This window comes from Pseudoliparis swirei, chromosome 8 (assembly GCF_029220125.1).
Source record: "Pseudoliparis swirei isolate HS2019 ecotype Mariana Trench chromosome 8, NWPU_hadal_v1, whole genome shotgun sequence".
NCBI classification, from domain to species: Eukaryota; Metazoa; Chordata; class Actinopteri; order Perciformes; family Liparidae; genus Pseudoliparis; species Pseudoliparis swirei.
Genome location: NC_079395.1, coordinates 10,857,530 through 10,908,218, shown reverse-complemented (window position 1 = coordinate 10,908,218; position 50,689 = coordinate 10,857,530). Strand labels below are relative to the sequence as shown.

Here is a 50,689-nt window from a genome sequence, read left to right as displayed (position 1 = left end):
AATAAGTTCCTGCTGGTTTAAGCAGTTTCACACTGGTGTATTTCCTCGAACTCTAAAGACCGTCTCCCTTCAGTGCTTCATGTGGTGACACCACAGATCAGTAGCTTTTTAAATAAGCCATGATATGAAGAAGAATGCTGAAGCCCCCCTAAAATAGGCCTAACGACACCCCTGCTTTCACCCTATGCTTATGGTAATATTTATGACTCAGATCAGTTTTAGCCATTTCACTAGAAAGATTTCAGATCTCCCGGGGTTTGAAAAACGTGAAGTACTCAAATGAATATACTTTACTTTCCACCACTGTCCATTTTGATAACTGAGAAAAAAATGATGAATGACAAAACTGCAGAAAATAAGAAGTTTGAAATATGTTTCCTTCATGGCCCTGCAAGGTCAGCCTTTAAGTCATGAGCCTGCCTGCACATATATCAGTCAGGACATTCCTTATAAGTTATTAATCAGGTTCAACTGCCAGCTCACATGAAGCTACACAAATTCACTCCAAAGACTTTCAAAAGTCGGTAAAAGGAGTAAAGCGATCTTTCCAAAAGTGTGTCCATGTTTCGCTGTAACCAATATGTGTGGAACGTGTGGCATTCAAGTGGCTATACTCATCCTGTTTTTACTTTGTCGTAAGACAAACCATAAAACTCATGTTACCCTTGTTGCTGTCATTCACAATTTAGTGAAATGTTTTAAGGACCGTTTGTGGTTTCCTTCAGATTCCCTTTGTCACACTGCAGTTGTCTCTCAGCAACATTTTCCCTAAGCAGCTGGAAATTTGATACAATGAGGAAATTACTCACCGAAGAGGAATTTGTTGGCTTGTTTTCTAGATATTCTGCTGCTTACACTATGACAAGGTTGTTATCCCCCACAAAATGAAAACAACCTGTGCATTGTCCTTACGTGTTAAAGGACTCGGATGGTGGCTCCAGAATGTCAGACATGATCAAATATGATCCATTTTGTATTGATTATGCTGCATCTGAAGGGGAGTCAATAAACAATGCCATTTTATTTTTTGACTCCCACTTGATTTATTGGTATTTCTTATTACATTTTGAGTGGGAGAACTCACTTTTATTATAACAGCAAATTACCATACATAACGTTGGCATTTAAATACATTTGTCCTAAATAGTGTTTTTTAATAGATGTCTGGAAATCTGGAGAGTGGGTTTGCATCAATCCTTACCTTATTGCTAACCCTTTGTCAACCCACAACAAATCACTTATAATGTCTCACTTGCAATTTCATTTGCGTCTGAATCAAGGCTACTGCTATTTATGTGTCCAAAGCTGCATGAGAAACACTGAATTCTGTATTTTCTGCAAATGCTAGGACCAACAGAGAGCAAGAGGACATGTGAGGGGTTGTTGTTGTGCCAAGAGAGGACTCAATGACTTTGTGTTGACAGCAGAAGTGTTCAGGATACAGCAGCTAGGCTTTTTCACGGGCGCCTCTTCAGCATTAACGCCTTTCATCTGCGGCTATCTGTCATCTTGTTTACCCTTATAGCGTTTCTTTGTGTTCGAAATGAGATGTTTACCTGGTGGAGACCACTATATAGGGGTGCTCCCTGTCCCAACACTGCATACTACTCAGATAAGGAGGAACTTCTCTTGGCAGGATTATCAGGAGAGGCATATACTTCAGAGTTCTTTTGTACAAAACTGGACATATTTTCAAAAGTAGTGAGATTGGCAGCAACGATGCACCAAAGGTACAGAATGATTTGTCGTCTGAAAGATCAGACGGATCTGTAACGGGTGACTTGAGACGTCTGTTGTTTTTATGATACTGGTGGTGAAAGTTTCAGTCAGTGCTGACAGACAGCTAAACATGGCAAATAACTGGCTTTAATTCACAGGTCTTTTCAGAAATCCTTTCGTTCCACCTCAGCAGGCAAAGGAGGACGTGGATCATCAGGAAAGATGTTTTTCGTGGCGGGGGCCAAACATTCAGCAGGAGCAGGCAGAGGAAATGAAGGGAGGTAACAGGCTCATACCAATTCAGGCTTAACATTTGACGGTACACATAGCCAAGGGAGAAACTCTTTTAAACTCTATAATATTATATAATAATATAATATTGATTTTGTAACTTGAATTTAAAAAAAGCTCTTCTGACTTTCCTCATAATTAGGCCAATCTATCAGAAATTCCGTGAGGTAGATTTATTGGACAAGAAGAAGACAGTGACAGCTCTAAAGCCGGGTGAAGATCGTGCCATTTCCCTGGGACTCGGGATGATCCTCTCTTCAGTCATGATGCACTTTGTCCTGGGGATCACGATATTACGCTCCTATGCAGACAGGTACAGGCCTGTTGTTCAAATGTTATCTTTTACCCTCTATAAAGGAGTTAACAGATACTTCCAGAGGAAACATGTTTTATTCATTGTATGTGCTTCTTGACAAACTGCTTTTAGTGCTCTCTCAACCTGAAAATTGTAAAAATGAAAACTCGATTACACCTCAAGCCGATTTCATACCATTAGATCTCCAAAATGTTTTCTGCTTTTTTGTGTGCATTAAATTGGATCTTCATTTAAATGTCAACACAGTGTGTGGACTAAGGAGGGTGTGTGTGTTGTACTCAACTCCACGGTCACAGCAGACATGAACTGTTCCTACAACTGTGGGTCAGACTGCTGGAGAGTCTCCAAATACCCCTGTCTGCAGGTCTACGTGAGCATCAATAACACGGGCCGTGTCAGCCGTTTATCTCACAATGAGGAGACGCAGGACACCAGCTCTGAAGTGAGTACAGTGCCAGAAATTACTCAACCATTTCACATGTTGACAACATCTGTCAGACGCTGGCCTGATTGTAGACTTACTCTGCTCCCGATTCAGAAAATGTTAGTCGATAGGATTTTTCCTGGTCAAGCTGAAAGATGATACATAAAGGGTGATGTATTCAATATTGTGAATGAAAAGCAGATCAGCAGCCATCGCCGAAACGAAAAGAACGCAAACTGATTGCCCTTGAGATGACCTTGCTGCCCCTCAACCCTGTCCTTGCAGTGTGTCTACGCGCCCAGGTGCCAGAAGGACAGCGTGGCCATGCATGTCGTGATCATGAACATCTCCGAGCGTCTGAAGGTGAAGCAGCAGGTCCCGTGTTACTACGACCCCAGCGGGCAGCGGGAGACCGTTCTCCTGACCAGGCTGTACGACCACACCGTCGTCTTCCTCACGCTGCTCTGGCCCTCCTGCATGCTCACGGGAGGGGCCCTCATTATCGTGATGGTGAAGCTCACGCAGTACCTCTCCAGACTGTGCGAGCAGATAGGGAAGATCTCGAGGTGAAAGACGTGCAGCAGCTGTCAGAGCATACGCTGATTTGGTGACGGTCATATGACATGAACGGGATTGTTTCTACCAAACAACTTTGTTGTGACCTCTTGCAAACTTTCTTCTTCATGAGACATCCGGAGCAGTTGACTCTCTCTCCAGATCGAGGATGTGACTGTTTATACAAGTGAACTGAATGTTCTCAGGGGGGTAAGTGTTAGATGTGTAACTGGCTGTTATACAGGGAAAACTATGACTGGATATGCGTGGTTTTAAAACATTGTAAAAATGCTTTATGGGTATGTGTTTACAAGAGTTTGTTACATTCTGAACCTCAAATATGGTCTATTATGAGCATGTGCTTGCATAGTGACAATATTGACCTGTACTTAAATTGCCAGGGGGAAAACACAGCTTTCTGTCTAAAGAGGTCTCTGTATGCGATGTCCTTGTTAAGAAACAACTTTGAGAACTATCTCAAACTTTTGTATATTTTGATGATCACATGCAAACAGTACATTAATATGTTCCTATTTGTTATCTACTCTGTTAGCGACCAAATAATGTGTTGGTCTCTCATGATGAAATGTCTTTCATTAATGAACATAACCTGATATGATTTATTGTCTGCCATGACTTTTTCAAAACTGTTCCGGATATTTAGCTCACAATACAACACTGAACACATGAACACCATTTAGAAATCTATGTGATCGAGACATTATTATACAGTGTTAACCTACAGTACATTTACAAAACAAAGCTTAAGACCAACACAAATCATTCTGATCACACATTTCAGAGTCACAAGTTCACTCTTCAACACAAAAACTACTGCAACACCAAACGATTATCTCATAAATAAACAGCAAAACAATCAATTACATTGTGATTTTGCAGTGACCGCACTAAGCGATATGGTCACACACTGTGGCTCTACAGCAGGAAACCCCCCAGGCTGTTTGTGCACTAGAAACCACTTCTACTGAGCCTGCACAACCTTCTGACTACTGTTTGCTTATTTTAAAGATAGTAAAGGGTTCCAAAAGGTTTTATCTCCATCCAAACACACATCAGGCTTGCTGCTGAGTCGTTGGTGGTGGACACGATTGTTTTAAAGAATATTCCAATCGATGTTTTTAAAATCATGGATGTGAAAATAATCAAGTTTAGACTTATGGACATTATGTTTTAGATAGATATATAGTTATTTTATTAATCCCGCAAGAGGAAATCGTTTCGTTACAGCAGCATTTATAGTAAGTATATTAAATTTAAAAATGCTCAATATAAAAAAACAATAGTGCAAAGATGTAACCAAACAAACAAACACTCCGTTACACTGTTGTTTGTTTGTTTACATCTTTGAACTATTGTTTTGTTAGTTAATATAACATAATTCTATTTGAGTATGTTTAGTTTTAAGTAGCTTACAAAGTCTAATTGAATTCCATTGAAATAGTATGCAGCTGTAAAGATACTGAACAAAAAGCAGAGTCCACGTCATATAAATGTGTGAACAACTCCCGGTGCTTCTCCTGCTCCACCCTTTGTTCTGGGGGCTCCGACACACACGCGTGTCGGTTCTGACAGGACTGGTTTCGGCTCATGCCTACAGAACTCTGCTTTTCTCCTCTACTACTTGGTGTCATTTCACGTCCCACACAAGTAAACAGTGAACCAGCGGTTTCCACTCCCCGACTCCTCTCGTCGTGACAACCCGCTTTCCCCGGCCGCTCCAGCTCACTCTGTGCGGGAGGGCGGTCCGTGACGATGAGCCTGCTAGCAGCCTTCGAGCAGGCTATCGTTAGCTATGCGGAGCTAGCTTGCTACCAAACTGTTCGGGTTGCTTTCGAGACAGCACGATGCAGAACACCATGAAGCATTACAGACTTATTCCACCGCAGCACATCGGCTAGATCACTGGGAGCTAGCGGGCGTCTTGTCCTCCCCCACATCGGGTCCGACCCTTACCGTCATTGTTTGGATGGACTAAACGCGAGGAGACTTCAGCTAGCAGCTGCTAACTGGCAGACTAGCTTCGCGGCTAACCGGCTGACTATCTGACACAGGTAGCTTTGTGTATGTGTTTATGTCGTGTTTCTGTGAGTGTGTGTGTGCTCGATTATTACTGTTATTCAAGCACGGCTCACGTTGACGCTCCCCGGTTCCCCAGGCGACAAACAGCTGCCTGTTTACCGCGGACTGACATTAGCTTGTGCATCGGTCGAGGTATTCACATCGCAGCGTTTATAAATGACATTGATCTGCTGAGTGAACTTGGCTAGCGAGCTGAGAAACGACACCTAACACGGACCCGCCGAGCATCACGGCACAAACTAGTCGAGGAGCCACGCGATGACTTCGCAGCCTTAGCAGTTCACTAACGGGACCAATGAGTTTGTTTACATGGTTTGTGAAGCACGTTCACCCGACAGCTACCCCACCGGGTCCATCGCTGCGCTCCTTGAGTTAGCGCGAGTTATTTTAACACCAGCTCCCTTCAGTGAAAGTTATTTTCGTAGATCGTTCCGTCTGATGTGATGACAGGCTGTGTTGTCGTGAGGTTAAGCTAACGTTGTTATCTGTTTCCGTTTGAGTGATTTACAGCACCGGGCAGTGACCTCTTACATTCCTGCTCGTTACAGTTAGCCGGCTAAAGGGCTATGGATGTGTTGCTACCAGTCCTCTGTCAGACTGGACCAAAGCAACCTCACGAGCTCTGCAGCTTTTAGTCGTCTCAAAGACACTTAACCAAGACATATACCGTGGTGCTGCGGGCATTACCTGTTATGCAGTTTACTGAATGTTATATAATTGTTGGCAGCCCATGTTAAATTAGTTTACTCCTAGGAAGTGTATATTTAGCATTTTTATATGCTGTCACTATGCAGCTCTAACAACGCCTAAGTCAAATGTTTTCAACAAAGCGTTTTGCATTATTGTGCACAGGTCGGTGATTCTTGTATAACTCCGTTTTCTTTTTTCTTACAGTTGGTTGACATTGCACATGTGATAATTAGTGGACTCTGAACATAGCAGATTTCTTGGCACGACCATGCCTCCAAGGCCTTCCTCGGGAGAACTATGGGGGATGCACTTGATGCCCCCCAGCATCCTCGTCGACTGCCTTCTGCCAAATGGCATGATTCTCACGTTGGAGTGCCTCCGGGAGGCCACGCTGATTACAGTCAAGCATGAGCTTTTCAAAGAGGCCAGGAAGTACCCTCTTTACCATCTGCTGCAGGAGGAGAGCTCCTACATCTTTGTCAGTGTCACCCAGGAGGCAGAGCGGGAGGAGTTTTACGATGAGACCAGGAGGTTGTGCGATCTTAGGCTCTTCCAGGCATTTCTCAAAGTCATTGAGCCAGTAGGCAACAGAGAAGAGAAAATTCTCAACAGAGAGATAGGTATGGTATGAATTGTTATGCAATCACATAACAATCTATTGTACGATACAGCAATGCACTGTGTTGGCCTTGGTGTTGTCATTACCCACAGTCAGGGGTATTGACATAATACGGTTCTACTGTTGTTCACATGTCATGAAAAATAAAAAGAGGTCAGCTTTTATAAAGCACATGCTTTTCTTTTCAGGTTTTGCCATTGGAATGCCTATATGTGAGTTTGATTTGGTGAAAGACCCAGAAGTGCAGGACTTCAGAAGGAACATTTTAAATGTTTGCAAAGAAGCTGTGGACCTTCGAGACAGTAATGGACCCCACAGCAAAGCTTTGTACGTGTATCCTCCCAATGTAGAATCTTCTACAGAACTTCCCAGGCACTACTATAACAAGCTAGATAAAGGTTGGATATTTTTCTTTCAGCTCAAAATGTACCGGTATTATGCACACAAAGACAGTTTTGTTTATTTGCTCCATCTCTGCATATACAAAAAATATTATAATACATTTCTTCAACAAAGATCTTTTGTACTCTTTCCCTCAGGGCAAATCATCGTGGTCATATGGGTCATTGTGTCACCCAGCAATGACAAGCAGAAGTATACCCTTAAGATCAACCATGACTATGTACCAGAGCAGGTGATTGCCGAAGCCATCCGCAAGAAGACACGTAGCATGCTGCTCTCCCAGGAGCAGTTAAAGATGTGTGTGCAGGAGTATCAGGGAAAGTACATCCTCAAAGTCTGTGGCTGTGACGAGTACTTACTGGAGAAATATCCCCTGAGTCAGTACAAGGTAATCTAATTTAAACTTACGTGTGCTGCGTCTGATGTTGTTGTCCTTAGTGGGGGGGAGAGATCCATTTCACATCAAATTACCCTCCAACACAAATGTTCTGGACATTTATCACGTAAACAAAATGTGATTACTCTAAACTATATTGCTTCAAGCATAGAGAGCAAAGTACTGAGCGTCTCTGTTGCTGCTGAGTTGTTCTTTTACCATCTAATAATGTACATGTTGATAAACCTAGAAATGGTTGGAAAGGGCTTCAAAATGTCACAATCATTCAGCATGAATAGCTTCAAAATGTCACAATCATGGCTGCTTCAAAATGTCCCTTTGTGTGTCATTGACAGTATGTGCGCAGCTGTATCATGTTGGGACGGATGCCCAACTTGATGCTCATGGCAAAAGACAGCCTGTATTCCCAGCTGCCCATCGACAACTTCGTCATGCCGTCATATGCAAGGCGAATATCCACAGCAACGCCCTACATGAATGGGGAAACGGCCACCAAGTCTCTCTGGACTATCAACGGAACGCTGAGGATCAGGATACTGTGCGCCACTTACGTCAACGTCAACATCAGAGACATTGACAAGGTACTTCACCTTGTTTTATTTAGAGCTTCCTTATTTTGCTCGTTTGACAAAAAATACATTCTGTTATCTCACATCTCTACAACCTTGGACGTCATTAGAAAATGATGCACAGTGTTCGTCACTTCATGCAGCCAGACGTGCAGGGAAATATATGTTTACCAGAATAGTATATATAACTGTTGTTCTTGTGGCTGTTGTAGATCTACGTCAGGACTGGGATATACCACGGTGGAGAGCAGTTGTGTGACAATGTCAACACCCAGCGCGTGCCCTGCTCCAACCCCAGGTACACAGTGAAGACTGCCTCTCTATGCTCTGGGATGTCAATGAGCTGTGTGACACTAATGTGATTGATTATGCTACCGTCTCTGTTTATTCCAGGTGGAACGAGTGGCTGAACTACGACATGTACATTCCAGACATCCCCCGTGCTGCCCGACTCTGCCTCTCTATCTGCTCTGTGAAAGGAAGGAAGGGAGCTAAAGAGGTTAGCTACATTAAAGTTTTAATGCTTTAGATTACAGCTTCGGTCGTCACAATAAATGTGTTTTAATACCACGGTAAACACTCCTCAAGCAGCTATTTTGTAACACAGTGCAGCCAAACAAACTAGCACTGTTTTTAATAACAAAATCGATCAGTTATTGTCCTCCTTCCGTAATGCCATGAGCAACTGGGATCTGATTTCATGATGAGTGCGGTTTAAGTGGTTTTCTGCAACAGCAGGGTAGACCCGAGGGAGAGGGTTACTTAGCTGAGGAGTTAAAGTGTGAAGCTGGTCATGTAACCGCTCAATGTGGTTGCTCTGTCTTGTTTCAGTACTGTCTGCGATAGATACAGCTGATTGGCTGTCTAAAAGTACCTTCAATGGCATGTCATGTTTTGTAGACACATTTTCCAAGAACAATAACCTTCGGGACAAATAAATTGCATTTCCTGTGTCCGAGTGCTTCACAATATAAGCCACTCCAGTGAGTTCCCTCTTATGTGAAGCAGCAGGAGAAGGACATGTTTGGTTAGCATGAGCAGTAACTTAGTCCAGCTCTGACCGAGCAGCAGGAGAGTTGACAATCAACAATGAGGCTGATATCTATGAGGTAAAACGGTAATCCTGGATTACAAGCACCGCTCCTTTTCTATAAAGATCATGACGGACTGTTAATACATTAAATGGCTATTTAAAAAATAAATACATATTCAAATCCATCTTTGTTTGGTCTGAGTTAACCCAGTTAGCTAATATAAACATGGTATTTGCACTGCACCTGTCTGTTCCATAGCCTCAAGCCTTTGCTCCGCTAATCATTTTCTGATGCATCATCTCTCTGGTATTTTCCTGCAGGAGCACTGTCCTCTCGCCTGGGGCAACATTAACCTGTTTGACTACACCCACACATTAGTAGCAGGGAAGATGGCACTCAACCTATGGCCTGTCCCACATGGCCTGGAAGACCTGCTCAACCCTATCGGTGTAACCGGCTCCAACCCAAACAAGGTGAGCAGCAAATGTCAACATTGATTTGCTCACTCATGGTTTGTGCTTCCAGTAGTGTCTGTTTTCTTTCCTGAGCGGTTTGATGGACCGATCTCAAATGTAAACCTATATTGCTGTCCTTTGGAAGTTTTTTTTGTCACGCACCGTAATTTTAGAATTATAATGTTTAAAGTACGAAGGGTATTAAAGATTTCTTTCAAATACGTGGACTAGTGGATTGAAACTCAAAGACGATAGAACAACATGGCATGAAACACAATGATCTTCCTAAGGCTTTTTAACTATGTATTATACTCGTGTGTGCGACTGACCTCTAAGCCTCATTACCAAGTTTAAATCAAGCGGGTGACGACCTGTAGATTTTCAGGACCGGATTTAAGCTGCTTTGTTTTAATCAAACAAGCCTCTTATCCCACCTAATTAAATACTCATTGACAGAGGCACCTTTCTTTATGAAAGTAAACACCTTTTTCCTTCCACCACTTTTTAAACCTGCAGGAAACTCCTTGTCTGGAGCTGGAGTTTGACCATTTCAGTTGCCCTGTCAAGTACCCTGAAATGGCCATCATTGAGGAGCATGCAAACTGGAATATATCCAGAGAGCTTGGCTTTAATTACTGCCACACCGGTTTGGTAAGATAACGAGAATTAATTCGTATTTGTTCTGTTTAGCTGAGATGTGATAATCATTCTGAGTAGCCGCTACATTGTTGTTCACTCGCACCACAGACTGTAACTTACTTTTAACTTTCACGTGACACAATACGACACTGACGTTGTTGAGTTTTAATTTTTGATGTTATATGGTGTCTTAGAGTAACAGACTGGCGCGTGACAACCCGCTGACCGACACTGACAATGAGCAGCTACGACAGGTGTGTAACAGAGATCCGCTGTCTGAAATCACTGAGCAGGAAAAAGACTTTCTATGGAGACACAGGTAATGCGTGTGCAGTTGTATACCAATATATAGGGTTTCTGAGGGGTCAAAACCATTACATTTGACATAAAAGTCATTGTATTAATTTATTCTCTCCCAAAACTCTTTCAGACAAGACTGCGTCAACATGCCAGAGATCCTTCCCAAGATCCTCCTGTCTGTGAAATGGAACTCAAGAGATGAGATTGCTCAGGTAAGCTCAGGTTTCCACTGCTGACGCACCTTTATTTTGAAGGACATTACTCTGGTAAATGGGTGTGTGCCTTACTTAGTTGTTATACTAATGTACCTCAGCTGATATTTACACAGATAGAATGCACTGTCTCATGTATTGGAGTTTTTTTTTTTTTAAATGCAAGAATGCTAAAAACATATATATCTGAAGTCAGTGAAGTATTTTTTCCTTTCAGATGTATTGCCTCCTGAAGGACTGGCCTGCTATCAAGCCAGAGCAAGCCATGGAGTTGCTTGATTGCAACTTCCCTGATCCTATGATCAGAGAGTTTGCTGTAAAGTGCCTTGAGAAATACTTAACTGATGACAAACTCTCACAGTATCTCATTCAACTGGTTCAGGTGTGTGGTTCATTTAATGCTTCAGTGTCACTTTCTGTGGTAGTGTTTTTAAGGTAATACAATTTTTTATGGTATAATCTATGTTTTTTTTGTGCCCAGGTTCTAAAGTATGAGCAGTACCTTGATAACCCACTGGCACGCTTCTTGCTGAAAAAGGCATTAACCAATCAGAGGATAGGACATTTCTTCTTTTGGCATTTAAAGTGAGTTAATTAAAAAGGTCTTCTTTCAAGAATACGTGGAGCCGTCTGTATGCGACATGAAAGGTTCAACTGATGTTTGAATGTCGATTACGGGGAAACGTTGACAATATTCAAGCAGCTTTGTATTGTTGCAATGCCACCGGTTGATGCGTTTCAAGCAATCGACAGACATGAGCGAGCAGCTGTGGGAGCCAGAAACAAAGGAAAGCCGAACATGTGCGCAAGCCACCCACATTGCACGGATACAAAGCTGGTTGAAAACCTGCCACGGTTCCCTTTGAGTTGTCTGGTCCCCAATCGCATTGAATTCAAGAAAGTGATGTGAAAACAGCTGATGTCAGTCAATGTTTTGGGATACTCTTGGCATGTGTGTAGTTGTATTGAGACTTGGCACATTTCCCATCAGCACACAGACGGTCGCTGTAATTTTTTTCTTCTCTTTCCTTCATTTGTGTAGGTCAGAGATGCACAACAAGACAGTGAGCCAGCGGTTTGGGCTACTGTTGGAGTCCTACTGCCGGGCTTGTGGCATGTATCTGAAGCACCTGAGCAGACAGGTGGAGGCTATGGAGAAACTCATCAATCTCACTGACCTCCTGAAACAGGAGAAAAAAGATGAGGCACAGAAGGTAATCCGACAGCGGGCAGCTGTTAATTGTGATTCACTGAATCGTTGAGTTTAATCTTGACAACATCTGGACCAGATCAGGCCACAGTACAATACAGGGGAATGATTGGTTTTGGACAGTTGCTTTTTCAGTTGCTCGCTACTAACTATATTTCAACTTCACATTACTAAAAAACAGAAGGACATTTTCAGAAATAGCCATGTTAATCCAGAATATTCTTAAATACATGCTGGAATGACTTGTGATAATGTTAAGCATACTGTTTCATATATACAGGACTGTCTCAGAAAATTAGAATATTGTGATGAAGTTCTTTATTTTCTGTAATGCAATTAAAAAAACAAAAATGTCATGCATTCTGGATTCATTACAAATCAACTGAAATATTGCAAGCCTTTTATTCTGATTTATTGCTGATTATGGTTTACAGCTTAAGAAAACTCAAATATCCTATCTCTAAATATTAGAATATCATGAAAAAGTATACTAGTAGGGTATTAAACAAATCACTTGAATTGTCTAATTAACACGAAACACCTGCAAGGGTTTCCTGAGCCTTGACAAACACTCAGCTGTTATAAATCTTTTTTTTTACTTGGTCTGAGGAAATATTAAAATTTTATGAGATAGGATTTTAGAGTTTTCTTAAGCTGTAAGCCATAATCAGCAATATTAAAAGAATAAAAGGCTTGCAATATTTCAGTTGATTTGTAATGAATCCAGAATGCATGACATTTTTGTTTTTTTAATTGCATTACAGAAAATAAAGAACTTTATCACAATATTCTAATTTTCTGAGACAGTCCTGTATATATATATATATATATATGTGTGTGTGGGGGTGTGTGTGTCATTTTTTCTTCTTTTTTCTGTTTAATTCAGTTTGACTGTATTTTTCTCAGAATTATTGATGTTCAGCTGCTTTTATTGAAGGTCAAAACTACTTCACAGTAAAAGCATTTTAAAGAAGTCAAAAGTGCAGCAATAGCAAATTAAGGCTCTTTATTAGAATTGGACGGAATTACTTATAAAACGGTGCATGAAAAGTTATATTTCCTATAATTGCACTCAAATAAAGCAAATAAAGGCCTTCACTTAAAAAAAATGTAGGCACTTATTTTGAATAGGCCACCATTTAGAACTTAACAGTATTCAAATATTTGTAGACAGACAAATGTCATATTTGTATTAATTTAAAAACGGTTTGCTAGCTCATGAATAATGTTCAGTTTATTATTTAAGTGCTGACTACAAGGAGGATGTTGTGGCCACTAAATAAAGTGTCAATCATACTTTTGATGGGTTCTCAGCAAATCTATTGGTACTAGCACATTTCCTTTTCTATCTTAATGCAACAATATGGACTCGGTAATAACCTTTATCATTGATGAAATGACCAGCACCCCGCCACACAGCAGACAAAGGGTGCTCGTAGAAGCTGCATCCAGCTCATTTTGAAGGTTAATCATTGAGCTGTAAATCAGCAGCAAGCAGGCAGGACTCAGTGGGCGTCTACCAGGCTGAGGCTAAAACTTCTCTTTGATTGAATCATACTTTGGTTTCTCTCCTTCAAGGTGCAAATGAAGTTTCTGGTGGAGCAGATGAGAAGGCCTGACTACATGGACGCCCTGCAGAACTTCACCTCCCCACTGAATCCAGCACATCAGCTGGGAAACCTCCGGTACATCTGCACTTCTCTTCTCACTCCCTACTCTGAAAAATGGCTGGCATTTAATATGAATTTAATTTGCAGGTGTCACTTTTGCCGTTTCCTCTGGAAGGCTCAACATGTTAATATGACATTTAATGCCAGTGTTTTGTATGTGTGTATAGAATATATTTAGGGATATACTGAACTCCATGCTCTTAAAGAACCACCTCATTTTACAGCAAACCCAGTCCTTGGGATGAAATAATGTATATTCTGTAATGAGTCAGGACTCATGAGCACAGACGCATTTACCTCTCTATGTTTCAGCCTGGAGGAATGCAGGATGATGTCATCAGCCAAGCGACCGCTATGGCTTAACTGGGAAAACCCAGATATGATGTCAGAGCTGCTCTTTCAGAACAATGAAATCATCTTCAAAAATGGAGATGGTGAGTTTTGTCCCTGTGTTTCTTCCTTAAGTCTCTTGTGGCCTCTGTTTCTGTGTTCCCACCTGTGCTGTGTATCAGCAGACTCACAGACTTGAAAAAGCTTCTGCTGAGCATGCAGCATAATTCATTCTAAGCCTGTGGGGCATGTCATGGCACACACACACAACCCCATCGCTGTTCTTCACATACAATTCTGAACGAACAAGCCACATTATTGGAATCACACTTAAGCGCAGCTGCTTGAGCTTTTTGCCGCACCATCTGTGGCAAAATGTACTTCAACAGCTCTGTTACATAATGCATCGTGGAGTTGATCAAAGATCTGCGAAGCAGCTAATATTCGCCTTTCTGTCACCCACCTCCTCGTCTCTCTCTGCCTCCGCAGATCTGAGGCAGGACATGCTGACGCTGCAGATCATTAGGATAATGGAGAACATCTGGCAGAACCAAGGCCTTGATCTCAGGTAGGCTCCTCACTTCACCATGACAGCAAGGATGCAGGTGCATATTAACCGGCGCTGGATACTTTCATGTTCTGCACTCGTACCTGAATGCATATTAGTGGCAACCTCTGCAAGTCACCACGACTCGTTTAATATGAAGTCCACCACTGCTGCCCTAATTATTTCTGCCTCTCTTTATGTTTCTTGTCCTCCCTCCTCCAGGATGCTGCCGTATGGTTGTCTGTCCATCGGCGACTGTGTGGGTTTGATTGAGGTGGTGAGGAACTCTCACACCATCATGCAGATCCAGTGTAAAGGAGGCCTAAAGGGGGCACTGCAGTTCAACAGCCACACACTGCATCAGTGGCTGAAGGATAAGAACAAGGGAGAGATGTAAGTGGGGAAAAAGGGATTTGTACAGCTCTTTCGTCCAGAGTGCTCGTGATAATAAAAAGACTAACATGAAGATTTAGTGTCTAAAAACACATCTTTAAAAAAAAAAAGGGAATAGTTGGATACCGCCCAGTGTTGTCTCTGAGATTAAATTATGTTCTATATGTTTGATTTGTTAGGTATGACCAGGCCATAGATCTGTTCACGCGGTCGTGTGCAGGCTACTGTGTAGCCACGTTTATCCTGGGCATTGGGGACAGACACAACAGCAACATCATGGTCAAAGATGACGGACAGGTAAAGATTGCATTATATTTCCTTTCTGTGTCTATACATGTATACTTTCTTGTTCTCTCGTTCAAATAATTCATGTTTACTTTTCACAGCTGTTCCACATAGACTTCGGCCATTTCCTCGACCACAAAAAGAAGAAGTTTGGGTACAAGAGAGAACGCGTGCCCTTTGTGCTCACACAGGACTTCTTAATTGTTATTAGCAAAGGAACTCAAGAGTGCACTAAAACAAGGGAGTTTGAAAGGTAATACCAGCAGTATTTTACCATATTTTACTGTAAGTGGCTTTAGATTTGTAGAATATCACACACTTGTCTTGTCTCCTCTTTTCTTGCATGCTTGTTTTCCTTTTTTTGTATTTTCTTTTCTTTCTCCTCCCTCAGGTTCCAGGAGATGTGTTACAAGGCGTACCTGGCAATCCGGCAGCATGCCAACCTCTTCATCAACCTCTTCTCCATGATGCTGGGCTCAGGGATGCCCGAGCTGCAGTCGTTCGACGACATCGCTTACATCAGAAAGACCCTGGCCCTGGACAAGACGGAGCAGGAGGCCCTGGACTACTTCATGAAGCAGATGAACGACGCTCACCACGGCGGCTGGACTACCAAGATGGACTGGATCTTCCACACAATCCGCCAGCATGCCATGAACTGAAATGACGACGAATACAAGTGGAGTAAAAAGGACTGTGGCAACCACAGCCACTAAGAACCAAAAGAATATTGAGAAGCGAGCGAGGCATTGTCCCAAACACACTAAGGCCTGGTAACACTTCTGCCAGCGTGGGACTCTGAAACAGTACCTGCCAGAGCACCTCAAAAAAAGGGTGTTGAGAAGGGCCTATTTCAGGGACATAATGCCTGACTGCTCCTGTATTTACAGGTTTCTGATTTTTTTTCCCCTCCCTTCACTATGAACTTCAAATGACGTCATATTCCATCAGTCTGCTTCATAGAAACTAAGCAAGTGTAACGGACCTCAACAACATTTGCCTTCTTTTGTGTGAACAAACTATCTACTATACTACTCGATTTTTATTTTGTATTTCTTTCAGTACATCTACAACTATCAGCATTAAGAAAGCAACATCATGAGCACAGACGGTTTTTCTAAAGATGAACTCACTTCTTTTCCACTACCTATTTTAAACTGATGAAGGCGGGGAAGATATCGGCGCTGGCTGAGACGGAAGGAACAAGGAGAAGCCTGGCGGGTCACCACAAAATCATGATTACCCCTTACAGTCATAAAAAACAATCACCAATAGTTGCAGAACGGATAGGGGACATGTTGTTAAACACAAAGCATTAAACACTTAACGCTAACAACTAATTTGTATCCTACAGACGACGTGTCCTCAGTTTTAGAAATAACGCCAGATAACTGACTTGTACAGCAGTATATCCATAGACTTGTATGAATTCAGTGCAATTATTCCTTTTTTAGTACATTTTCTACTGAGCCAAAGTACTAGATGTGTAACCCTGCGATTTGAAAGTCTTATTGTTAAAAAAAAAGAAAAGAAAAAAAATGGTCACGACTATTCACGTCTCTTGTCTGTACTCAGCACTGATCTCTGCAGTATTCATTTTTGTTTTGTTTCGTCTATCAGTATTATTTAGTGTCTGAAGTTGAGGCACACGCTCCTCATCCAGCCCACGCAGTCGGAACGCAGACGGACCGCAGGAAAGCGTTCTGATGGTCACCTGTTCAAGATGTTATGAATTGGCTATTGAGTTGATGAAGGCGAGCAGCGCGGGGGAGAAGGGTGTGCAGTGTTCCTTCTGTGTGCAGTGCTTTACACTATGCAAGTTGTGATTCCTAATCTGTCCTGTATACTGCAGGAAAAAAAAGAAAAGGTCGATGTCGGAGTAAGACGAGAGAAAGAGAAACGCATCTCCCCGACACGATCACACAGACAAATGTGTTGGTGAACTTTGAACAGACGGTACGAGGAAGAGGACGAGAGAATGCTGCACTGTATCCGCCTCGTCTACTTCTTCCCAACAGAACTGTGAGAAACGCCTTTGGACTCTGCCTTGTTGCTTCTCCTCACCAGGTTTATGGTTGGAGCTTCGATCTAAGCCATCTGTATAATGTCTGAGCCGTTAAGTTTTGCGCGTGTCTTCTTGTTCTCCGTCACACTTTTGACAGGTAAAGTGAGGCCGACTCTCTCCTCACATTTGCCACGTGGTCCCAGATCGTGACGTCCAGGTAAAGAAAAGTAGCCGAAGTGAATTTCTGTCAACCTTCCGAGTGTCTTCTTTCCTCTTCTTTCCTATGATTGTCACCCTTATGTGTGGAGGAATAGTCTTCGCAGGTTGGCTCACTGCACAGACGCATACATAAGAGGGCCGTAAATGTTCCAGCTTTACCAAATGATACACAACAGGGCGGTTTCCTGGACTCGCCAGGCCGTCTGAAAGTCCACCTTTTTGTTTTCTGTGCACGGCTACGGACTTAAAACAGGCCCGGGAACCGCTCCTAGTGAGATGCATGTGCTTCTGTACAGGCGACAGAGCAGTGGGCCGGACCCAAACGGAAAACTACACCCCATAAACTTTATTGAAGAACTCTAAATGATGCTCTTTCCCTTTGTAATTGTCTCATCTTCTCACACTGCATAATGCATGAGGTCCTCGAATATCTACTTTAGTTTTGTTTTTTGTTTGACCTAATGTTGTTTACTTGAATTTCATGTACAGAAATGACCTTGTTACTTGTGAGAGGTACAACAAAGTCCCAATGAAGGTAACAGATACTGATAACTGCTACTACATGTGCAAATGCTTTCCTTGAATTACTACAGAGGTAATATATTTTTGTATTTTTAAATGTAAGCAAACTCGTATATGTAACTGCTAACCAAAAGAAAAAGGAGGAATCATGCATAATGTGCGCCACCCTCATACAAAACCCAGTAGACAGCTTCCAGTTGTTGAAATGATATGAATGACTAATCAGAGGTGGCTGTTGAATGAAGGACACGGACGTGATGCTGGTGTCAGAGTACGATCTTGCCCTAAGTGGAAGTCTGTAAGCACAATAAGGAGGAAGAAGCTACCTGCATGTTTTAAAAGAACCAGAACCCATATGTTAGTTATATATCCATCTGAGTATATATCATAAAAACTCTTCAAATACTTGTTTTAGTTATCCTCATGTGACAATGATAAGAAACTGTATGCATTCATTTATTGTACTGTTGAATAAAAACCTTTCTCCCTCTCTGAATAGATTAGCAGGCATTTTTATTACGTTGCTTGTTATGCAAGAAAAACATATTTAATTTACAAGGCACTTTTTGTGGTGTTGTGCTTCATGAAGGGATTCATGTTCATGTGGGATAATATATTTACATTGGTGCCAAACGAGGAAATCTTTTTCTCAATTTTCCAAAAGAAAACAACACACAAACTCCTCACTAGTTCTCCTCACTGTATATGCTTTCAAGAATGGTCCTACACTTTGACATTATCGTTATTATTGGACATATTTCCTCATGGCATTGCACTTGAACTTTAAACCTCTTGCTCATATATTTACTGCACAGAGGCTTGTTGCTCAGAATACTGCAAACATGTGACCGGGTGCAGGTTTGGGGAGGTTTCTGGCTCAAGAGATTCCGGTTGTTAACAATTTAAACTGCAACAATTTCTTTGATTTGTGACTTGCTCAAGAGCTAAGTGGTCCTCTGATTGCTGTATACGGTTGGCCCTGGGTAACAGTGTGTCATGACGGAGACTGCATGCTGGATATCTGGAGGGTTCGGTACAGTCTGCCCTGAGTGAATCTTGATGCCAGCCTGCCCACTGCAGCCCCACTGCACATCTTGGAGGAGAGATGGGCAACGCACTGTGTCAGCTTCACAAGGCCCACCAGCAGAGCGCCGCCACCCAGCATCAGACAGGGCCACATCATTGCAAACAGGGCGTTCTTAACGGTGTTCTTCCTGCTCAGGATGACGTCCCGAGGGTGCCTTGCCGGGTCAGCGAAGCACGATATCGTGCCCCCCAGCCGAGTGTCCAAGCTGTTTTTCACTTTCAGGACTTCCTCATCAAGTTCTGTTCTGTCCATCTGACATTTGGGTATGTAGAAACACTGAGAAAGAAAAGATATGATTCAAGTGTAATTTTTTTCAAGTGACCTGCTTGTTACAGTCGGCAGCGCTGATTGCAATCAGTGGGCATGTTTCTTTTTTGATTCTGGATTTTGTCTGTTGGGAAAAAAGAAGAGCCACCCTGCTTGGCCTCCCTGTGCTGCACTAGTGCTGGAAAACATGTTTCATACAATTCCTCTGAATGGAGCCGAAGTGCCGCATGAGAGCATCTCCAAACAATATCTGCTGTCTTTTAATCACAAGGTGCAGGACTCAGAGTAGTTTTCCATCCTGTCGTGTTCTCAGGTGCTTTCTCAAGTCGAGACACTATTTATCTCAACAGGCTTAGATGTCTAATATGAAAACCTGGATGACTGTGAGTCATGAGCAAGCAACATGAAGATCTACTACTTCGTTATTTACATAGACATACAGTCGTAATGCTCAAACCCACTTATTGAGCTCTTTGAGTAACCTGCAGGTGTTTCTCCCTGAGAGTCGACATGCTACACATGGTGCTAAGCAGATTCAAACCCAGGGCTTATAAAGCTGTAAATTACCTAAAACCTGGAATGTACAGCCATAAATCCCTACCTCAGGAGTGAGGGGGGCCGACTCCTCGTCAAAGTGGAGAAAAGCCTTCTGATTGGAGTCGGTGAGGTTGACCATAACCCTGAGGCAAGGCACAGTGCTCACACCTCTGCAGTCCACCCACTCCTCCAGGATGTCGGCCTGCAGCAACACACAGCTGGCCTCCTCCCAGTGACTGGAAAACAACAGCTTCCTTCGTAAATGTAATGATATTCTATTTTCATTTGGTATTATTACATAAAACAGATTAAATAGAACACGTTTCTGACGTTATTTTCAAAATAGTGTCAAATATCTGAGATATTACATATATGTCACATTGGGCGTTAATGGTACACTTTTTATTTATTAATAATTTAATAATTTAATTAATATAAAATGTTTTTGTTTACATTTGTTTTAATGTGCTTTGACTTGAACAATATAAAATATATTAGCTAAATATCATTGAATCAGACAAATTAACTAAGCAGATCCAAAATATTTTTTCTTATGGTGACATAAATGTCACATTAGGTTTTTGTGACATTTTTAGGTGAAAGACCCATATGTTTGACAACGATATTTATCTGATTTGTTTTATATCAGTTTGTTCAATACATGTGTTCGAAGCAGGTTCAATGTAATAAAGGACATGTTATGTAAGCATTATAATGCTTAAATGGGTAAATATGACCTTTAGCAACGAAAAACAAGCTTTTTCTATACTTTCTCAAAACCTGTAGCAGATATCTTGAAAAGTATAGCATGGAAAAGTCACATGACCTGTCACATGACCCACCGAGATGTTCAGTAGGTGCCACTTAGGGACTTCATGAGTTAAAATCCAGGATAAAGCTGTATAAGGAACTTTCCAAACTATATAACGGTTGTGTGACACAAATGACAATAACGTGTTAGTTGCAGGACTAATTGTATGACATCTCTTATACATCAGCAGACAAACTACAGTGCACCTGTTAACATAAGGTTTGACCACAGTGATGCCGACCACGAAGAACATGAGCACGGAGAAGGCCATCATGGCGAAGCCCAGCAGGATGGCTCGGTCCTCCCCGACACTCGACACGGGCATCTGTGTCCGAGCTTGCTGCCCCTCTACTCCTCTACTCCACTCCTGCTCCTGTGCTGTGTGAAGAAACTCTCTGTGTCACACACACACACACACACACAGGATGTAATGATTTTATCTGACAGTGATTCAAATACGATTTCTGACTCGATGCAACCTCAAATTGTGTTTTTCAATTCATGAGATTATTTGGTTCCTTGATTCATTTGTTCCTGAGGGCTTGAAGTATCGAAACAGATTTGGATTTTCTAAATAAAAAAACATAGTTTGCATTAGTTCAAAGATTGAGATCAGTTTGCAGCCTTGCATTGGAAGCAGCTCCTGTGTCTTTCAGACCAAACACAGACTTTCTGGTAAAAAAAGAGAGCCAAGCAGGAGCCCTGGTGACCTCATTAGATAATGTTTTGTCAAATAGCTCCCTCCAGATCCACAGAGGATCTTTTAAAGGCCTTCTTGTACTCGTTACATGTGAACTGACCACGATAGGAGAAATAAGCTGAGTGCACCTCGTAAATGGAAATCTGAACGAGGAGGTTTGTCAAAACTTCCCCTCGTGGTTTCACAACAGTGTTTTCTAAGACTTTCTGCCCGGTCGATGGTCATCTCTTACCGTGTCTGCTGCCTGCGAGCCCCCTGCAGGTTGATGTTAATGGGGATGGTAAACGGCCGCCGGGGAGTCGCTGTGTTCAGGAACATACCCACTCCTTCCTCCGTCTCAGCCCCAGTCCAGATGGTGTGTGAATCAAGCTTTTCTCTCTCTGAGATTCAAACGTTCTTCTGTTAACATCAACCGCTGATCATCGTGTGTCTCAGATGAAGCACGGGGACTGAGGGAACCAGATTGCAGTTCATTCACTAGGAGGCTTCCTGTTGTTTACCGAGGCTCAAAGGTGAGTGCAACAACACCTTCCAACCCTCCTATGTGTTTCTATAGAAACCCCCACAGGTACAGTAAGACAAGTAGGATGCTAATGGCCTCTCAGTGGGCCTGTGAGGCTCAGCTGCACTGAGCAGTTTGGCATGGAAAATCACAACGAATCCCTTCTTGAGTATTAACTTTATTAACACTCAATGAACCAGCACGATGACGACATGAAGAAGATCAGCCATCTTCACACACATGTACACACACATATACGACAGATACTGGATCAAACATGGAGTGACACATTGTAGTATCCTTTGGGCCCTCTGATATTGTTTCTGACTGTGTTAAGAGTGCAAGTTGCTGAGTAAGCGTATATGTGTTATTCAAACAATCCCAAATCCCTTTAATTATTCATGGCTTGCTGGAAAAACATATGGAGGTATTAACTTGGTGACAGTTCAGTTTAATATAACAAGCCCAGGGCGGTGAACGCCACAGTAGCTTGAGAATAGAGCCAACTACTCAATAAGACAACCTAATTTATTCAGTATTGAATACAAAAGAGCATTATTATTCGGGGAAATGTAATCACAGTTCATCTGATGTATTTTATAGCCTGTATGTTTTTTTTACTGGATTTAAAGCATCGTATTTGTGAATAGCAAAGTCATATTGTTCATATCTATGGCCTACATGAGGGCAGATAGGTCTGGCACACTTCTTGGGCTGTTGGAGAATAAAGTGCTCCTGGTGAAACTGAAGAAAACAAGATTAAAAATGTATCGAGCTCAGCGTACTTTACCTCACCTGGTAACCGGAGACATTGCCTTGACCGCGAGGCTCACAGCGTGGTGCTGCGCTGCGGATGCGACTCAAACAGAATTTCCTCTTTAACATAAATGCCGAATGGTAACGCACTGCTGCAATCATTTCACTGGACTGTGTTGTTTTCAACTGCTGATTTGATGTATTATTTCCTGTGTTTTCAGGTCTCAACCCTGCTGGACCGTCTTCTGCAGGAGAATACGAATGAGGGACTGTTTCCAAGACGTTCTGAAGAAGACCTTCCCAAACTTGGGGCAAATTCCTCTGAGTATTCGGTCCAGCAAGTTGTACTAATTGAATGTGCGGTGTTTCCTGTATCTGATAATACCAGTGAACAACATTCCTGAACATGTGCAGCAAGAGGTTGGTGCATACAAGGCAGCAAGACTCCGAGCACAATGGATAATCTCCAAAAGAGGAATCTAACTTTTCTTACTATTGGATTGATATTCATGCTGAACGGCATTGAGTACGGTAAGTTCATTCTTACAGCTTCATGGACGTGAGGTCATGAGATAATGGTCTCATTACAGCAGAATCTGCCGGGCATTTGGCTTCAGGCGCAGATCACAGAATATATTTATTCTCTGTGTGTGTAAACACGGCTTTTCATTCCCCCCCCCCCTCATTTCCTCCACACTTGTCCTTTGTGCTTCTCTGGTTGTCTCAGCTGTCCTTCTGCCTACAATATGGAGTTATCTCCAGATTTTGGAGGCCCCCCCTTACTTCCTAGGTCTTGGTCTGTCTGCCTTCAGTCTAAGCGGGCTGCTCACGGGCCCACTTTTTGGGTTATGGTCAGATCGGAGGCAAACTACAAAGTCCATCATCCTTTTCTCCAATCTTTTTGAGATTGCCGGTGAGTAATCAAACCACAAGACAAATCACATAGAGAGTCTGGTTAAAAGCAACTGGCAGGACTGTGTGTTTGTGTAAAACTCAAACTGTAGCTCATATTTCAGTGTGCAATGCATGATGGTAGTTAACTTTTAGTTATAATGGCAGAATATTGAATTAAACAGTATTTGTTTTTCTCACAAATTGTACTTTACACCAAAGTCAAATGGGCTCATCCCCTGGGCACCATGAATGTCGTGTATATGATGTCACAACTATCCATCAGAGATATGTAATGTTAGCATTTCAGTCCCAACCTTGAAGTGAAGCATTCGTTTCACATTGGAGATGCATTTTACAGCTTGGTTTTCATCTTTATCTGTCCTCAGGTAACTTCATGTATTTTATTGGATACTCAAAGTGGCTGTTGTTATCCAGTCGCCTTGTAGCAGGTGACACACACGCTCACACCATGAAATAACACCCAAACAATGTACTGTGTCAGCATGCTGTGGGGTGTAACAGAAAGAGGCTGCTTCCTTCTCAGGTGTCGGTGCAGGAGCGGGCTCCTCCATCTTTGGTTTCGTGACTCGGAGCACGAAGCCGGAGGAGCGCGCGGGCATCTTTGCAGCCATCATGGCCGGCCGACAAGCCGGCCTCCTCGTGGGTCAGTTTCTCCCGCTTCATCTCCCCACAGAGAGAGATGTAATTTCACCTCACTCCACCTCTGTCCTCTGTCTTTTGAGAGATATCAGACATGGGGGGCGATGTCTGTTTTTACTCCATCTCCCTCTTTAAAGTTCTTCTTCCTGTCTCTCCAGGGCCGGCGTTCAACCTGTTCCTGCGACTGTGTGATTTTAAACTGGGGCCCTTTGTTGTGAACCAATATACATCTCCTGGGGTAACAGCATCCAGATAATCAGTCATCTACAGTTATCTGAAAGACTCATGAATACACAATCAACCTTTAGAAATAGACGCTCTACATTCTGCACTCCTCCTTGCTCACACGTCTTCTTTTATCTCCTTTGTAGAAGAATATAAAATGCCTGCAGCGATACTCTTGCCTGTAACAATTGGAATCGATCTATTTCCATCTCAACAGTCACTGAATAAAACACCTGTAGAACAGTTGCAGCTTAAATAAGATACAACAAAGCTCTTACGCCTACCTCCATTTTTCCACAAAATTTGACACTACATGTGTCTCCATATTTCACTGCGCCAGGTTACTTTATGTCTTGAGCAGTCTCCTTCATATATCAAACGCGTTATCTCTCCTGATAGCTTTCTTGGATTTTGATGTCGCGGAAATGAGTTAATATTTGAAGACCTGTTTCATCTTTTCTCTCCTCACTCTCAGATCTTCATGTGCCTGCTGTGGGTGCTGCTCCAGTTTGTCGTCCTGGCTCTCTACTGGGACGTACCACCCATCAGCTCAGAGGAGGGCACAGGGATGGTGGAGATTAAACCAGAGGATGATGAGGAGGAGGTGCTGCTGATCGTGTCTGACGAGGAGCCGCTGCTCACCCACAGAGCTGTCAACTCTGACCAATCGGAGAACTCCAACTTGTCTGGGATGCAGACCGTCCACGGCGCCTCGACGGCCTTGAGACCCTTGAAACCCTTGAAAAGCTTCAGCGGCAGCACAGGTGAGCGAGCAGGTATGACGGCCCGTCCTGAACAATGACCGTCATCCTCCATCTGCCGTGGATTCAGGTAGGAAGAGGGTGTCACTGCCAATGCACATGTTTTGTATCAGCTCTATTGATTTCCACGCACATTCCATTCTTCAGGTCTCTCTGAGCATCTCTGTGTGTCATATCGGATCACATTCCCCGAACATTGATTGGACTTGTGCGTATGTGTCAGGTTTATGTTATGATTGTGCATGTATATGGAAGATGTCAGGTATTGGATTAGTGTCATAGTACGTTTACATGGGGTGCAAGCAGCGATTGTGTGCCTTTATTGATTAACTCTTTCTTTACATTGTTTGTGTGTGTGTGTGTGTGTGTGTGTGTGTGTCAGACCTTCAAATCGATTCTCTCACTCTTTGAAGATGGGCCAAAGGGATGGACAGTAGACTTCGTTTGTTATTGACTGGGCTGCTGTGGTGGACTTGTGGATGAAATGGACACAGAATTGATAATGTGGTCAACATTCTTCTCATTGATTCCTTTTTTAAAGAAAATCTGCAGCACCAGAAACTCGGGAGCAGAACTGGAGGATGTCTGCAGCTTTTGCTCATACTGTGTGCTGAGTGTCAGCTGTGACAGTTGATTCATTATTTCAAACATGTATTTAAGCCTAGAAAGTCATTGAGGTCCGCCTCATTACAACGATGACACAAATCACACATAATTATAAAGAAAAGAAGACAATACTCAGTGAAACAATTACACACTGGTGAAGGGGTTTCAGTTCATCGTCTTGAATTATCCAGGGCTAGTGAGAGTGTTGCAGATCATTGCACGTAGTGCTGATATTCTTGAAGCATAAGAAAGTGTGTAGAGCAAGTTATTGATCATCCATTTCTTTGTTGTATAAGCAAAATATTTCTCAAACCCAGGCAGCTGTTTCCCATGTGAGTATTTACATGACAGGGAAGGTCCAATGAAAGACTTTATCAAGTTGCATCATGGAAGTCGTAAGCTCGACTCACATATATCTGCTGTATTGATGATGTAAAATCATTCTCTGCAAAAATAAACTGAATGAGAGCCATTTAAACCCATATCATAATATATATCAACGTCCTCTACATAGGACTTGTAAATACACACCCATAAGTTAAAAAACATGCAGAGTATACATATGTATACTACGTTGCATACTGTCATACTACCCTGGCCTGACTGCCACACACCTCCCTCCAGCCACTGGACATTTGCACTAAATTGTTCATTTGTCTATATATATTTATTTAAAATTGTTGTCCATATTCATATTAATCATATTTATATCTTATCATGTATCCTGCCTCATTTATAACTTTATAACTTCTACTGCCACCTTCACCTGTACTTCACCTGCACTTTACATATATCTATATCACATCTGCACCAATCACCATTATTGCTGCTCATGTTCTGACTGTTCATACCACTTATATCTTACATCACACTGTATATATCCTATTTATCTATATTTATATTACCATTATGCACATACTCTGCACTCTTCTGCTTTGCACTTCTGGTTAGAAGCTAACTGCATTTCGTTGCCCCAGTACTTGTTCTCTGTGTAATGACAATAAAGTTGAATCTAATCTAATCTAATGCAGTAGTTCACTAAAATAAAATCCTATAGATAATACAAAAAGACATCGAACAGAGAGAACTGAACATAGTAGATCACACACTGTAATATCCAGCCATTCCTCCAGCCATCTGGCTACTTCCACATTTAGCAGCAAGCCCAGCTCAATTGTACTCCTCTCCAAGTCCATGAGGGGGATTGTGTTCTAAGAAAAGCTGGCATCAACATGTTGAATGTATTATTTATATATATATATATATATATACAGTATAATGCATAATAATTGTTTTCTTATTATCACGTTTCAGACTTCGGAAAAAAGCTGAGCCCTCACTTATCTCTAGAAAAAGACACGATTCATCACATTAAGATTATCCTCAGAAATAATACGTTTTCTTCAACTGGATCTCAACCAAACTCCCCAGTTAAAAGTTTAAATTTAATGGCACCACTTGAGCTTGTTTTAGGATTTTCTGCTCGTGGTCTCTGGTTTTCAATCTCTCTCTCTCTCTTGTCTTCCACTCTGCAGAGCTCCTGAGAGAGGAGGTGCTTGTTCTCCTCACGGCTCAGTTCATCACTCTCTTCAATCAGACAGCGCTGGAGGTGAGAGCAGCTACCGTTGAGATCCATCAGCCGGGTTTTCCAAGCATTTCACACAGTGTCACACTATTTTACCCCGAGTCTCATCCAAACTGCATCAATCTAAGCCTTACTTGCAAAGACCTTCTGTCACCTTAAGAAAATAATCAAGTATCACTCAACACTCAAAGTATTACTGAACTGTAGGAAGTGCTCATACTCAGTCTTGTGTCCCAGACTTAAAACACAAAGAGGTCTTTTCCTCTTGTCATTAAACTTTGAATACTGAATAGTCATGTTCTGCTGACCTGGACAATAACTCAAATATTTAAAAAAACGAATCATTCTTTTGATCTGGACTGAGCCTTTGAAGGAGGTGAAAGGTGCATGTTTCTGCTCTAATAAGAATCTCCTCCTCTACCTCTGGGACTCGCTGACTGACCTCACGTACATCTTCCTTTAAACCCCTCAGACCATGGTGACTCCTCTCACGCAGCGCCTCTTCAGCTTCGGGGAGCTGAGCAACAGCCTGATGTACAGCCTGTGTGGGGTGGAGGTCATCCTGGGCTTCTTCTTTGTGCGCTGGCTGAGCAGGAAGGTGGCGGACCGCGTGGTTCTGGCCGTGGGCCTGATCATCTGCTGCATCGCTTGTATCTGGTGCCTCATCTTCCTCTGCAACCCCCGAGGTGCAAAACTGTCCAGGAAAAAAACGCAAAGGCATACACAGCCTTGACAATGCCTCGCGCTCAGTGCCAACTCCTTTCTGTGAGGCTGGTGATGGTGTAGAGTGCATATTGGGTTGCACACTGGCTGAATTGGCTGTGCCCTGTAAATGATATCATTGAGGAGATCATACAGGCAAACTGGATCCTGCATGCTCATGTTGGCCCACGTCTGTTGCAGCGCGTCACGTTTATCGCTCTGATCACAAGTGACAGGTGCTGGAGCCTGAGTACATAGGAAGGGATTACAGTCATCGAATTAGACAACAATGCTATTTGTTAGAGTGTATCCTACTTTTGTTTCCTATTTGTTACAGCTACAGTTCAAACTAATAAATAAAGAAATGAAACCTTAAAGGCAGATATCGAAAGAGAAATACATTTTTCTTGGTGCACAAAGAAGACATTTTGATTGGGGGAATTTAATTTTGATTATTAGAGTACAGACTGCTCAGTTTACGCAGGAACATCCAACAGTGGAGTGGGCACATATTCACACAAACATGTGCATGTTGCAAAGCAGCAGAGAACAAATAACTAGTGGCTGCCAGCTTGGCAGTGGTTTAGTTTTCAGATAGAGCCAACGCTGGTGGTGCCAACACATTTGTGGAAGGAACTTAAAAACGAGAGGAGAAGAGACGGATAGCTAAAGTATGATCTGATGCAGACTTTGAGTCTTTACCACCACATATCAGAAAACATTTATAAATAATGATTTAACAGCTAAGAGATCTTCCAATATATATTTATTGAATGTATGTGAGAGGTGGAGTTGGATTACAGTCAGTTAATTGTTTAATGATATGTTCCATATGATATGAGGGCAAACTACTATAATTCAATGGGCCTAATACCAGGGTATTATTGTTCCATTCCTGCCAGGTGGATATGGATGGGAGCTGTCGAGCTTCATCATCGGAGTGTTTCTGCAGCTGCTGGGTCTTCCCTTTGTGGCCGTGGCTCAGGTGTCTCTCTTCTCCAAAGTCACCGCAGAGAAAACACAAGGTTGGCTGGCTTCACGGCCGTTTGCACGATTCAACAGATCCAAACAACAGATTGCTGCTCAGCATATGTGATGCAAAGAAACAGTTACTGTATATATGTTGTTTTTTACTTGCCATATTTCAATGTTTGAAATAAATAACGTATTATTATTTTGCGACGCCTGACCACAAGGATTCAGCCAAGGTGTCAGACGCTCAGTTGGGGGCCTCGCCACCATCTTGGGTCCATTGTGGGCTGGAGGACTGACCAATAATTTGAACATAATGCTCGGCGTGATGCTAGCTCTTCTCATAATTATCACAGTAAGTACAGCAACGCTCATTAATAGCGGCAAACTGAAAATTGGTCAAATTGAAACGATTCTCATGTTTGCAATAAATGGAGTCAGCAGCCGGTTAGCTTAGCTTAGCATTAAGACTGGACATGTGAACATGGCCAGCTGTCTTGTGTTCTTAAATACATTCCTATACAAGCACCTCAGCATCCTTTACCTTTTTTAATGTGTCTTAAAACAACTTGAATTTATATCTTACAGCAACAGTTTCTTTGTAATTGAGGAGATCAATAGGGAACAACATCTACCAAAAGCTCACTGTTTGCTTCATTTGTTTGAACCATACAACGACTGAAGTTTACAAATAGATAGAATAGGTCGAGGGTTAAATTAAGAATATGTGTTAACAAAGCCAGGCTAACTGTTAGCTTCTCATTATAAATACCAAAGTAAATACCAACCATACTAATTGTTGTTCTACAGGGAGGTATATACCTACTCTCAATGAGTAGTGAATGCTTTAACACATTACTTCTTCACTTCTACCCAATCTGTATATGGGGTGTCTTCTTTATTTTTTATTTAGTTCTTTTATATCCAACGCCTTTTTCACATACCCAAACTGAAAAACAGTGGCTACCTTCCAGTAAAATCCTTATCTCAGCATGTCTTTGATCGCCTCTGCTTATTACTCGGTGCTCTCAATTCTCTGAAGCCATATCACGCTGTTCATCTTCTCAGGTTATGACAGGCCTGTCCTACGGCCGCCTGACTGAGCCCAGGGTCGTGCAGAGCGCCCAGAGCTCTGACAGCGGTGGATAGAGCTGCAGCCCGCGTGGAGAGGCCGAGAGGCCAAAGACAGACCGAGCCCGTCACTTCTGAGAGGATCAACACAAGTTTACTGCAGAAGAAACTGGGTGTGGAATTAAAAAAATTCAAAACCCATGTTCTGTACAAACACTTTGCACAGCCTCTCAGTTATCAGAAGGTATTATAATCTATCAGACTAGTCATTATACTTTACACAAGGGGGCACCATTGCTCCCATATTAAATATCCAGAGGCTAATTGAAGATGAAAGCCATTATTTTTAAACTGAACTATTTATATTCCCAGGTGTTGATGAAAGGATAAGAGAGCAGTTGTTTCTCTCTCTCCACGTGACCCATGTACCAAATGTGTCATTGTCTTTCTTCCTCTAAAAAAAGAGAAATGAAACAGAAGAGACAATGGGTGCAGAAGAGGAGTTGTCAACATCTTGGCAGCTCCACGTCAGTGAAGCTGATAGAAGAAGAGGGTCAAAGAAAGGGAAGCGGGAGAGAATTCTTGATATGTATTTGTAGTTTTGGAGTAAAACTGCATTTCTAGTGTTCATACAAAGCCTTGGATGTGACTAAAGCAGATAGATAGTATCTAAAAATATTCCTGTATATTTTATGTGCAAATGAGGAGCTCATGATTTGAACCGAATATGAGAAATACTTGTTAATTAGCCAGCCCTAGAGTTTCACTTTGAGGGGATTTAAAGTTTAATTGCCTATATTCATAATTAAAAGCATGACAAGGTGTGACTTGTCAGCTGTTCTTGCCTGTATTCTCCTCTAGGATGTGCTGTACACATGAGAGGAGAACGCTGTAAGCAACATCAAGGCATTGTAGATTCCCTTTGTATCAACGCATATGGGTTTGGCCAATCTCTGTGTTTTTGCATAATTGCAGATAAGGCTCAGTAACCTTGTCCAGTTTTCTACACTCAGCATGTGATATTTGGCTTTCCAAAGGCTTTTCGCCGGAAATGGAAATTTTAATCTTTAGGACTCAAGGATATAATAAATATAAGTACTTTCATGCTCTGATCAGCGTATTCAGGTACTTGACATTTTAAGGGAGATAACAGGGTGAAAATAAAATCTGGTTAACCCTGAATTTACTCTGTTAGATGAGACTTGCTTTTTCAGAATGATTATTTGTGTCTTGTGTTCTTCAAGACACACCGTGACAACACCCTAAATATCCACAGCCATTCTTAAAAACCACTGAAAACTTGCATTCAAATCTTCAGTTCTCCTCTATAATGCTAACTATTCACGACTAAATAAGAGTCAGTGTCTCTTTTGAAAAAGATGTTAGAGTTACGACAAAGCATGACTATGAAATAGCACATTCTTCCTTTCACAAATGAAAAGTTGAATTCATAATCAATAAATCGCATCCTTTCTCATTTCAACACACTGCAGCGACAGTGTTACTTAGTCTGGAAAGATCAACAGTGAGTGGGGACTAATGTTTGCCAGCTTTTAGTGAGCACACTTGGAATTGATATTGCTGCTGTGTAACCGACATTATTGAAAGTGGTTGCTGAATTTTTGACATTTGCTAATGTCACACTACATTTCAGCACATAACAGATACAGTTTGCAATAGTTTTATTACAAAAATAAAACAGGAAAAAGAGACACTGGACCTCTTTTTCATATTTTAATTGTACATGTTTGCCTTTTTAGATAGAATGCAGTAGATCGCTGAAAGACAATGACATTGCAATTACATTAAGTGTCTTAAAAACCTACAAAACGTGGCTTCACATTTTTATTATTTCATTATATTCATGACTAAATAAAATACCAGTGTGACGTTATTTTTCTATATCATTTATGAAGAGTTTAACAGTTAAACTGGGTGTGGTTTGATCACATGTGATTGACAGTGACTAAACAACAATCATTAAAATGGTGCAACATTGTGATTGGTGTTCAGAAGTAACATCACCTTTCTCTTACAAAAATGTGGCTGCTTTTAAACCAGAAAAAAGAGCTCAGAGAAAAATTCAATAAAGAAATCCCTGATGTAACTCACACAAAAGCATTCCACCTTTGGCAGAAAATAGTGCATTCATGTCGGAGCCCATCGCTAATAGTAGAAAGATAATAAATATGTTTTATGGTCTTTAAAGAGATTGCTTTAACGCTTTGTTATATAATTTATGAAAAGGTTTTTCTGCGTGGTAGCAGGCAAACCACTTCTCCTCGACATCGTGATGATCCTGCTTCCGTACACAAGATTGTATCTGTGCAGTCAACTGTGCTCGGACTGTAGAGGCGGCACACAACCCCCCAAGGACATAAATAGAAAAGTCAGAGGGCCTTGAGCTTTGCACGGAAGTTATGAAATTTTAAAGATACACAAAACAACCATTCGATGTCAAAGCCAACAATAATTTCTCTGTAGCACGGATGGTAGTTTGTCACTATGAAGATGAAGTTTGTGTGTGTGTGTGTGTGTGTGGGGGGGGGGGGGGGGGGGTTAGGGGAAACGGGACCAGATGAAGGTGTAGATGGAAGCATCTGCATGTTGTCGAGCTACCTGACTGCACATGGCTCAGTCTGCTTTATATACTAACTGCTTCCATGCCACGTCCAGGAAGAGCAACCCAGCTACGTGTTATTGTAGCTGCTCAGGAGAGTGTAACACGCCTCGTGGCTGTAACAGTCACTCAGCGGTGAGTGCTTTCCTTTTAGTTTGCTTGCTGCTGGACTGTGAACACTGAACAACATGTTTGTCCGTTACATCTCAAGCCTGAGTAGTTCATCTCTGTACATTGCTGCCCTGAAGCAACACAACGTGTTGTTGTCCCTTACACATGTGCAACATGTTTAAATCAAACAAGGTTTCAGGAAACAGAGCCTCTGGGCCACACTGCCACAAAAAGGTAACATACATTTGACAATTCAAATTTAAATCAAGATAACTTAAGATCAAGATAAGCGTGCGCATGAATCGGTCAAGAAGCATAGTGTGTTGCTTCTCGTCCACTTATTGGGACAGTAACATGCTCAATGATGCTAAGTGTTACATCTATTTACTAATACTCACTGGCAATAATGGACGGGATAAAAACAACAAACAGAAACTAGACATTCTTGTTTCTATATTGATTTACCCTCACTGAGAAGGATCTACATTTTGTATGCAGTATGAACATTTTTGACGTGTAGGGTAATGAAAGGGAGAGAACATGTTATAAATACACTGTATACAAATACAGTGTATTTCTTATTCAGATGCAATTCTGATGTAATTAGGACAGTCGTTCATAAAATATTTGGCAAACATATATAGAAATATACAACTTTTCGACAGAATAAAAAAAAAATGTTTTTATACCCATATTATTGAGCTGAAGAAGAAATATATCTGGGATGGGGATGAGAGTGATAGTTACCTGTTCACATACAATAAAGATATCTTTAGGTCTATTTTCACTTTGTTTGCATTGCTTGCCATGAAAGCAGATTGACGCCGTCGTCTAACAAAGATAACGGGAGTTAGAGTGTAAAACAGCAGTGGACTGGAGCCGGTGTGTAACAATGATGTGAGCGGCAGTAGAGGGGCAGAGATGGCTCTCCTCGTCCTGATGGCATTACTGAGGATGGCTGTTAATGGATCGTAGATGATAGATGAGTTATCATCTATGAAGAATAGGAAGGGGGATGAAATCCGGCCAGCAATATCCATTCCATGATTCACTTTTCTTTCTTCTTCCTGCTGCCATGCAGTCGTTGTACAGAAAGATTTATCCCTACAAATTATATCCAATTTTTCATGAATATATTTATTCAGAATGTAATTTTGTTTCTGTGGTGGAGGTAATTCATTGAGAAATCCTTTACATAGATGTCAGCCTGTTGGTTTCCTGCCAGCTGAGGTAAAGATTTACTGTTTCACCGTTTTTTGTTGCTGACTTCTGGATGTCATTGACGAGGTGTGGCTCAAGTCCAATGCCGTGTGCGTACAGACACACAAAGAGAGGGGGGCTTTGCAACAATTATGAGACGATTTTTCTCCATTTAATTCCCAACATAAAATGTGTGAGCTGGCATAATGCTGGGAGTTTGAATGCACCCCTTATAGCAATATCGAGATGGGCGACTAATGAGCTGACAGGGGAGTGGGGAAGGAGAAAGAGAGAGAGAGAGAAAGAGAGGGGACAGCGTGCATGTGGCTCGGTATCGATGAATCACAATTTCTCATGTGCCCCTTCTCATAAGCAGCTTTATATTCAAAAAGCCGACTGTCTGGCTGGAAGGCAAATTATTTGATTTATTGCATGTGACAGCGGTGCTGGGGGGTTTGCACATAGAGTCACACAGGTAGCCCCCTCTGCATTTCAGATAGCTCCCATCACTGCGTGTTCGTATTCTACGTGCCTGGCATCATCTCAGATACATTGAATCAATTGCCTCCACCCACACAGACCATCCACCCCCATACTCATATGAGCGACTTGGTGAAATGAATTCCTCTGGGACGTACACAAGCACTGTGTTTAAGGCAGCCTCGCTCATTGATTGCAGCCCATTGTAATAGCAATGGAAATATATTCAGATAATTATCTGGCTCATTCAGGTATGTGGTCTGCTGGTGAACTGTGTTGCTTTGCACAGGGGGGAGGTTTTTTTCTTCCTGCAGCAGCACCAGAGAGCCTCAGAGCAGACAGTACATTTGCTCATCAACTGGTTTCGTTCCAGTGAGAGGTAAAATTATCCAATATTTCACAGTCTGGCCCTTTGAAGGTGGCGTTACTCAGCAAAGCTCAATGGAGCCAGAACGCAATAGTGTTCAAACAGACGCTTCGTTTTCATGGGTGGATTCAAGCTTCTCCAAACGGCTGCATAGAGACATGATGAGGAATGAGAAACTCTTCTTATTCTCTGTCAGATACGATCGACTGCAGTAAACAAATCAAATAAACAATCGACCCTGAACGTTTCAGTTCGCCCACCTTCAGCCTCCCGCGGCTGTGAAAAAGCACAGTCATGCTGGTTGTCTGTCAGCGATAAGGTCAAGGTGTATGTGTGTCTGGACACGTGGGAGCCCATTGATCCTATAAACAGCATGTGTGAAGAATATTATAAAATGATGAGAACTTCATAGGAGGTCAGGCGAGGATCAATATTAAATCCTTTCTCATTTATAATCCTGCTGAGCGGAGAGGCTCTGCGGGGCTTAGCTGCTTAAAGACAAACGCATTTGACAATTTACTTGAATGCTTATATGAATAAATGTAATGACACACAAGTGCTTTGAGATGAAATGTTTTTCATGTTGGTTTGCAGACACTTTAGTGCTGTTTGGTTGTCAACAAACGCTCTATAAATAAACTGATAGATGATGGAGAGGCTTGACCAAAAAAGGCTCACACACATACACACAAACATGGTCAGGGAAAGTATTGACATACACGATTTAAATCAACTCATCAAATGTTTGTTACATCTCCTGGAAGATTAACATTGTGTTCTCGGCTATTTTTAAGAAGATTTGGCTGCTCTTATCTACAATCTCCATCCTCTTAGACCCAGCGTCTTCAGATCAAGGGTTACGTTTCTCACTGTGCATATCTCTGAGAGGATTAACCCGTTCGCACAGTCGCCTCCGCGAGTTATGAATCGAACCGCTGATGGATGTAAGATTCAATGAGGGGGGTGAGGTTGATGAGATGAGAGTGATTTTGAAACAAATTCCAGCTGTAACAAAAAGCCCAAAATCTTTTTCTCCCACTCTCTCAAAATCTGGGAAAGTAACCTCCGATTTTGAACATTCTCGAGCCGATTGAGCTGTGAGATTTGTTTGAAGTCGCAGATTGAAAGGAGAGTTTAACGGTTTCAGGCCCAAACAGTGGAGGGAGACCACAGGGGTCCAGGTTCCCAGAGCCTGCATGTGTAATCCAGTCTAACATGCATGCAAATCTCATCTGTGCCCGCACACAATGGCCTGTCTGTGTGAAGGAGGGAGGCAGGGGCAGCAGAGGGAGAGAGAGGGGAAAGGCTGTAAGTGTGTGTCCACCGTGCCAAAGCAAAAGACATGATCGGTCTTAGGAGACAGAGTGCAGACACACGAAGGTTCACAGACTAGTAAGAGCCTTTTATCGGGGTTGATATTCAAACATCCATAATTAATCCAATATCTGTTGAACTCTCCAAGGAGAAAAAAGAAACCCACAGCATCGCCCATGGAAAAGAGAACATTGTAAATTCCTGGCACTGCTCTGAGTTCTTCTTCTTCTCCGCGGTGTAAAAACTAAAGTTTCCCCTCATCTCGGGGGAAATTAAAAATCGTCGTCTTATCGAGCCAATTAAATGATATACACCTTTTCGTACATGGCTGGAGCTGGCCCCCGGAATCTATTTATGACATTGTTGTGGTTACCACTTCTACGACTCACCGAAGAGAGCTTCTCTTCACCCTGCAGGACGAGGCTGGGGTAAAGGTGTGAGACACAGAGAACTTACTTTCCATCTGTCTCTATCATATAGATGTATAGGATTAAGCCAAATGCTGTTCTAGTGCTGAGCAGAGGCTCAACTCTTTCATGTGAAACATTGGATTAGAGTCAGAGAGCCTTTGTGTGTTGTCTCCAGTCGCCCAATGACTCTTTTCTCTGGCATCTTATTATTGAAAAAGAGAGGATGTTTCTGAATACACGCCACACCTCAAACTTTATTACATTTCAATAACTTTTTACGTGTGTGTGTGTCTTTATTCTCCCGAGATAGCACCTCTGCTCTATTGGGACCCCGCTGGGCAGACCATAGCTCAGCGGGGGACCTTCACTCCAATTTGCCATCGTTTGTCACCATTTGTTCGTCCTGACAAACACAATGTTGGCCCTCGGTCCCTCCCGCTTGGCCACAGTCACAAATGGCGTCAGCTGCTCTCTTCTTCTCATGCCTCTAGTTTTCCCTTTCTTTTGACTGAATAACTCAGCCCTGCATGCTAGCTGGGGGGGGGGGGGGACACACACATTTGTTTAAAATAGTCTCCCCGTCTATATGCCTAATTTCATGTGACATTAATATTGTAGCATGCTGCTGTTGCATTATTGATACCGTGTTTGTCTTGATGTATGATACGTTAATTGAACGATAAAGTGTGGCTTTGGCTGCATGACAGTTTCTTTATCAGGGAGTCAGCAAACTTCAGAGGCTTCATTTCTTTGACCCTGTCTGCCCGTCTGTTTGCTGATGATGTCAGATGTCTCTTCCAGCCTCCAGCTTCACTGTGTACTTAAATATCTCTATTACAGGTCCTTAGATTTCAAGCTAATTGCATAATGCACTTTAAACCCGTTTATGATCAACTTTAACTGCTGGACCGACTTCCATGAGGCCAGCTGCGTTGAGCGCTGACGAAAGAGGTCGAGATGTTTCATGCAGATACAGCCGGCATGGCAACCTTCTCCATGGTCAGACAGTTGAAGCTGATTTCCTGCCTCGTATCACTCTCTCGCATCTTAGCTGGTGTAGCAGAGGAACTAAAACATGTTAAATTGCTGCCCGGCACCATAAAAACAGAGGAAGGTCAGGCAGTTAAAGAGCTTTCGGAGGCTTCCTGGGAGAGTAAAGCCTCTCTTTGGATTGCTTGCAAATGGACAGGCAATAAACTTTAGGTGACTTTACAGTGTTAACAGCAAGGAGTCAATCCAGTCTGGGTCTGGTTTCTTCTCTCTTCCTCCACTATCTGATGTTCTGATAAGGTTTTAGCTGCAAGTTGTGAGATGCGACAGATGACCATTACGTTGAGTCAATAAGGCCACGTGACAAATAAGTTGGGAACAATTTAGATAAGAGCCTCCTTGGCCTGGGCTGCTTCCTCTCAGCCCCAATGAGGCACTGAGAACAGATGTCTGAAGCCACAGAGTTTTTCTTGAGCTGTAATTTTTGTCTTGTTTGAAGTGAACCCCGAAGCATATCACATTTTCAGCCCTTGTAGCAAATCATATGCATACCTTTATTCATATCTTGAAGACTCTCATTACGTGAAATGAAGAGTGTCAGATATGAGGGAAGCTATTAAGGAAGAGCAGCGAGCCCAGTGGCCTGTCGTAATTGGAGACACTAGTGCTGAGATGAGCTTCATATTACCAATAGCAGAGTAAATACTGACCTTGCGCTTTTCATGTTTGTGGCCCTGAGAGAGTTTTTAGTCTCCGGTTGTGATTCATAGAAAAGTAATGGTGGAACATGAATTCAGAAAACAGTGCAAATATGTTAGCGTTGGCCCACAAAGAACAAAAAGATATGTTGAATGTTAAAAGGATTTATGCATAAGACACATAACATGCTTAAAGGATACGTCTTTCTGTATTTTATATTGTCTACAAATCCCAAAAAAGCCGAAACCAACAGGGAATTAATCCTAACAAGTATTCTGTGTGTAGCCAAAAGATATATTATATTCCTCTGTGCCTTAGACCTCCCTAGTTATAAAAAATAATTAAACTATTAAACTACAATGAACATTTTAGTTTATGTTGAGTCAATCCAAAACTGTCCCGCAGCTGTAAATACTCACTGTAAATACTCACTGTTAATCCACTGCTGAAGATAATCCTAAACTAATGCTCTATTTACTCCTACTTAAGTAACATCTGCTAAAAATTACAGTATCGTGCTATTTAAGGCAAATACAGAACAGGGTCTGTATGGCTCCGTATACTCCCTCAGAACTAATTTTTGGATGATATCTTCCGAAACCCGCCCACTCACATGTCTGACGGCGGATTTGGAGGAACTGAGTTGCACTGGTCTGTTCACAGAAAGGTGAGAAATAGTTGAGTGAAATAAAAAAAGAGACCTAGAGAGTTCAAACCCTAACTCCTTTCTCACCTCCACACAGCTGACCCGGCGTGGATGTCAGATTGTCAACCTGAAGATGTGGGTGTGGGCAGCGTCTCCAAAGCTGTTCAACCATCATACAAACACTTCTGATGAAGCTTCCTGGGAAATTAAAAGTCTACAGCCATTCTGGCATCACTTGTGAGGCCGTACTTATGCACAATGGCCCTTTGAGCTCAATGCTAACATCGGCATGCAAACGCTACACGAGGACAAAGCTAACATGCTGATGCTAGGAAGGTGTCATGTTTAGCATCTTAGTTTAGCACGCTAACATGCTGGCATCTGTTAATTCGCTCTAAAAGCAAAGTTAGTTGCGCAGGTGTAACCTACTCCTGGGTATACACCTCGGTCTGGGTTCAGAGGGAGACGAACTTTGAGTGTAGTAACCATAAACACAACACAAGTGAACTCAGTGAACTCGTTTGCCTATGAATAGCAAAACAATCATAAGCTACTATTTCTATGACCAAAAATGAACTGGGCACTTTAAAACAATGAATATGGTATTTTAAAGAAGCTTGTTTTGTTGATCACCTTAATTCATGCAGTCGTGTTAACCGCCACGCCTCACACTGGTCACACAGCGTGGAGGCTCTCAAGTCTCACGCATTGAGCGTGAGACTCACGCATTTCGGTCTTATCTCACGCCACACATCGAATTCCTCACGCTGAAAAAACCTCTCGGCTATTTAATGCTTGAATGCAGGGGTGCTCAATACGCCGATCGATTGTTCCGCTGCAGAGCTCCGACGCCGGTCTGCGCGCATTGGGATGGAGCAAAAAAATAGCATATTTAGTTTAGTTGAGCTTAGCCAATATCAGAGCAAGTAAACTAATAACACACATATCTTACACATTAAACCTCACTCTCTTGGTGAAGCTAAATCTATTATATTTTAGTGTAGAAACACATACCTGTTTCACCAATTGAGGAAATAATTAGAACAAAGACTCTGGGGGTCTCGTGGCTTCAGCAGGAAAGATGTTCCCACTGCTTGACTTCATTAACTCAATAACTAGTTCTCAACCTGCAGCTCCACATTTGACAGAGAACTGCTTCTTCCAGCTCAACATGGCGGCTCGGTGGGATATCGCAGATTTAAGAGGCCTTCGTTTTGACAGCTGAATTATTGATTTAAATAGCTGCAATACAATCTCCTCAGTATATTCATTTTATTTAACTGGGGCAAGCTGAGTGTCGTCACTCCTTAGTTGATTTTATTGGAATTGAAATGCTTTCCATCAGGGTCCTGTGGTTGAAGGTTTGTCTTTCACCACCTCACTGCTGCCACAGTGCCCATCTGTTAAAAAGTCAATATCGTACAATATTACTTAAGTTCACACTCAAAGTAATCTTTTTTTTTTAACCAAAACTATTCTGAGCTTTGTAAAATTGCAATGTGATAGCATAGATGTGTTGGTGTCACTCGTGTTTTTAGAAGTGCAATCAGTGACTATTATATAAAAACACTTTTAAGTTGAATTAACTGAGGTATTCTAGCCTTCACAACCATCCCCCACTTTCTAATCAAATCGCTTTCATCAAGAGCTCATCTAGTTGTTGCAAACTATGTTAATGTGTTAAAATGAGCAGATGATCCACCAGTGTGGTTGCAATCAGCACAGACTTTCATTACTGTATGTTAGAAAGTAATGCGAAGGCACAGCAGATGAAAAACAAGGTGATTATGAGTCAGCACGGGTAGAAAAAATCTCCCTCCTAATTAAATGAAATGTGCCCTTCACTCTGATAAACTTCCATATTTTGTTTTGATCGTGCGATGGCTACTGGTAACGCTCATCAGATATGTTGTAAAAATGAAGTGCAGAATTTAAGCTCCCCGAATGAGATTAAATTCAGATCCTTAAATGGAAATCACTTGAGAAAAAGGTGTGTGACAGGAAGACGCATCTTAGTCCTCAACTGCAGCTTCAAGGCATAATTTAAATAGAAGCTTAACATATTTAAAAAAGGCTTGACACAAGTTCATTAATCTTGCTTTTTCATTTGATATGTTTTATACATTAGATTGGTACTGTTCAAGGTATATAGGATCACATTATGTAAGATTAAAGCATATTTGATAAAAGTTGTGTTCTCCGCCATGTCTCCATGAATAATACAATGAAGCATACCAGTGAAAAGAGACCAAAGATTATTTCCAATGCATTATACATCCTTTATAACTTATATGAGCCATGAATAAGAACAAGTTGGGTTGGCAGTTGGAGAAAAAAAATCGCTCTTAAGGTGTTTAGCCTTTCTAACGCAGCGAGCTAACGTACATTTTTTTATTTCTGGTGATTGGATTCACGCTTCAAAAATCAAACAAGTGGGGCAGCTGTAGCTAAGTTGTTATATATAGTTGTTGTTGTTCATTAACTATGGGATAGATGGTAAAGAAGTGTCTTTGAGCAAGACCATGAATCCTACATTACTCCCATGTGTATGTTTATGAGACAAATCTTCAGTCGAAAAACAAAATACTTTTTAACTTTAGCATCCATAATATACTTCCATAAAGTTGAAGAGCTTTGGGAAGAAAGATGGTCAAAACTAGAGCAGCAGAAATCCTGACCTTTCGTCCCTGGTATGGGTCCAGCTCCCAAACCACTGGATCCTCCACTTTTCATAACACAATAGCACATTTTGACCCTCCCTGCCCGGTAAAAATATGAAGTCTCTGAGCCCAAAGTGGGATAACCCCGGTGACTATGACATCATAGGGTTATTTTCTCAGACTTGACAAAGCTCCTTCAGAGCCACAGAAGAGCCACTCCCCATGACTGGTAAATTGACTTTGACATTTAAAATGTTGGACATCCCCTTTAAGTTGATTTCCAAGGATTAATACATCACCGCATTAGATATGCTCAATGTTGATGTTCTTTAGGGTTATTTACCGAGCTACCAAACAGCTTTACCTTGTATATGGTTTCTCATTACCATAAAACACATCTGCAAACACACACACACACACACACACACACACACACACACACACACACACACACACACACACACACACACATGTGTCGCTCTTCATCCGGCCACTGTATCTCAGCATGATTGTTTACACCAGAAACAAAAGGAAAGCCTCTTCTTCTTCAGTCCTCCTGAAATCAGATTACAGGGACTCTGCATTCCTGCCAGCCCTTTAATTCAGGACAAGATGAAGACGTGAAAACTCACGAGAGGGCATGCAGTATTTATTTTTTTAAGCTTACAGAGAGCTTGTTTTTACTTGGACGACACAAGTCTAACTTCATAGAAAATGCTTTGTGTTCTTGCCAAGAGGAGCTTGCAGGATATCAACATCAAGAGAACTGACCATCACCCATACATTAGTAGAAAGAATGAACAACAAGGCTACTGAAGAGAAGCATTAGTCAGTGTAATATTAGCAACATACTGATTGTAAACAATTAATCTTAAACAGTTGATTGTGTTCATTAAGGCATATTTAACAGGCTTTCTGGCATATTGTTAATTTGGATGTCATTTTTTAGCAGGAAAATATATTATTAATTGTGAACATGTCATGCATTATAATTGTAAAAACATGAAGCAGTCTCAGAGCTGATTGGATTAGCCATTTGACCTCACTTGAGATGTCAGCAGCTGTGTGACGGGTGTGTGTGCGAAATGAGGAAGAAACAAAAAGGTTAATTATTGTATGCTCTTAGAAATATACTTGAAGCAATATTCTTATTTATTCTTGACCTACAGTGTATGACATAGATAATGTACTGTTGTCAAAGAATGATGTTGATTTTGTCCAAAGTGGCACATAACGCTGCATACTGCATGATCATACCAGACAGCCGTCCGAAAAGTAATGAACTGTGACTCAAATGCAACGGTTGTAATTATCATGATCATTCTGTGGGACATGTGAGAGCATCTGTGTGTGACAACAACATGAACACTGTGTATAACACAAGAAAAGGCATGAAATGAAACAGCCTGCAGATGTAACAAAGCAGACAGCATTTCCACAGATTTGGGTTCAGTGAACAACGCGTAGCCTCCCTGTGCACATAACAAGATACATTTGTCGTATTTAACAGTTTCCACTTTGCCCTCTGGCTGTATAGTTTATATTTATTCGGAAATTTACATTTACATTAGGATAGGGAAAATCCCATTTACGCGTTTTAATAATGTCAGCTTTCAAGGTGGTTGAGTTCGTTCATTCGTCTGCAGCTGCTGAATCAGCCCGGCTCAACGCAAATGACGCTGCAAAGTAATCTGTGTGCATTATGGAAGCCACAGTGCAAAGTCAAGTCCTGGTTTTAACATTCATGTTTCTAAATAATACATATCATGAGCATTGGAGTGCTGCTACAACACATGTACAACATGTTGTAAAGCAAAGTCCTGAAGTGCCTCTTCTTCAAGCTGAATCTTACATTTTATCTCGACTTTTTATTATCCGTACAAATCTCCCAGTGTGCTAACAAGCCGCTACGCTCAGTGAGTGAACAGACGGAGCTCAGGGGGGAGAAGAGGATCAGAGAGACATGGAGCTCTTGGGTTGGTGTGTGCTTAGAGATTCACTTTTTTTCCCTTCCACATACAGCTGCGGCTCAATTAGTGTCCATTTTTACTAATTAAGTACACTCTGCCCGAATCAGTGGTGCAAAAACTAATGTTGTTTTTGAAATCACATGCTGTATCCGGCGTACTGCCCCTGAGGCAGGCTGGAGGCCCTTCGACTGTATGTTGCTTCTCCTCTTCCTCTGCTCAGAGATGAAGAGAGGAAACGAAGAACTCCCCGTGGTTTTCAGAAAGTCTTTTTCCAAGTCTTGTTTACACAAAATCGTACTTCCAAGAAGAGCATGTTTTTAACAAATTAGGGAAGAGCAACAGTGTCGAAGTTTAATTTGAAACCTTACGTGATCATCGATCTTCTTAAACTGGAGCCCTTGATGTTGAGCCTCTCTTTCGGCATGATGTCCTTCACGGTAGCATCGCTGCCAGGCTACAGGCATGGTGGTGGAGTTCTGAGCATATCTCACGAACAATGTGAAGCAGAGTAAGCTTGGCACAGCAGATAAATCCTAAAGGACTTGAAGAGGAGACCAAGTCACAGACATTTAGAGTGTGAAAATCCCCTCACTAGTGTCTGAAGTTAGCACTTTGTAGTATGATATGTGTTAAATTGGTACCACAGAGAGAATTGGGTCCGAGACTGTCAATCTCTACACACCATCTGCGTATCGTATTAATTTCCCAGACAAGACGACGGTCCTCCGGCAGAAGGGTCAGACTTCTCCAAAATGATCTGTCAACCCCTTCATCCCCTGTCGCACTCTTATCAATGCTGCACACTTCCCTCTCCACTGTTGCCATGGCTACGGTTTGGCAGAGATGAGCTGTATCAAAAGCGCTCTGAGTTTAGTGAAGACTCCTCTCCACACTTACCTCTGTTATGTTGCTCTAATCCCTTCCGTTTGATCTTTTTTTGACGGAGACATTAAACCTGGAGGAATTCAGGATGTACCTTACAAAACCTTGCGCGACGGTGGGACCGGATGAAATGATGATTCTCCGCGGACTGATGCTCTGGTCCGGCTGGACTGCTCTCTTCCAGCTAACAGACACCACCTCATTATCTGCAGTCCACAGATAGCGAACCACGAGCCTTTCTTCTACTCTACTCTTTGAAGCTAAAGCAAAAACAATGAACTGCAATATTTCAGCTTGACGAGCCCTAAAGCAGCTTTGTGCCGAATTATGACTTTAATATACTTCATAGGCATTAGACATCTAGATTTAATCAAGGCTATGACTCTAACGCTAATGCCAGCAGCTCTGTGAGGCTGAACTTGGGCACAGCTGATGTCCGAGAGCTAACATGAGAATGGAAACATGCTAATGTTAAGCAGGCTTAATGTGTCCGAAATCACTTACTATTGAGCGCTATTGAGTGTCTGACTGCGAACATGTTTCCACAATTTGCACAGCTTCACAGTGGGATGAAAAAGTAGTGTCCATGGCATGTTCACCATGAACGTCACAATGCAACGCTCTGCTGTTGATAGATGCCAAATCATCCCTCAAGTGACACAAAGTAATCATGACATGAAGCTCTGAACACAACGTCATGGCAATCCATCAAATGGTTGATGAGATGTTTACAAAAATGGAAGATAAGATGTATTCCTGTCATCACTCAGTTCCCAGTGCTATTATGAAATATCTAAATCAACGAGCGCTTGAGCAACACTTCAACGGCGACTCAGTGACAATGTAGTCGGCTGTTTTGTTGCTTTTGTCACTCAAATGTGAAAGTAGCGTCACGACTCACGAGTAGCGGAGCGAGCCGGGTACATTGATTCAAGTAGTGCTGTTAAATACAATTTAGAAATACCTGCACTTTACTTGAGTGTATCCACTCGACATATTGTTCTGCATACTTTAACATGTAGTGAACATACTGTGAGCATTGCAACTGTATTTGGATTGTTGTATTGCATGTGTTTTAATTCTGTACACATGGCATCTATTGCACCTGTCCATCCTGGAGAGGGATCCTCCTCTGTTGCCCTCCTGAAGGTTTCTTCCCTTTTTTCCCCGTGAAGGGTTGTTTGGGAGTTTTTTCTGATCCGATGTGAGGTTTTGGGACAGGGATGTCTATGTGTACAGATTGTAAAGCACTCTGAGACAAATTTGTAATTTGTGAGAATGGGCTGTACAAAATAAACTGAATTGAATTGAAAGTAAAATATCTGATCACTTCTTTCTCCACTGACTAAAATGTATTCGGTCCATCAATATACACACTCGACTGGCTGATACGAACTACAGCAACACATTAGAGTCAGTGCATCTTAACAAATTCACTTTCACCTGTCATATTTACTCTAATGATTGACAATGAATGCATGGGGAGTGTATGATGCAGCGCGGCACGTGCACAAACTAGCACACACGCACACACACACACACACACACACACACACACACTGCAGACACGCAGTGAAACCTTAATTGGGGGATTGGATTTTGAACGTATCATCATGCACAGACATGTTTTGTGTGCAGCGGGTATGAAAGTTGACTGTGTGACGTGTTGTTGTGAATATGCTGGAGTTTATACGGGCTGCATGATGAATAGCTGGTGTCAGATGTTACCATGGGGATGATTACATGAAAGCAGCCAAGGCACTATAAGCATTTGGGATTTCTCCCCAACCCATCTAATGCTTGGCATGTCATTTATTTTGAATATACAGGTAGTTTCAGGCGATAAGAATCTGTGTGTTTGTGTTGTTGACTCCGTGAAACAGACAGAAAGAGATCGCGCTGCATTTCAGTCAAACATTCTCCTCCCATTTAATTACAAAACCTATGGTGACATATATCGCTGTCAACATCAGCGCCGTTGACCCTGTTAACAGAACGAGACACACCGGCTCGTCGCGGCTCTCAGCTCGGACGGCGAGGCGGTGCTTTTGTTCCTTGTCTCTCGTCATCTTTCCAGTGAACTGTAAAGCCCTCCACATGTAGAGGAGAGTCCCTGGAGCCAGCCAGCCAGCCTTCTCACTCACAGCCTTGTTGCCAACACGCTCCACAGGCCACAACAAAGGGGTCTCTGAAAACAACCTCTCAAAACTTTGACTGGTAGCCCGTCGGTGCGATCCGCCCCAACGCTCCACACAGATACTTTGCAGATTTAGAAAGATAGGAGTTAAGCTCAGAATCTTCTGATCCCTTTGGTCTTCTTTCCTTTCCTTCGCCCAATTTGGGACATCTGCTCTGAGACCACAGCCTCCCCCACTATGTTTACTCAAAAGCCTAAAGTCTGTCTCTAGCTCTTCTCTATCTGTGGCCTTTCCCCTCCCCTGGTGGGGATTTGTCATTCAAACTGGGTTGAGGGACCCAAAACCCTCTATCTCATCAGCAAACATTCAAATGCATAATCTGTTCATTCTTTCTAACCCATTCACATGCATGCTAATGATTTCTGTTGGCCCCTCTTTTCACCAAGAGCTCCGTGCTTTGGTGCTTTGAAACCCATCCTGGCAGTTAGATGTGGTCCTTTAGATGCTGCATCAGGCTGTATTGTGTTACATCTATACAGTGTGCAAAGGAGAATGTCACAGTGTTTTGTGTTCCTCTCTCCTTCTGGCAACATGACAGTGCAGTCATTGGCTTCTGGCAGAACACACACACACACACACACACACACAACTCAGCTTTGAAATGTCACCTCCTTACTGCCAGAGTCACTGTGAAGAGCAGTTAAAGATGTTATGAAATAATCTTATCCATTTCAGGTAGGGTGAATATGTAGCCAGAGCCAGGAGCCAATTACCGAAGCTCAGCACAAAGACCGGACACAGGGGGAAACCGCTCGCCTGGAGCAATCAAGCAGGAACAAAATCCATCTGCTCGCTGATTTACACCTTTTATTTAGTTTAGTTTAATCTATGCAAAAGCCAAAGTGTAAAATATAGTCGAACACATTTACTCATGTAATTTACTTGAGTAGAGTTTTGAGGTACCTTATTATGTGACTTTCTGTTTCAGAGGGAAATATTGTCTTTCTCCTTGACTTATAACTTACTCGCCGAGGAGGTTATGTTTTTGGTTCCGTTAGATTGTCAGCAAGATTACAGAAAGAACTACGGCCCGAATGTTCATGAAACTTGGCGAAAGGGCGTCGCATATTTCAAAGAAGAAACTGTTTTAGAGCGGATCTGAATCATGAGGCGGAGAGGCACATTATGGAAACAGCTTGTATTTGTGGAGGCCTGCACTTTCTGTGTGACCTTTGAGTAGAGGTCAAAGGGATTGTGAAGGAAGTTGTGTTCCTCAGGATCAGTACCTGGACGTTAGGGTTTCACTTCAGCTCAGTATTTATTGTCCAACTCCAAGAAGTCACTGCAGGTCCCAGCCAAGAAACAGTCGGGCACATAAAATGACATTTGTTCAAAAGAGTTAGCTTTTGTTCGAAATCGTAAAAACAATTAGAGTTTCACACCTCTTTCCAGTCTTTGTGCTAAACCAACAGCGAACAGCATCTTCTCTGATGCTCAGTATCCTGTCCTTCAAACTCAACAGGGTACTGACACCCGTTAATCATTGTCCGGGCCTTCAGAGGGCTTTTATTGGATCACACACTGCAGAGAGCCACACATGAGGTGGTGGGGAAGCCTCTCTGTCACAAAGTGCACTGTCATGCTAACCATCAGTCCCTGCATCACTGAGGGCTTTCATGAGGAAAGTGCTGCGAGGTAAAGGCCAGGCATTGTTTACCACCGCAGACCTGTATATGTGTGTGTGTGTGAGTGTGTGTGTGTGTGTGTGTGTGGGTGTGTTAGGGTGTTCCTATGTTGCAGCTTTCTTAATTAAACGTGAACAAATCCTTTGAGGGTAAAATGGAGTATCTCGGTAATGAGATGCTTTCCAGCTTCCCACTTTCCATTAGACCCGATGCTGCAGCAAAGATTACAGAAGCATTTAGTGTCAGCTGCTTCGTTGAAATGCTCAGATATAATACTTGAAGACCAGGGTTAGGGAGGAACGGATTATCTTTAACAAGATTAGAATAATCTGTTTATAAGAAATGTTAAATGTAATCCGTTAATTTGGATTAAAACCGAAGAATATCTCATAATTTGTCATTTGTTTTCTAATTTATAGATTTACTGAAAAATCTGGTGAAAATGGGAAATTATACAGTTTTCTGAATGGTTCACTAGTTTCTGGGAATACAAAAATGTAATCTAATCAACGTCTTCTTTGGGTTTGAGTGAGCACAATCTATCATGCATGAGTACAGTTTTTAATTGTCAGGGTAAAGCACAAACAGTAAATGTCTTATGCCATGAAGAGGGCTGGCCGTGAGAGCGAGGTTGAGTTTCATGGAGACACTTATTCTACGTCTTTGATCCTGTTACATATTATCAATGATATCAATATGGATCAATACAATCTGCCTCTTTGGGATTTATGCACACAAATCTTCAGAGACAATACATTTAACATTAAATATGGATGAACTCAAAACGCTTCACTGTCAAATCAAAGCAGATTTGAGTAAAAATAGATCATATATAGTTTTCTCTTGACGGTCATATAATGCACCACATCACGTTATGTTGCAGCGTTACTGCAGCTATGTCGTCTGTGCTCCCTTCATTTCCTTTCAAGTATATGTGCAGTATCTTAGAATATTTCATGAAAATGCAGCACATTTCACATAAAGACTTTATGAAATTCCTCCACCGTGAGTGTGGAGAAGAGCTGCTATCGAGTCTTTAAAAAGCTGGATTTGTGTGTTTCTCCTCACAGTTTCGGCTTAGTGCTGCATGCGCTTTGCCACAAAGAGGGTAGTTTTCCATTGATGAGCCGGCGCAGGCAGCTTCAGCACCAGCAGCAGCGAATCACTACTCTGTTCAAAGGCCCTGATGCGTAGCAAACTCTCATGCCAAGCGTCCTTGCTCCAAATCTGCCTGCTTGCAGACCCCCTGTAATTGGAGGCATTAAACTTGCTTTGGACAGGATGGCAAATGAGTGCTTTGAGCTTGGAAGAGAACTGACTGCTGCATTCAGGAAGCAAGTAGATGCAGCTAAATCGGACAAATCACTGCCAATCCAGCAGATTTGTGCGTGAGGGTGTATCGTTATGCATTTGGTGCCAGTGTGTCTTTTGTGTGTGTGTGTGTGTGTGTGTGTGTGTGTCTGTTTTGGCTGGTATTCGTGCGTGATGATGTACATCCAATTTGAAGGCCGAGCCGCTGTTAATCTCTCAGTAATCGTGAGGATCACTCGTGTGGGGATTTGACGTTGAACCGCAGATTGCCTGGTGACTGACGGGCAACCAGCAGCCACGAAATAAAAACCGTCTGTCCTCCTGTCATCACTTCCTCAGTTTTCGCTCCTCCTTGCATACTCATTAAAACCTCTGTGAAGGACTTCCGCGGCTGATTTACCATCACTTAATGGGCCGGTAATACAATATGAGATATTTTCCTTTAGGTTCGCTGCCATTTTGTCTCATGTTTAAGATGCAGCAGTGAAACACACATTACATCCAGCTCTCCTGAGATGGAGGGCAACGAGTGTTTTCTCTAGCGAGAGCGAGCCACTGCAGCCTGTGAAGCTGGAGACGCTTCACATGTTTCATGGTAAACAGGATGCAAAAATCTCACTTTTGACATTGTGTCATATCTCAGCTGCCATGGGAAATAACAAGCAATATGTTTAAGGGTCTTTACAGGCTCCTCTTGGGATTTAGAGGCTCATTAAAAGATGGGCTCACTACAAAACAGAATAATGGTCAAGAATTTCTACACGTATTTGGTTTTTTATCATCCATCTACACTTCAAAGCTTTGGCACAAATGATAAAAGCCACGTGCCGAGTGTCCGCGTACGGTATACTGCACATTTCGATCTGGGCGCCTCACAAGGCCTTGGCGTTGTCCGTGCGCGTGCACATCTTGTGAGAGCAGCGGAGATGATTAGAGAACATGGAGAGAACACGACATCACCAGTCCTCCCTTTGCAGCTGCTGCCTGAGCGGCGAGTCACAAATGGGTAAGCATGAACCCCCCGGAGCCCCCGACCAAAGAGCTCCTTTTCAGTCAATAAAAACAGAAGGTGACAGCTTCTCTCATCTGCACTGGAATGGAAAGAGACCCGCTTGGTGTCCTGGTTGACGGATTAAAGCCAAACAACACTGACATTTGGTGTAAAGC

At 42.2% G+C, this 50,689-nt stretch overlaps 4 protein-coding genes across 8 annotated transcripts; 3 read left to right on the top strand and 1 right to left on the bottom strand.

Annotated features, from left to right (window-relative positions):
- Nucleotides 1–1,941: 1,941 nt before the first annotated feature.
- LOC130198578 (calcium-activated potassium channel subunit beta-2-like) lies at nucleotides 1,942–3,320 on the top strand. Its single transcript, XM_056421798.1, has 4 exons — nucleotides 1,942–2,000; nucleotides 2,153–2,323; nucleotides 2,573–2,768; nucleotides 3,036–3,320. The coding sequence occupies exons 1-4, from the start codon at nucleotides 1,942–1,944 to the stop codon at nucleotides 3,318–3,320; spliced, it is 711 nt and encodes a 236-aa protein (XP_056277773.1).
- A 1,615-nt stretch (nucleotides 3,321–4,935) lies between these two features.
- Nucleotides 4,936–18,399, top strand: LOC130198080 (phosphatidylinositol 4,5-bisphosphate 3-kinase catalytic subunit alpha isoform). 5 transcript variants are annotated; one of them, XR_008832563.1, is made up of 23 exons: nucleotides 4,936–5,377; nucleotides 6,300–6,715; nucleotides 6,903–7,112; nucleotides 7,254–7,504; nucleotides 7,849–8,094; nucleotides 8,295–8,380; nucleotides 8,476–8,581; nucleotides 9,437–9,589; nucleotides 10,088–10,222; nucleotides 10,405–10,529; nucleotides 10,641–10,722; nucleotides 10,940–11,104; nucleotides 11,204–11,307; nucleotides 11,765–11,936; nucleotides 13,511–13,617; nucleotides 13,915–14,036; nucleotides 14,422–14,500; nucleotides 14,702–14,872; nucleotides 15,052–15,169; nucleotides 15,259–15,410; nucleotides 15,549–17,179; nucleotides 17,320–17,379; nucleotides 17,678–18,399. XR_008832563.1 is itself a non-coding variant. In XM_056421145.1 (21 exons), the coding sequence occupies exons 2-21, from the start codon at nucleotides 6,364–6,366 to the stop codon at nucleotides 15,817–15,819; spliced, it is 3,207 nt and encodes a 1,068-aa protein (XP_056277120.1). In that variant the 5' UTR covers nucleotides 4,936–5,377; nucleotides 6,300–6,363; the 3' UTR covers nucleotides 15,820–18,399. The 5 variants fall into 5 exon arrangements, 1 of the variants encoding a protein (XP_056277120.1); XR_008832560.1 differs by having other exon boundaries at nucleotides 15,549–16,933; nucleotides 17,010–18,399; XR_008832561.1 differs by having other exon boundaries at nucleotides 17,320–18,399.
- A 498-nt stretch (nucleotides 18,400–18,897) lies between these two features.
- On the bottom strand, nucleotides 18,898–21,623 carry kcnmb3 (potassium calcium-activated channel subfamily M regulatory beta subunit 3). The gene is made up of 4 exons (XM_056421558.1): nucleotides 21,538–21,623; nucleotides 20,812–21,000; nucleotides 19,859–20,030; nucleotides 18,898–19,266 (listed from the first exon to the last, which is right to left on the bottom strand). The coding sequence occupies exons 1-4, from the start codon at nucleotides 21,621–21,623 to the stop codon at nucleotides 18,898–18,900; spliced, it is 816 nt and encodes a 271-aa protein (XP_056277533.1).
- A 1,395-nt stretch (nucleotides 21,624–23,018) lies between these two features.
- Nucleotides 23,019–30,117, top strand: mfsd8l2 (major facilitator superfamily domain containing 8-like 2). The gene is made up of 11 exons (XM_056421695.1): nucleotides 23,019–23,094; nucleotides 23,291–23,476; nucleotides 23,844–23,906; nucleotides 24,002–24,121; nucleotides 24,276–24,355; nucleotides 24,818–25,106; nucleotides 27,245–27,318; nucleotides 27,767–27,980; nucleotides 28,899–29,021; nucleotides 29,193–29,323; nucleotides 30,037–30,117. The coding sequence occupies exons 1-11, from the start codon at nucleotides 23,019–23,021 to the stop codon at nucleotides 30,115–30,117; spliced, it is 1,437 nt and encodes a 478-aa protein (XP_056277670.1).
- Nucleotides 30,118–50,689: the final 20,572 nt, after the last annotated feature.

Bases quoted from the DNA above. Each gene is read 5' to 3' on its own strand.
- kcnmb3 (XM_056421558.1), bottom strand. From the start codon at position 21,623: ATGTTCCTGAACACAGCGACTCCCCGGCGGCCGTTTACCATCCCCATT. The intron at 20,031-20,811 runs GTGCACTGTAGT...GTTGTTTTCCAG, and splicing joins GTCAAACCTTATGTTAACAG to TCACTGGGAGGAGGCCAGCT. The intron at 19,267-19,858 runs GTAGGGATTTAT...TTTCTTTCTCAG, and splicing joins CGGCCCCCCTCACTCCTGAG to TGTTTCTACATACCCAAATG.
- mfsd8l2 (XM_056421695.1), top strand. From the start codon at position 23,019: ATGGATAATCTCCAAAAGAGGAATCTAACTTTTCTTACTATTGGATTG. The intron at 23,095-23,290 runs GTAAGTTCATTC...TGGTTGTCTCAG, and splicing joins GCTGAACGGCATTGAGTACG to CTGTCCTTCTGCCTACAATA. The intron at 24,122-24,275 runs GTCAGTTTCTCC...CTGTCTCTCCAG, and splicing joins ACAAGCCGGCCTCCTCGTGG to GGCCGGCGTTCAACCTGTTC.
- LOC130198080 (XM_056421145.1), top strand. From the start codon at position 6,364: ATGCCTCCAAGGCCTTCCTCGGGAGAACTATGGGGGATGCACTTGATG. The intron at 8,582-9,436 runs GTTAGCTACATT...ATTTTCCTGCAG, and splicing joins GAAGGAAGGGAGCTAAAGAG to GAGCACTGTCCTCTCGCCTG. The intron at 14,037-14,421 runs GTGAGTTTTGTC...CTGCCTCCGCAG, and splicing joins CATCTTCAAAAATGGAGATG to ATCTGAGGCAGGACATGCTG.
- LOC130198578 (XM_056421798.1), top strand. From the start codon at position 1,942: ATGTTTTTCGTGGCGGGGGCCAAACATTCAGCAGGAGCAGGCAGAGGA. The intron at 2,001-2,152 runs GTAACAGGCTCA...CCTCATAATTAG, and splicing joins GGCAGAGGAAATGAAGGGAG to GCCAATCTATCAGAAATTCC. The intron at 2,324-2,572 runs GTACAGGCCTGT...ATGTCAACACAG, and splicing joins TTACGCTCCTATGCAGACAG to TGTGTGGACTAAGGAGGGTG.